The sequence below is a fragment of the Lepisma saccharinum genome, chromosome 20 (genome assembly GCF_977018435.1).
Source record: "Lepisma saccharinum chromosome 20, izLepSacc3.1, whole genome shotgun sequence".
NCBI classification, from domain to species: Eukaryota; Metazoa; Arthropoda; class Insecta; order Zygentoma; family Lepismatidae; genus Lepisma; species Lepisma saccharinum.
Window position 1 is genome coordinate 45,804,129 of NC_139248.1, and position 66,142 is coordinate 45,870,270.

The following is a 66,142-nucleotide window of genomic DNA, read 5'->3' on the forward strand; positions in this document are numbered from 1 at the left end:
CCTCACACACTTGATATTACTTGGTCTATAGTTTCATGTAAACTTCGTGTCTCAGCGAAGAATAAGAATCCAAAAATATTTCCCGGGTTTTCCGTGACGGTACAAAAATCGATAACGGGCTTAATAGAAAGTAACAATATGGGAGATATAATTTAAGCATTACTTATATACATACCTCACACACTTGAAATTACTTGGTCTATAGTCTATAGTTTCTTGTAAACTTCGTGTATCAGCGAAGAAGTAAGAATTCAAAAATATTTCCCGGGTTTTCCGTGACGGTACAAAAATCGATAACGGGCTTAATAGAAAGTAACAATATAGGACATAAAATTTAAACATTACTTATATACAAACCTCACACACTTGATATTACTTGGTCTATAGTTTCATGTAAACTTCGTGTCTCAGCGAAGAATAAGAATCCAAAAATATTTCCCTGGTTTTCCGTGACGGTACAAAAATCGATAATGGGCTTAATAGAAAGTAACAATATGGGAGATATAATTTAAGCATTACTTATATACATACCTCACACACTTGAAATTTCTTGGTCTATAGTTTCTTGTAAACTTCGTGTCTCAGGGAAGAAGTAAGAATTCAAAAATATTTCCCGGGTTTTCCGAGACGGTACAAAAATCGATAACGGGCTTAATAGAAAGTAACAATATAGGAGATATAATTTAAACATTACTTATATACAAACCTCACATACTTGAAATTACTAGGTCTATAGTTTCTTTTATACTTCCTGTCTCAGCGAAGAAGTAAGAATATAAAAATATTTCCCGGGTTTTCCGTGACGGTACAAAAATCGATAACGGGCTTAATAGAAAGTAACAATATAGGAGATATATTTTAAACATTACTTATATACAAACCTCACACACTTGAAATTACTTGGTCTATAGTTTCTTTTAAACTTCCTGTCTCAGCGTAGAAGTAAGAATTCAAAAATATTTCCCGGGTTTTCCGTGACGGTACAAAAATCGATAACGGGCTTAATATAAAGTAACAATATAGGAGATATAATTTAAACATTACTTATATACAAACCTCACACACTTGATATTACTTGGTCTATAGTTTCATGTAAACTTCGTGTCTTAGCGAAGAATAAGAATCCAAAATATTTCCCGGGTTTTCCGTGACGGTACAAAAATCGATAACGGGCTTAATAGAAAGTAACAATATAGGAGATATAATTTAAACATTACTTATATACAAACCTCACACACTTAATGTTACTTGGTCTAGAGTTTCTTGTAAACTTCGTGTCTCAGCGTAGAAGTAAGAATTCAAAAATATTTCCCGGATTTTCAGTGACGGTACAAAACTCAAAAGGTGCCTAATAGAAATTAGGGCATTTTTTAAAACGTTAAACAGATATAAACATCTGATATTCGTTAATATTTGGTCCATATTTTGTTGTAAAGTGCGTGTCTTTGAGAGGATTGTGAAATTTATAAAATGTTTCCCGGGTTTTTCGTGACTTTGCGAAGACTTGAAAAGGGACTTGATATAAAGTACATGTCTATAGAATTGTATTGATGAATTGGGGAGCTCTAAACTCACCATTGTAATAATATTTTTGTCCATTTATTCATATGAATTAGTACATTGATATGAAAAATCCAAAAATTGAAAATTATTTTCGGGTTTTCCGTAACGGTACAAAAATAATGGAGGTGCTTATTGGAAAGTAGTCATTCTAGACATTTTATTCAAACATTACGCAGACAAAAACCTCACGTATTCGATAAAATTTTGTCCAATATTTTTCCGTGAATTGCTGCCTCTAAGAAATAAATACAAATTTCAAAATTTTGAGGGTTTTCTAAGAACGGTATAAAAATCGGATATCCACTTATTGCAAAGTAGTGTTAATAAAGTTTAATTTAAAAGAAATTAGTACAAAAATAGCATAATATTCTTCGAAGCAACTCGAGACGATACAAAAATATATGGTTGCAATGTAAAAGTTTTCCCGTCTTTTTTCTGGCTGTTTCTGATGGGTACAAAATTTTTAAATAGTGGTACAAAATGGTACATAAATAGTACAAAATTTTGATGTGGAAAACATTGCCGAAACCGATGATGAGGTTGAGACGTTACTCTGTAACCCCAAATTTGATTATTTTTTTTCGACGGTAAATTGAGTGGTACAAAAATTATTTTTAGCATTTTTGAGTAGTACAAAAATAGTACAAAATTTGGCAAATGAGGTTTTGATGGTACAAAAATATGGGGTTACAAAGTAACGGAGCCCCTTAGACAGCATGGCCACGGAGGAGGACTTTTCAGAATATATCAGAGCTAAATATAACTAAATCTAACTCGAATCAAGAAACAATACTAAATTTATTCACTGATCAGTTTTTCATAAAATGCTCTGTACCGACATACTGTGTATATCACACAGATGCCACGTCTTAGCTTGCTTGACCGGTATGGGCCCATTCTATGAGTTAATTAAGTTCACATTGTTTACTGGCGGCAAATATATGTTTCCAGACAGTGGTGGCGATTGGGTTCCAAAATCGGGCTGCAAGGTGCTAATACTGGGGAGGAGCGGCAAAGACAGTATATTTCCTTCTGTAGATAAGATTTAGCATAGCGCGGGGGCGAAAGTGGCAAAAAGTGTGTGTGTGGGGGGGGGGGTGAACTGCCTATCTCGCCCTCCTTAGTCGCCGCCACTGTTTCCAGATCCTCGCTGCTTACAAGGCACAGAGTAACGAGGCTAAAAATAATGACTGTACAACGAACGTTTTTCTACTCACCATTGTGGGATAAACGGAAAGTCAAAGACAATTTGTTTGTTATTCTGAAATAGCTTTTGTCATGAAGATTCTCAGATCTTAAGAAATTTCTCAAGATTCTTTTTCGTATTCGATACTTCAATATAAAAACACAAGAAACAAGAAGAAGAAACCAGGATTTATTTTCAGTGGTTTCAGAGCTGTAGCTGCAGTGATTTATCCACACATCCTCTAACATCCGCCAATATTTTATTAACGACAACCTAAAATTTTTCGCAAAGACCCAATTGATGGACAATTTTGCTCTACATTTATAATTACATCTCCCTAAATATGAAACCCGCAGATGGAAAATTCTGGTTAAACCTCTGTCAGCTGTATACTTTCGAATAGTCAAAACGGGAGTCAATATTTGGCTCATGCAGCATGCTAAAATTTATTTGTCTGTCAGGCATGGAATGAAGTACATGCATAAGCACATGAACACGCAAATAATACTTTCCATATACGTCTCTGTATTTATTGACGAGAGTCTTCCATGTTAACACGGCTATTACAGAAGGCAAGTGCTTCGACGTTGACGTCACAGATCTCTCCCACCTCGAGGGTTATCAGTAAGGCCCGTTAGTTAGATAAGGCACCGTTTCCACGTACCCTGAACTGAGATGATACCTGGTACCAGATGGAAGAAGAACCCCTCGCCATATCTATAGCAACGAAAGGGTTCCCCTTTGAAGGAAATCTTCATTCCTACCTCGGCAAACTGAGGTTATACTCTTCGGACCAAGGGCCTTATATGCGCATATGCACCTCACTGAAGTGAACAACTTTATGCACAGTTCCATGGGCGTCGGGAGGGGCGAAGGTTGAACCGTTGACCCCCTTGGAAATTGGCATCTTTCATTTCAAGTTACGAAAAACTAGAAAGTTTGTACCTTTTTATTGTTTATGACGGATATAAATTTCAGTAAGTTATTTCAACTCGAGCAGAATGGCAACGTAAAAATGTGCTAAAATAAAAAAAAATGTAAATGACAGTAACCAGTTTCTGTTTGTAAACGTTAGTACAAAATTGAATAACTAGGCATTTCAGTACACTAGCATCATGATACCAAAACAATTGTCCTGAATATTCACTCACTTGGTAAATCGAGTAGAATTCTCCCCAAGAATATAATAATAATAAGTTTTGAATACTTTTGATTTATTTTCATTTCCTTACATTAGTTATTATTTTAAAATACTAATGATAAGCATGATAACAATATTCTTATTATGTCTGCTATTCAAGTTTTAGGGGTTTAACCCCCCTACAAAAATTTCTTCCGATGCCCACGCAATTCCAATTTCTTGCCTTCGAACTTCACATATAAAGTAGCTATTCTAGAATATATGTTCCTGATACATACATATATACATATATTCACCCCTCTCACACAAAAGTACATACATACATCGTCTCCGTGGCCGATGAGTTGAGCGGTCGAAGGTTTATTTGTCTTGGTGACTGCATGGGTACCCTATTTATCCTCATCTCCATGTTTAGAAAAAGGTAGCAGAAACTAACTAACTAAATCTCTAGCCTTTTTAAACCCGAAGGTTTATGGCTGCAGCAACCAGAGGCGCAACCACGAATTTTTGTCTGGGGGGGCAAGTACCAGGATAAACGTACCAATAATAATAATTGTAAAAATAATAATAATTTTAATAATAATAATAATGTAAATAATAATAATAATGTTATTATTAGAACATTATTATTATTATTATTGTTATTATGGATTTGCTTTATTTTACTTCACGTCTTGTGCCGCTTTTGGCTAATTTGCGAAGATGGGATGAGTGATGATATGATGAAATTGATGAATGGACACTCACAAAGATCCATGCCCAAGCCGAGATTCGAACCAGGGACCAACATTATTATTAGTAATAGTAGTATCAATGACTTTATTACCCTCGTAAATTATGCAAAAAGAGGCTAGAAGTTGGTGTTAAAGCATTTGTGTTCGAACAAACGATTTGAATTATTTTTTTCAACGCGTTTAACTTCATATTAATAATGGAAAAGAAGCACACAAACTATTTTTGAAAGGCAGAAAGTGCTTGATAAATGCATTCCAAATATAATTCTTTTTTACATTAACATGCACGATATATGTTTCACATATATGCAACATTGAGTGACGTGGACACTAAATTGTGTACGTATTCAAAGTTTCTTTAATACATATTATATACAACATATATTATTTAAATACATTACACATCCAATCCATACATCTCACAATAAACCCACAGCAAAAATTACATAAATTGTCTCTCAAATGTGCACGTTCCCTTTCGTCAAGACAATTGTTCATGCATTTAAAACAAAATCAATTAAGACAAGTCTTATTTCTCTGGCTGAAAATTTAAAATGCATTACAGAGAATAATGAAAAATTGGGAGCTAAGCGAGCAAGAAAATTTTTGGATCCAATTTTTTTGTAGGCTGCTATCAATATTGATTTAATAGGACGCAAATAATTTCACGGGACGCCAATGCATTCTCTCTTTTACAACTTTTGTGCCTCTCGGATGGTGTAGTGGTAACATCGTCGCCTTGTGATCGCCAGATTCGACACCCGGTGGAGGCACGTGGCACAGTGTTTGGATCCCACTTTAAACTATAGATCCAGTCCTGATTAGTCCTTCTGTGCGAAAAGTGGACTTAAAACCAAAAATTAATCAATCAATCTTGAAACTTATTTTCATTTAGATCATTCGGCACACAGAGCCGACTCCCGCTGTCCCCTAGCTACGGTTCTGAACGTGAGAAGACTAAGAAAACCAGGCATTGCGAGCGAAGCGATCAATAAAATTTTACGAAAAATATTTTTATTTGCATAAAATTTGAAGTTGTGGGCGGAAAAGATCAATCCAATCCTTTCCATCCTTACCGATTTCGTTTAGGTCCATCTCAACGTTATCCCTCCATCTTCGTCTTGGCCTTCCCACAGGTCTCTTACCCAGTAACGTCGCTAGCCTGAAATAAGTTGGGGCCTACAGATTTCGGAGTCAAATTCTCGGGTGTCTCGGGGGCTAACTAATGCCGACTAAAATGTACTAACCTCATACTTTTAGGGTATAAGTTTACCACTTGCATATTTTACAATCAGTACTCAAGACAAATCAATGAGATGTTGCATTTTGTTCAATCATATACAAAAGCACGTTTAGGCACGAATCTTTTATGTCAAATAAAATACAATAATTATATTGTTTCTTTTCCTAAGCCATTATTGAGTCGAATAATATCAGAGTCTTAGTATTCATGTGAAGAGAACAAAATACACCATAGAATCTACACTCATTACATTATTTGAATTTGAATTTAAAATTTTGGGTGCGTGAACACTTAGGCAATTTTGCACCCGTCACATTATACGGGGTCCAGCCCCTTACCATAACTAAAATAGCATAATTGGAGTGTCTGTTACTAAAATATTAAAATATTCTGACTTGTTAAAAGCTGAGGCTGTAAAGAGGCACTCAGCACACACAAGGACAAAAAACAGGACAACACACACAAAATTATACTGGCCATAGGACCAGACGCCAGAGCCTCGTTCATCTGCAAAATGCAGTCCAGGGTGTACTACGTGGAAGTGATGTTGACTTTTGGACGCCTTACCAGAAGGCCTCATTACATTATCAACTCGCTGGATACTCGTATTCGTATAAGTACTACACGTAACACTATTTCTATGTAAACAGTGTGACTAACTTGTTGCTAAAATGAGAAAATGAGCCACAGCAAGAAACTACGATAAGATACGTCTGTTTTTATGAGCAGCCGCAACCTTTTTTAAATCCAAAGATTTTGCAAGCTCTTCAAAGGACAGAACAGATATAGGACTCAACCTCTCGTCACCAATTAGATTTCGAAGGTTTGTCGCAGGCAACCGTTGATGGGGATATGAACATTTTAATAACACAAAGCTTATAACGTTCGTAAAAGGAAATTTTGAATGTTTCAATCATTGCAAGCAGCTGCTGAAGGTCCTTATTTCGGCTTCCATTCTGCCTCATAGTGTGCCATGACTAAACTGTCCAAATCACAACAGTAGGGAGCGTATAAAGATTGAAACTTTTCATTCTTCAGAAAAGCGGCTATAACTTAATAAAGTAGGCATCAAATAAGCGAAAACACTCTTGAATAGAAACTGTATTAATGATTCCATTTTCTCTTCCATGATGAAATATCTTATTTCTCTTGTTCAACGACTGGAATTTAGAACTTAGGGCACTGCTGAAGATTATAATTTTATTTCAGAAAATATTATGTTCTGAATATTGATCAGAATTGGACCAATAGTTTTATGAGATGTGCTTCAAAGATTGATTCTTCTGCACGTAATCAAATTTGGCCACTTTGACGGTACTGAAGAAATTATTTTCTAACATCACAAATAATAATTAATTAGCATGTAGGCCTAGGCCTGCGAAGAATGAAATTTGCCCAAGCGTGCTGATATTTGCATCGTATGCAAAAATGTTTACTTGATTGGATTTGTATCAAGATCCACTATATACACAGAAGCTAATTGGACGAGACCTACAGCTTATAGTGGAATCCGAGCCACTTAGTGATATGTGCCTCCACCGGGGATCGAACACGGAACCCCTTAATTTCAAGGCAGCAGTATTGCTGCTAGATAACCATGGCGGGGAGGTCCAATTTAATATTTCCAATTCTTAACGTCTGTGCCTAATCTTCAATAATTCAAGAATTTGTTACTTTGTGTACTCTTTGATTTCTTAACGTCCTATTTTTCCCTCTTGAATATTTGCAACGATAAGGATAACGATGAAAGCAATGAGAGAACATCGATAACACTCATACCATTGTCGGTACTCGAATATTTTTAGATGTTGAACGTTGTCCTACTTTAAAAAAATCATTTTACACATCTGTTACATTTATTCAGAAATATAGCAATACGATTTATGGAGCCTAATAATGTACACGTTTAGCTGCATATGCCAACATATAAAGAACAATCTCACACCACTGAATACGTCGTACACCTACGAGGCAGATAACAGATTTTGAAGCAAGTTTGGCTGGTACTCATGATTGGCCCATTACGTAGTATCAAATGCTATCCAGGCATATCTGCATTTACCCCGCTCCCCCTTGATTTTAGAACACATCGTATTAAAAGTAACTTTACGAATTAACTGAACTAGAAAATGCACTTGAACATATTAAACTTTTTAAGTTTTTGGTCAAAATGCGTCTACCGTACTACACAAATCTTGGGGGGCTACAGCTGAGGCTGAGGCGGGTATTGGGGGGCTTTAGCCCCCCGTAGTCCACCCTAGTCCCCCTGTAGCGCAGTCCTTGCTCTGACCATCAGGTGTCCCAACAAGAATCATGTAAACTCTTCCTTCCTCTCCCATTCGTGCCACATGGCCTGCCTACCTAAGTCTTCTTGATTTAATTATTCTAATAATAACAGGACACGAATACAAATTATGCAGTTCTAAATTATGCACCCATCTCCACTCACTTGTCATACCTTTTAGGTCCCAATATTTGTCTAAGGATTATATTTTCAAATTGGTCTTAATGTAATGGATGAAGTTTCACATCCATACAATAATACAGGCAAAATTACTGCTTTGTATATCTTAACTTTTAGTTTCTTTGATATTATACGAGACAATAAAAGTTTATAAAGAGATAAGTAACACGCATTTCCTGAATTAAGCCAGCCAGCTTTTTATTTCCTCTTTAATATCATTTACAGTTGTTAGTATTACTCCTAAGTACTTGAATTTGAAAACTGATTCAAACGAGTTGCGGTCAATAATTGAATTTTTATTATTACCTAACAATTAGCTTCTTTCGGCCTGTAAGCATATATTAAGTTTTCTCTTTGCTAACTTCTAAACATATCTCTTTACTTGCTTTGAAAAATATTTTAGCATTATTCTTAATTGTATTTATATCATCATCTAGTAAGTCTACATCATCTGCATATGATAACAACTGAATCAGACAATTTAATTCTAATCTTTCATTAGTTTCTTTCACCTTCCTAACAGCATATTTTAAGGCAAAATTAAATAGCAATGGAGATAATGCATCTCCCTGTTTTAATTGTCAGACTTATTAACAGCCACACGAATTTTATTTCTGTTTAATTATTGCATACTTTTATCATATTAATAAACTTCTCAAGTATTTCAAACTCGACTAATATATTATATAATCTATCTCTTTTAAGTGAAGCACATGCTTTTTTTTTAAAATTAACAAATACCTGATGAACATTTTGATTATATTCCCATTTTTTCTCAAGTGTCTGTCTAATGTTAAAAATTTGATCTGTTACAGTTGATCTGTTACGTTTACCACATTGATAATCATCACCCAGCACATGGGGTTAGTCTTGTTGAAGTTAGATAATTTTGTATGTGATGAAAAGTAGCAGAAAAGTGACGTAAAATGAAAGAAAAATTATATACAGTCCGTCACAAAAAATAGCATCACTGCTCCGCGTGATCTTACGGAAACTGGACCATATAGAAAACAATTTATTTTGTTCCGTGCCTGTGAACCGGGTAAAATCATGATTTTTATTAAATCACGCTAGACATGCAATTTTTAAGGGTGGTGCTTTTTTTGTGACGGACTGTATATACGCACGCTCTTATATTAGCGAATACTAATATTAGATGCAATAGCACGGAGTCTCATAGGATCCACTTCCATCTGATTGTCTTCATTCAGACATAGAGTAGATTCTATCTGAACCCAATATTTTCGTGCTGTTAGGAAATAACGGCAGAAGTAACAGTTGTGTATCTTTTGATCTCTGTGGACTTTCCTCCGATCCTCTGTTGCGATAGAAATCTCTCTGTCGGAAACAACAACGCGCTGCATACCTGAAAGCAGAGAACGGGATCTTAATTCGGGGAAGAGCCATGAACTTTATGGGAATAGTTGGTGCTGCGGGGAGGACAAAGTATGTTTCTCTACAGGCTCGGTATATTTTTTCTGTGTACAGCGTTTTCATTTGGACAAATCAACATAAGAAATTATGACGTAAGTATTATTATTATTATTATTATTTTGCTGATTCATTTTTCAGTGGTAAATTTCTCCGTTATATCAATGAAGCCAAATAATTTACCAGGATTCAAAGACCGTCTTCAAAATGCTTCATTATATAACTTTAAACGTTTACAAAATAACAATATCTCCATTCGAAATGTTGGATTTTAGTGAGGTATAAGTTAGATTTTTAAAAATTAATTATTTATTTGTATTGTTTAAAAATGGTGTTTCGCCACAAATTTACAAGATACGTATTGAATTAACCATCCAACACTACAGTTATCTGTAATTGTGCTGTTCACTCTAGTAATTTGTCTTGTATTCAAAACAGGAAATATTTTACTTCTGGTATGCTATGGTAAGGAACACTGTCCTTGATTAAATTTTCTTCCTTTATATAATGCCGAAAGTTTCTTTGGATATTTTGGACGAATGTTTATTAGTACACTAAAATCAATTAACAGTGTTCGACAAGTAAGGAGAAAACTGGTGAATTTGCATCAGTAGAACCTCTGTTGTAGTTTCAGTTTAAGTAAAAGAAATTCTATTATCTCTAAAAAGGTTTTTTGTCAAGAAGCATAAGTGATAATTAAATGAAAAGACTGAGATAGCAAGGCTATCTAGTATCGGCTGCTGCCTGATGTGAACTGCTTCCAATGTTCGAAACTGAATCTTGATACTTAGGTGCAATTTAGCTTCTGAAATATTAAACCTAGTCGCAAAGTTGAAAACTTACTCGTCCCCCCTCCCAGTTTATGCTTCAATTAAAGACCAAATACCAATGCATGAAAGGCATAAAACATTATTTTTCACTTTATTAGACATTGGAATTTTCAAAAAGTACAATTAAAAAACAAAACTAAAATTAAAATTAAAAATTGCTGTTTATTAAAAATATATTGTTTATTTAAAAGTGCAGAATAATACATAAGAAGAAATCTTAAAAATACATCTCAGGTGTACCAATGATAATAATAATACGAAAAGTGTAATAATGTTTAACAACAGTTTGTATATGCACACGAAAAGCGTCTCAAGTCAGGAACAAGTTTACTAGAAGCATAATCGATTAATTTTGGTCAAAAACAGATCATCTACTCAGTTGACTGTCAAGCGATTTCTATAAGCAATTTATATTAAGGTACAGATCAGCAGACACTGAAGAAAGTACTTTTATTTAATGGACCTGTCTTCCTGTTTGAGTGGTGTGTGTATGCAGGATCGGCTCTAGTTGGGCGCAAGGCCACGATACGATATTCCAAAATTATTTCCAGATCCTAAAAAAAATCTCCTTAGTGTGAAGTACATAATCTTCATATAAACATTATTGTAATTAATAGACAATTAATTTTTTTCGTATTAAGAGGTATAAGCAGAACATTTATAAATCCAAGAATTATGAGAAACTAATATATATTTTATAAATAAGTGTTTGTTTTTATTTTCGATGTGTCACTGGTGAGATGTTCATTAGATTTCATTAAAACACTGGATGTGTTCAATAGAAAAATAGAAATTGGGTCATTTTAAGGGAAGGTTTCCAGGGACCACTTTGGTTTTTCCCGAGTTCTTTACTATTTGAAAATTTTCATTTTCTCAAAATTTCTGGAGGGGATGTTGCCCCATCAGCTACTCCTTCGTACGCCAGTGTCTTTTTATGTCAACGATCGAATGTTGTTGTTCATAACAACAACATAAAACTTCGTAGATAGAAAGTAATAATAGGCGCTCTTATATCACATATTTAATATCTCGATTGATCTGTCAATTTGTCGGTCATTCGGAGTTGACAAGATTCGGTATTCCAGCAACTTAAGTCTAACTAATAAAAGTACATATTTTGAGGGTAAAACTCCGATAACGTAAAATATTCTTTGCAGTATTGCTTGCAGTCTTCGCTGCAGTAAATAAAGGCTCAAATCACTGGCTTAGCTTGAACTGTTACTTTCGTAGACGAGTATCAATTAAGGGCGCTGACAAGGAAGTATATATTCACAAGATATTGTATAGTGGAATATTTTTTTCCAAAATTGTTGCAAAATTTTAAAAATCAGTGACGCAACGAGGAAGTAGGTTTCTGGAACTGATCATCCAGATTTCTTTGTTTCAAATGCGAGGGGACGAAGGGTCGTTTATGTCTGCTGGCGTCGAGTACTTAATACCGCTTGGGAAAGCGGCCTGTCCATCGAACGCATCCCGTGCCTGTCTATTGGTCGAAAGTATTGACTCTTGGAGCCAAAAGTGGCAAATTGAAAAATCTACATAAACAGAACCAAAAATACCAGTCGTATTTTGTGACTTGCTCCAGTTAATTTCAAACATCTACCGCTGCAATGGAGATGAAATGCATGGAACAGGTCTCATTTCTTTATTGAGAAGATGGCGAGTATGTCTGCAATTATTGCACTAGTTTTGATCCGACTTCGATCCTTTTTTATTCATTTTTCACTGTCTGGTTCATGTCTTTGTCTTCTTTTTTTAGAACAACTATGAATTGAATTAGCACTGCTTTTTATAATGAGTGTTTCTCTTTTATGTTTAGCATCCCCGTTTCTAGTATATTAGGTAATTAATGGTAGCAGTGGTACAAAGCAAATGTATTAAACATTTCAATCGATTTAGTTCTGAAACAATGTTATCGTTACGTTGGGTTGTAAAAGCTTACTTATGCTTTACTGTTGTACTAACATAACCTACAAAAATCTTTAAAAATCTATTACATGTATTTAAAGTCAACATGAATAACTACTGAACCAAAATAGGAGCAATATAATTGGGGAAAGCTACATTAGAAGCAATGTTAACAAAGTATTATGTATTACAATAAAAGTAATAATTTGTTACGTAATAAAATATGGTTATAACTAATATATAATAATAATAATAATTATTATTATTATTAATGTACAGGAAGAAGTACATACGTGGCGTAAACATATACATATAAGATAATCATATACATTTAATATAATTATCGCTGTTATTGCTGATTGGAACCACTATTTAAAAAAAAAAACAACGGTTGTAGTGCCATGATAAATATAAAACTTCAAGATTTGTAGTATAATAAAAGGTTATTAGCTCCAAATGAGGAAATGCTATTGTTTGGCATATTCAATTTTTGTTACTTGGCAATATTTTTTGAGAGAGCTCGACTTTGCAGATATACGTAACTCTGTCCGAGAATGAAACTCGTGCACATTCTAATAAACAAAACAAAAGGAAAATCATATTTAAATCATAGTCTGCTTCAAGAGTTACATTTTTAAGGAAATCTCACTCCACTAGGATAAATAGGTCGCGCACAAGAACAAATTTTTATGAACAGTAAATACAATGTAATTAATTGTTCCAACGTGGCAGCAAACGGGCAATGAGATTTTGGGGAAATTTTTAAAGGTTCGCAGGAGACGTATCTGAACAAATCTCAACTGATTCCGCTTTGGAATTCTTTGAATACGTTTACGGCGACAGAGACATGAAGACGGTACAATGCTGTTCCTTGCATCGATAATACAGCAGTGTTATTAGTTTCAACTTTCTGTACATCGATCAACGTCCTGATTATCAACTGTTCCTGTGACATTTGTTTTATGATGATCTCAAAGAATCTTCGTGTGGCCCATTCAATTGCAGTGTTCGGCTAATTTTTTAGCTCATTGCATTTTACCATGAATATGTTTGTTTGCGGGTTCTGGTGTTTAATTGATCAATTATCTCATCAGAAAATTAGAAACAGAAGAAATATGAAATATGAAGGAAAGGCCAATAAATTTGCATTGGAACTTAGCTGTTGGACAGCATAAGCGTCAAGTGAATTAACATTGCATTCAAATGTTGGTCAGCACAATGAAATACGTATAAAGCAAGATTGAAACCGAAGCATCTGAAATAGAGTTAACCTTAACGAGATTACTTGACAGAAGATTTATATGGTGTTATATTCTTCTTCTTCTTAATGTTAGAATGGCTCACATATAACAAAATTCTGGAAGTTATTTACTTACTTATTGTTTATTTATTGATTTGCTTTATTTTGCTTCGCTTCTTGTGCCACTTTTTAGCTAATTTGCGATTATGGGGATGAGTGATGATATGATGAAATTGATGGATGGACACTCACTGACATTCGAACCCGGAACCCCTGGCGTCGTAGCGCGATGTGGTAACCACGGGGGGCGGGTGGATGTTATTTTCATAAAAATCTTGCCAAATTAAATTTCAACTGTCAATTGAGAAGAATCACTAGGTAGAGTGTGTTATTAATGAGTAATATCCTTCTCTTCTAGGATCCCATCATCGATACGGTGGCAGAACGTATGGAATCCGAGAACAGAACAGAAAGTTATGTGCGACTATGCCGTTGCAGTAAGTGAAGATTTTAATACATTCATTGCATGCTGGATTGTAACGATATCAATGTGCAAGTCAATAAGACTGACACAATCCAGAAGTGTCAGTGACTGTTCGCCACTCTTCTCCTTGAGAATTTGTAACTCTTACATTCAGATTTCCAAACACAAATCCTACAAATTTCGCTTTCCTCACCCATTCATAGTACATGACTAGTCAGACCAGTAATACAGGATTAACTACAGCTTTTCATTGACCCATACATGTAACCAGAGTAGAACAATTGGACACGTTAAACTCCCAAAATAATGTGAATAATCTTCCTTTAAATTAAAATGCTTCTTATAGCAGGGGCATGAAGTGCAGTAGAATTCAGGCATTAATAAATTGTATTCGGATAAAATTTTAGAAACGTTTTACAAGTTTTTGAGTTACATAGGTTTAAATATGCTGACGGGTCGAAGACTTCAACTATAACTAATTTTCCTACTCCTACGTATAAGAGGTCTTTGAGATAAATTTTGGCTTGACAAATTGGAGACGCAAATTTATTGAGAAGTTTGCAGAAATAGATCAACCGGTAGATGAACTTTTAAAAAAGGAGGTTTGAAATTGGACTGAATTTTATAATGATGCATTCAGAAAGTTAAAGCAGTTAATTATCTCACTCAAAGCATTATCTCAACCTGATTTTTGAAAGGCTTCTAATATTATTAACGATGGTTCGAAACGTGGTATAGGAGCAGTGCTGTGGCAAGATCCAGAGGAAGGTTTTGGTGATGAACCAAAAGTAAGCCAATATGCTAGCAGAGTACTTACAGGTAATGAACTATCGTATAGCATTCATGAAATCGAATGCTTAGCAATCCTTTTTGCATTTGAAAAGTTCTTTATTTATGTAGCAGGCTCCAAGGTAAATCTATCTATACGAGGGTCACTATTTATATTTTGAGCCTAACAATGAAAAAACAGGAATTTGGCATTGAAAATTGCTTTATTGTTTTTCGAAGTATTCTCCTTTATGGTCAATACACTTTTGCATTCGTTCGAACCATTTGTCAAAGCAGTTTTTCCAATCTTCTTGAGACACCTAAATAATATGGTTTTTGAACGCATCAACGGCGTCTTCCACCGACGAAAATCGTTGTCCATGCAATTTATTCTTGACATTCGGGAACAAGAAGAAGTCATTGGGTGCCAAGTCAGGACTGTACGGCGGATGACCCATCAATTCGATTTTTGTCGGTTGTTAGACGAGATGTGTGACAGCCGGCATTGTCTTGATGAAGAATGATCCGACGGCGTTTGTTTGTTTTCCGTATTTGACCGGAGACCTCTGGCAAACAAATTGTTGTGTACCATTCAGAGTTGACCGTTCTACGTTCCTCTAAAGGCACAGTTGCCACATGACCAGCTTTCCCGAAAAAACAGGCGACCATTTGTTTCGATGTGCTTCGAGCGCGAACAACTTTTGTTGGATTGGGTTCATCTTGAAACACCCATACAGTCGACTGCTGTTTACGTTCCGGCTCATATGCATATATCCATGATTCGTCACCTGTTACAATCTTATATACATCTTTTGAAGCACCACGATTGCATTTATTGAGCATTTGTTTGCACCAATTGACGCGAGCGTCTTTTTGAGTTTTTGTCAAATTGTGTGGGATCCAACGAGAACATACCTTTCTCACAGCTAAATGATCATGTAATATTTTATATATGCTGGTGGAACTAATGCCTATGGTTGCCTCAATCTCACAGTATGTCACATGACAATTTTGCAGTATTAGGTTTTGCACAGCATCAATGTTTTCTTGAACAACAACTGATTTTGGACGACCTTCGCGAATCTCGTCGGTGAGCGAATGGCGGCCACGATTAAATTAATTATACCAACGTTTCACAGTGCCAAAGGATGGGGCTTCATCGCTAAATGTGGAAGTAAGTTGATAGATGCACTCTTATCTTGATAATCCACGTCGAAAATCGTAAAAAATCATCGCACGGAAATGTTCATGAGTTAATTCCATTTTATTGTTGTCGCGCAATCTCCAAGGCAACATAAACAACACAAATGAAGCTATTGACAAAACATTTGAAGTACGTTATGGTCAATAATGCCAGACGATTCCGTGCAAACGTCAAATCGAGCCTAACTTCAATCAGTGTTGCCAAGGCTCAAAATATAAATAGTGACCCTCGTACATTGATCATCAATCGCTATCATGGTTGGAGTTCAATAAAACATTAAACTCTCTTTTTAATAGCTGGTCATTAAAACTTCAAAGTTTCGACTTCAATGTTCATCACGTGTCGCAGCTGATACTGTAAGCAAATATCCAGAACATTCTTTTGTTTCTGATTTGTATATTAAAAAAAAAACAACTAAAGGTAAAGTGCTCCCCTGTGCATAGCACCACGCCATGAAGGGGTATAGGGGGTGTGAGGGCAACGCCACACACTTTCTTGATCCGGTCGTCAGTGGGGGTGAAGTGATCAACATCACGCCTCTGACCGCCTTTACCCCTTAGGGTTTCTCCCCCAGGTACCCATGTTATTCGACGCTGGGTGGGCGCCGGGGCCGCTTCCATTTGTATATTAACAATATAAATTTAGACTTGGAAGACGAAGATACAGTTGAATGTTGGAAAATAAATCAAAATTAAAGGAAGTAATTTGAAAAAAAAGTTACAATTAAAAGTCATCAACGAAGCAGTGCCTTGAAAAGTAAATCCACAAACTGTTTGATTTATGGCTTAACAATTTTAAAAATAACTATGAAAAATTGACATCATTGGATGGAAAGAAGATAAAGATAAAAATTATCAAATGTTAAGAAGTTCAACTGCAGTATCGAGAAAAGAAAAATGGCTCTTGAGTTTAAAATGAAGAATGTTAATTGCAGTGTTCCTATGTAAAAACGTATGTGTTATATCAGTGGGGCTGGTAAATGTAATTAATTACGATTTTATGAACAATAAGTTATTCTTTTGAATTTTTAGGAACATATGCATTTAATACATATTGTAAGATAAGACCGAACATTATCATGTTATGTTTTATGATTTTAAGAAGTTAACGTTTAACTCAAGGCAATACAACGATATTTTAAACTTTTATGTTTTATCAATCTTACTAGGAGCTTTCTTTTTCTTTGAATTTCTATTTATTACTTGTTATTAATCATCGAAGAAGATTATGAAGATAAACTTTAAAATTTTCTATATTTAAATTTTTCCCCGGAGAAGGGGGAAATTATTGTGATTGTCCAAAATTGACATCCACAATTATTATGAACTTATCGAAAAAAATAAGGTGTTTGCAACATCGATACGTGTTTCTCTTGTTCAAATAATTGTTGATAAAAACTGAGCATCTAAGTCTGACTGTTAAATGAGTGCTATCATGGTGATTGTACAAGTGCGCTAATATAGTTATGTGTTGGAAGTTATCATGTGTTTGTGCAATCTGTGAACTTAACTAAAAGGAATTTGGGACTAGGGAAAAACTAGGGTCTCAGTCTTTATCAGTAACCCGATCTTCTCCTCCTCTTCTTTCATTAATATGATACAAAATCTTTATTATTGCAAGAAACAATTATAGACCATGTTTACGGACTCCTTTTACTTTTCCTATCACAACTCAGAGATATGGTTCTCCAACCTTTCTCGATTAAAGCTGAGATAAAGAACTTCTTAATTGACCTAACGCCTAACGATTATAAACATATACAAATTCAACTGGAGAAAGTCTTAAATATATTTTAAGGAAGGAAAGATAGTAGTGTAATTGGCTATAATATAAACTCGATAAAGTATGAACCCCCCTCAGGCAGATTTGGCTACACTTAAAACTAGCTCAACATACCTCATTTCTGCCATTTTTAAGATATATGTTCTTGATGTTGCAGTTATCAAATTTACTTGAATTTTTTTCCTGATTATTGTGTCTTCCAGTCTGAAACAGTACCACCACAAAATCTGGCATGTCATATTGTATGCTGGAGAATGAATTTGTAGCATCAAACTCATAATAGGTACCAGTGGCAGGCTTCTGTACACATTGATATGTATAAAATTGTAAAGGTACCTGTGGATTTCTTATTATATCTGCTTTGTATTTAAGAGCATAACTGGCTTCATATTCAACAACCGGGATTCTTAGCTCCATAGTCTGAATAAGGCACTTGCATAGTCTGCCAGTAGAGTTTAATGTACTGTACCTCATCAAAGCATTATTATCATTGGCAGCTCTTCTAAATGTGATTCTTAAACCACCCTTCCACATAATATCTTTGTAATCTGAGAAGAATCCTGGCAACAGGCGCATAGGAAACAATACTGTGTGGTTCTTAGATAATATCTTATCACCAGCCTCAAATCCACCTATTTTGTAGTAAGAAGCCTCGGTTTTGGATAATTTTAGTGTGGCCAAAGCTGTAGAAGTAATACCGGGGTAATCCACTCTGTTTATAACAACACCTTGCTTTCTGATCTCAATTTCAGAGAACAGATGTGGCACAAAATTGTCTACCAGCCTTACATTTGAATTTGCCGGATAATCTGTACCATCGAGCTTTACAACATCAAATTTGATGTATAGATCTGCTCTGTGAGGGTGTATAAAGCCATCCCCTACATCAAGATCAACCTCAATCTCTGTGTTGGGTTGATTTAAATTTGCAAATGTCCTCCTGTTTGGGGGGAATGATTGTAGCTCATAACTCTCAATATTTTCCATTTTTTTGTATGTATTTTTATTTAAATATTAATTTATATGATAGCAGTTGTTGTGGCTCCAGCAAAATCAACTAATTCTTCTTTTTCATTAGTAACCATCAACTCAATATAATCTATTCTATTATGGCATACAGGAAAATATAATGTTGGTGATGGAGTGTAGATGATGGGCTCCATAAATTCAGAGTTAGGTTTGAATGTTGCAATGATGCCAGTTTGTTTGTGAGTGCTTATGCTATTTGATTTGGTGATCATACCCTCAGCCACATTACAGTGAATATTCAGAGTTTCTATGGCTAAGAATTTAGGTATATTAATAGCAGTGTGTTTGATGGCTGTTTCAAGTTTTGTGTTGTTCTCAAAGCCTAACAGCTCTCCTATAGTACCCAGATCCACTGTTTCTGTAGCAGATACAATCTCTACTCTGTGAGTGACAGAATTTTGAGTTAAAACTATACCTCTGGGTAACTGAGCATTTAGAGTAGATAGATTATATTGCCCTGGAGTAATGACAATTTTTTGATCACCAACTGCAATTGTGTTGTTGTGGTGTGTAATATTAGGGATCAAGTACATGCCATAAAATGCTCTGAGAGCTGTTGTTTTGGGATACACTATATCATATCATCATGTAATCTAAGTTTCAATATTGAATTTTGGCTGGTGAGATGGAATACCCCCATGATGTTTCAGATAACACAGGGCTTTTTGAAAATTTTCAATTGATGGTTTATTTATTTGAGATAGATATCTAAGAACAGATAAACACAGATGTCCACAATTAACATCTTTGAAATTTTGAACACGGGCATTATTGTAATAAAGATTAGTTGATTTTAGATATTTTACTAAATTTTCAGGTGGAACACCTCCAAATGAATCAAACACAAATGCCTCATTGCTTAAATATTTAAGATAACAAATCCAGTGAGTGCCCTGATTTTTGTACTTATCCAAATTAACTATGCCACACTCTTTGTTGAGTGGTTGTTCTGGTAAAGAATCAGACATGTACACACCTCTAAAATTTTTGATGCCCAGTGGCTTGATTAAAGCTTCAATATCTTGGTTTGTAAGCGGCTCTTGTTTTTTTAAACTTCTTCATGGCTCTCTTAACACCTTTGCCTTGTTTCTCCATGGCCAGATTATGGCGCTTCATTTCATCTAATTCTGCCTTATTCTTCTTGGCATCTATTACTGTTTTTGCTATAGCAGCTGATCCCCCAGCCAAGCTCCCAACAGCACCAAGTGCTGCTAAGATGGCCGGGATAGTAAATATGAAGCCACCCACATGTGATTTTTTCCTGGATTGCTGTAATTTTTTTAATTGGGGGGTACTAAGTAATAATTTCATACCATGGCCCTTGGCAAGACAAGAATTTTTTTTCTTGTGCTGCTTTTTGGTTAAAAGACTATCAATAGTTTTAAGAGATTTAAGACCTGCATAAGGTATCTGATACATAACACCCTTGGCCTTCATCCTAGATTTATTATATACATATTCACAACCCCCACCCCAGTTTTTGTTTGGTGTTCATAGCTATGGTGGTCCCCAATGCTGCTATTCTCTCACTCAAAGAAGCATCTTTGCTTACAAATCTACCAAATGCAGCCTCTTCTAATTTCTTGTCTGCAACATGTCTCTTGTCAAGATCAGAATGTGTGTTGTATGCTATGTCATGGTCTCTACAAGCAGCATCTAGGGGATTAACACCAGGATCCCCTCTGTTTAATCTATGGTCCAATTTTGTGCCTGGACCACAATACTGATAGCCTGGAATGTGTAGTTCAAATGGCAGCTTGTTTATAATATCATTAACCAACCCCCGACCCTCAGAGATATTCCAAAATTTAGGTGGTAGAGTATTAATAATTTTTATAAGATATCCAATGCCCTTAGTGTCATTCACTATAAAATTAGACAATTTTGTGCTTATCATGTCCAAAATTCCAACCTTTTCATTGTAAAAATTGTGGTTGCCAGCATTTTCCTCCCCAGCTATCACCAGTAACCTATCTACAAGTTTCCTGACATCATCAACGCAGACAAATTCTTTAGGCAGGGTGTTGTATTGTTTGATTCCACTACCTGTCTTGATCTGTGACCATATGGGCTTGATTAAATTGTTGTATTTTGCTCCACTGCTAGACTTGTCTCTTTTTTGTGTGGGATCATTGTTCTGGTATAGAGCATCTGATTTTATTAATATTTCTTTGTAATGTTTATAATCTTGATCTGTATAGCTGCCATGCCTTTTCCTAGTCATCAGTTCCCACAATCCAGGTGTTCCAGAATATTTAACAAAACCACCTTTTTCTCCAAGATGAGATTCTGAATATACAATTAGATCATCTCCCATAAATGTTACTCTGAAATTGCCAATTCTATGTATGATGCTACCATCACGCTCTGTGTCAGCATATAAGCCAAAGACCTCATCTTTGTTGTCTTTAGGTGTGCTTAAATATTTTTGAGCAAGAAGACCCAATTCAATAGGATCCTGAGTAGCTTCAATTCTTCGAGGAGCAACAGGACTAGGTGTATGAATACTAGAAAGTGGGGTGATTGGATAATCTAATATGTTCCTAGCAGCTACAGGTACAAGCTCTGTGATCAAATTTTGATTTTGCTCTGTAACAGTTTTGATATTTTTACCTAATTCACTAATAGCATCAATAATAGGCTGCTCTGTTTGCTTGTGTTGTTCATAGATTCCTCGGTTCTCTGATTTCCATCCATTAAATCTTTTTACAAGATAATCTCTTAATTTAAGATCATCAATGATTGGCCTTTTCATGGTTATTTATATATGTTTCAACGTCTAGAAAATTGTTGATTTTATTTCTGTATTTGCCACTATTGGGTTTTCTTGTCATATCAATTGTGACAAACCCATAGCTGTCCTGGTTCCAGCACCTGCTGCAAAACTTGGAAAAATCATTGTAGCTCAAGTCCCCACCTACATATTCATCATGTATGTGTTTGAGGTTGGTATGATCTTGATGAAACACACATATAAAATTGCTGTTGTCTCGGATCAGCTGCTTCGGTATTTTAGAAAAAGTCTGTGCCAGGTAGAAGCAATCAATGTTTTTGTGTCGGCCCTGTGTAAAGAAATTTCTAACCTTGTTTTGATTATCCAGTATAATGTCATCAAACACAACAACAGAGTTATCAAGACATTCATGGAGTGGCTTAACATCTGGTTCAAAAGTGGCTATATCCAATCCATCATATAGCTTCATCAGCTGCTGATATTTTAATTGTTCCAAGCTGTTAGAGAAAACATACAAGTGCCTGTTTTTCCAGTCTAACCAGTTGGGTGCCAATAAAAAATTATCAATCATGGCCCAACAATAAGACATCTAATATTATCAGGCAGCAACTTGCCATTTCTCTTAATCTGCTGTTCAGGTTCTGGCAGCCTCTTTATAACATCCCAGGTGTTCATAGTATCACTTTGTCTGCATCGATCCAGCTGTGTTCTGGGAGTCCTTGCCATTTGACAAGTAACTTGTTGCCTTTTCTGCGGATGATTTTTTCTATGAGATATGTGTCAGGCTGTTTAGTTTTGCTGAGTTCTTCTTCATAAAACCTGCCTTTGAGAATTTCTCCTCTGTGATCTTTTATTATATATGTGCTAAGGGTCCCAGGTTTAACTTGAACCACTGTAAATAATTCAGTGCTCCAGTTTCTTGTAAAGCCTCTTTTGAATAAGTGCTTATATTTGCTGATTCTTACTTGATCACCCACCTTGTATTTGGCTTTTCTTGTTGTTGGCTGGTATCTAGGATAATAAACAGTTCTGATCAATTTTTGCTCATCAGATGAAGTTACCTCAGAAGGTTTCATGTTGATTGTGGAATGGACAGAGTTGTTATATTTATGTAGAAGTTCTGGTAGGATTGTAAGCCATTTATAATTACCTTGCAGGGTGAATTGTTTATACATAAGATTTTTTAGGGTTTTGTTGAATCTTTCTACAATTGAGGCCTTGAGATCACTGTAACTCGAGTAATGTTGTATTGACTGGCTTTTAATAAATTGTTAGAACACAGAATTATAGAATTCTTTGCCATTATCTGTTTGCAAATAGCGCGGTGATCTTCCACTCTGATTGATGATTGTCCTGAAGGCTTCTGTAACACATGCTCCAGTCTTGGATTCGAGTGGCACAGCCCAGGCAAATTTTGAAAATGTATCTATGACAGTGAGTAGATACTTGTAGCCCTTGTTGATTTTGTCTAAGTTTTTCAGCTGTCCACTTGCCATTTCCACCAAGTCACACTGCCATAAATCATCTATGCCTTTTGTAACTACTGGCAGTCTTTTATAATTATGTCTGGCTTGTCTGTGTAATTCATCAACAATAATTTGTCTAGACATAGTATGTAAAGGGAATATTGCAACTATAGGGTGTTCAGCAGCTGATACTACAGGATTTTCTAAATACAGTTTGTCTCCTATTTGTATATAAAATTCCAGAGAGCCATCATCTTCAGCATAAGATGTTTGTAATGTATTGGGATCTGTAAAATCCTCTAACTCTACACTGGTGATTTTTGGTTTGTTGTCAGCATTTGTTATTGATAAGGTAGGGTAGTGGTGTGCCTGTGGTTGTAGCCAATATTTGATCTTGATTGGTCTAAGTGTGCCCCCAACAAAAAATTGGTAATACAATTGTGCAGGGGACAGCATATATATTTTGCCGCCTGGTGTAAATGGTGAATCATATTCTTTGTTGAGGATACTGTACAATTCAATAATTACTGTATGTTTAGGATTCTCGATTATGCCAGTTATTTCTTTTTCTGCTGTAAGCAATCTACTTGTTACAGATTCAAGGTGCTCATTGATAGTCCTAACAACATCATCATGGCCTGGCTTGATCTTTATGTCCACGACAAGTTTCTTGTATTGTTGCACAATCTCTTGTAGCTGGGTGGCAAAAACAGACAAAGCATTTGCTTGATTGGATTCCATGGTCCCTAGCTGTTGCTTGATATTAGCTACAATTTGCTGTAAATTTTCAACAACTTCCAATTTTGAATTTTGAGCAGTAAGATCATGGACCTGTCTTCTGATATCCTCAAACAGGGCATGCAGTTCATTAATATGTTGATTAGTTGGTAGAGTGGCCACTGTCTGAGTAAGTTGTTTGATCTCTGTCTGGATATTCTTGATATCTTCTGATTTCAATATGCGATTCACAGCTCTCTTAATATTTTTAAGTTCCTGTGATGTAGGCAGATTTGATACAGTATTCTGCAAAGATTCAAGTGCCAATTTCACATTGTTTAATTCAGAAGCATCAGCCACATTTTGCATAGCATCTTGGAGCAGGGCTATATCTGCCTGAGTGGGTGTTGATTGTTGTAAAATTTCAAGTTTTGTTTGGATATCATCGATCAAGTGATGAAAATGAGATAGCTCAGATTCAGTGTTGAGGTTTTCAAGTTTTGTGGTCTGTTGCTGGACACTGACAAGTTTATCTACAATACCAGGCAGGCGGGATTCTAGAGATTCTTGTACATTTGTCAAATCACTTTGCACTGCTGCTATTGTACCCTCAAGATGGGTTATGGTACTTTGAATTTTTCCAAAATCTTCATATGTTTCAAGTTGCAGCTTAATGTTGGCAACACTCCGAGTTATTGCACTCAAAGCATCAGAAGATGGCAAGTTGTTCATAAAATTTTCAAGTGTCTCAATTTTTTCTTTAACCTCGGCTATGGCATTGTTCAGAGGGTCCAGATTAGGTATCTCCAGTGATTGAATCTGTTCCTTTAGAGTGGAAATCACTAGATCAAAATCTTCTTGTGATTTTATGCTTTTGACAATTGTTTGGAGCTGTGTCTGGACATTATTAATCTGCTCTTCCAATTGTTGTTTCAATTGCTCAGAGTTGGTGGCCTGGGTCTTAAATTTGGCTTGAAGAGCTGCTACAGCTTCTTCTAAACTTTGAAAATTATCCAATGTGGCCAAATCAGTATATTTCTGAAGCAATAATTTGAGTTCTGAGTCAATTTTAAGAAGAGGGTCCATGCATTGTGATTGTAAATTTGTAATTTCTAGTTGAAGACTGGCATTGAGTGTGGTTTGTAAAGCTTGTAAATCACTTCTTAATTTCTTGACTCTGACATCAAGCATCAGAATCTCATCACTGTGATCTTCATGTCTTGTATGGCCAAATATATCATTAGGCATTTTGATTTAGTAGTTATTTATTATTGAATATCTAATTCTTAATTCTATATTGTCATAGGATCCCGGGACCTCAATATATAAGCAGTCACCAGCAGAAACAGTATATACAGTGCCAGAAATCATGTTTGAGTGCTTAATTCTATAAATATTTCTCCCTATTGAAATCTTGACAATACCCTTGGGGGTTGTAATAAATTGTAATTGACCACCTACAGGTAATTGGTAATGATTTAAATTATTGTTAAATATGTACAATGTTTTACCTGTTTCATCATCAACATCTGTAAGTATGCTGTTCAGATGAATAATTAACAAAGCACTTAGTTTAGATATTATATCAGAAGAGGGTTGTGGTGTTGGCAGGTCCATAATAGCCTGTTTTTTGAACCCAAATAAGTTCATAGGCATGTTTATTTATTTCAAATCATGCTCTGTAATTGGGCATTGATTGCCATTTTTAAAATCACAATGACCCCATGGTAGAGTATGTATGCCACATGACAAAATGCATCTCTTATCATCATGTGGGTCCAGAGCCACTTTTCTTACAATATTTGTAGTCAACAAGTGATCCTCACTCTGAATTCTGCATTCTGATGTTCTGATTGTGCTACATGATTTGAGACAATTTTTGTAATCTTCAAATTCAAGCTCTTTGTCAACAGTTACTCTGCCAATACCCTTGGCCTTTTTTGCAACAACACCACTACATGTTTCAAAACTGTACATCTTGGCCCTTAACCCAGCAAATGCCACAATAACATCACCAAGTGTCTCATCTTTTAACTTGCCAGGCACCTTTTTGTTGTGGGGTTGAATCTTTGTATGTTCACTGGTATCAAAATATTCAAGCAATGCAGGCTGGGACATATCTTTATAAACATCTTCTGTTTGAATATCAAGGATAAAACTATCTGTGTCCATGTACATCAGTTTTACACGATCCTTATAAAAAGGCTTCAACACATCATAATACAATTTTAACATTTGTAATTTGGCCAATTCCAATATCACAGCCCATACATAAATAGGCTTATCAAACTTAATCTTTGTTTTTTTTCATGTTGAAAAGTGCCATATGCTCATCATAAATTCTTCTGTAATTGAAGTTGGGCTTTGCTATCAATTTTTTGCTCCGGCTGGGGTCAGTAATTAATTTAACATCAGTATGTTTTCTGACATTTTCTATGGTTTTGCCATACACAGAATTGACCATCAATTTAAACAAAGATTTATCAAATTGGCTCATTGCAGATGTTCGAAGCACTGTGTTTGTATCAATATATGGATTCAACCATCTTGAGTGCCTGAACCTCAGAACTTTGCCAACTTTGGTCACTTGAACACCATGATGCATCAGGAACTGGAGGTTTTTGTAATATATGACATAATCCTGTTTTGGCTCTAGAGTCATCATCAATTTCTTCTGTTTAGAGCCAGGTGAACACTTAACTCAGGAATTGGGGGCAGATCAGAAAATGTGTTGTGTAAATCATCAGGAATTGTCAGATCAACTTCTAAGAACAGCCCATAGTCATTGTCATCAAAATCCTGAAGATCTTCAATGTTGAAATCTTCAACCCACTCAAGCCCTGCATATGGCAATTTATCCATCATAGCATAACCATACAGGCTGTTTCCATCCACATAAAGTATATAATTTGATGGCAGTGCTGGGTCATAATCGGGAATATACTTGTTATTTGTTCTGGCATATCTCTGAGAACATTGCACCATGCCTCCTCTTATACATTGTTCCATAAACAGATACATGTCCTGATCCTGAATGAGATCCAACTGCATTTTAGTGTTTAAAAACATTGCAGACCATGCTAGGCCTGGTGCACTGTAAAAATACATTGGATCCAGCTTATAATTTTCCATAGAAGATTTTCTGAATGCCTGCAGTATATCGGCTAAGAGAGTGACATCAAGTTTTAAATATGCCTTGTGATAATCACCAAATGTCTGGCATTTTAAATTGTTCCACATCAACTAAGCATGGTGATAATCATCATCAGTGATTCCAGATGCTCTGATTTTGCTGTAAAACTCTTGTTGTGGTGGCAGAGAACACTCATCAAATTTAGAAAAATCTGTAACATAATCATATGGATATACACCCTTCCGCCTAATTAATTTCAGGTCCTGATTTGGAAACAAAGCACATGTGATTTTGAATTGATCATCAGATAATTGAGTGGCCAGTGTAGCCAGGCTAGCCGATAAAATTCTGTATGAATCAAGAAATCTTAAGTGAATAGGAACACCATTAACTTTAATTTTCTTGCTAATAGCAATATATTTCTCATTATTTTCTGCTAAAATATTTAAATTCTGCTTGTCAAACCCCTCGTACCTGATCAGATGATGGAAATCATAATTGGATGCACCATGGCAAAATATAGGGATAAATTTTGGTCTCTGGATCTTAATATTACAGCTATTACACAGGGCCATTAAGAATTTACCATCTGTATGAGAATTGTGTTTCACCTTGATATTTGTATCTGAAAATTCACTATCACATACCGGGCATTGTTCTGCATTGTTGAAATCTTCAATCTGTTTCTCTGTTAAAGGCAACATAGGTTTTGATTTTAATAAGATATTAGATGCTATGTCATGGCACTCATTTTCTATTCTATGTGCAAATTCTTTGATGGCATCTGGTCCCATGTATAAATATTCTTTACTAACCACACCATCCTGTACAATCACATAATAAAAACTAGAAGGTTCATGTAGCTGGTATGATGTACTTGAAGATTCATCAGGATCTGGGCTGCAGAATGCAAGGGGTTTGAGGTTTGATTCAAAATCACAGACTATATATGCTGGGTGTTCCAACAAGGCTTCAAATTTTTTGAATTTGGCATTTTCACTTGGATTAGGCATAAGCATATGAACAGGTTTATGATTGCCACAGTATTTCAGATGCTCAATTAACTTGTTTTTAGCAATTTCTGTATTCACTTCCCGAACCCCATTCACCATATTTCTACCATCAAATACAGTTAAACATCTTCTACACAACTTGAATATTGTCTTAGATTTGTCTAGTTGTGTTCTAATTAAAGCTTCAAGATTATGTATCAGAGTGTAATGGTGTGTGTCATCCCCTTCAATTAAGAGCAGATCAATCGGAACAGCAGAATCATCATCAAGTGTACTGATTCTGAGAGGATCTATCAAGCAATTGCCACGGCCAGTAGAACAAATAAATACATTAATAGATAATTGTTTACCATTGATATCCCTGGCCTTTTTTTTCAAATTTATGAATATTCTGAACTGACATTGGATATTTTAAGCCCTCCATTGCTTCATCAAAATTGTGTTCATATTGTTTATAATAAGTTATTCTCTGAGGGTTCCTTAAAACTGGATACAAAGCAGCTAAAATACACCACAAAAAGCATTTCTCATCATTATTTTCCATGTTAACCACGGCTCTTTTGTTTTTAATATTGGCAGGTAATGGCAGATATGTAGATCCTTGTAATGGGCTGAATTCAGAAATATTAACATAGAGCTTGTGTGGAGTTCCGCATAAACTCCATCCCGATTCTTTTGCCGCAAATTCAGAGTGTTTAATATTCAATTGTTCTATCAAACTTCTTATTATTTTGTCTGAATTTGTATTTGAATATACAGCTACAGTTTCTGTTATGTGGGGCTGTGTAAATTTTGTGCCATTTGGTTTCTTATATTGTGTAAACAATTTGAGGGACAGCTTATAAGAGCCATTTTGTGCATTTAGAATTGCCTGCACATCAGGATTTATACTGTTCAAAAAATTCTTAATACCACATTTTTGCTCTGATACAAACCGGTAATCCCTAAGTTGGTCAGCAAAACTGCTATGGATGGGTTCATAGCGTGGCTGCTTTGCTGCTCTAGCATTAACAGGTGCTTCATGCTTCCTTTTCAGACCAGATGTAGATGGTTGTGGGGGCAATGTTGATGACTGCGCAGAACAAGTACCTTTATGTTTATATGTGAAGTATTCCATGCTATATTTTCTATGGCATCTTGGGCATATTTTAGTTGGAGTTCTGCATTTGTCTGGATTACAATTCGTTTGATGCTTAGCCCAATTGGGGCTGGATATATTCTTTTTGCATTGATTACAATATTTTTGATTTGGCATTTTTGTTGTTGGTTTATTAACTTATATATATTTCTTGGGATTCAAATCAAAATTCTATGCTTAATAAAAAATATCAGTTGGGTTCAGCAGTGTGCTTTGTATACTTAGTGTGTGTGTGTGTGTATGTGTTTTAATATTTTTGGCTTTGGTATTTATATAAAATTTCTTGGGGTTCAAATCAAAACTCTATACTTAATAAACCTATGACAGATTGTATAAAGCTGATAGCCTACATGCACAAAGGTAGAATAAGTACAGAAGCACTGCCCTAGCACAAATGCATGTGTAATACCATGTGTCATGTATAACAAATTGGGGCAGATATAAACCCTTTGTTCAATATATTACAAATATGTTTGATATGAATAATAAAAAATTCTGTATATTAAATCAAACAAACCTATAATTCAATTTATACAAATCTGCTATATTTTTGTGTTTAAAAAATATGAGGAGCACTGCAACAACACATCTGTACTTTTCAACAACTCTCACAATACTGGCTGATATGCAATGCAAAATCTCTTTATATAGCCTAAGCACGGACCGCATTGAAAACATCTGAAACAATAAGCCAATCAGAATATAACACATCATCACATTATGTCATAACCAACCAATCAGAAAACAACACATGCCTAATAATTTGTTGCACAACATGATGCAATAGAAATAAACCAGAAGTAGGTCACAAGTGGGCCGGAAGTGGACCGGAAGTAGGCAAACCGGAAGTAAATATGTGTGGGTGTGGGTGGGTGTGGGTGTATGTGGGTGGGTGTGGGTGTGGGTGGGTGTGGGTTTTATGAGCATCTTGGCTTAGTTTTAAGTGTATCCAAAAAAAATATCAAGAGGGGCATATTTTTAACAAATTTATGGACAACAATCTCACAGAAGTGCCTTTTATAAGTGTAGGCAAATCAATCTTAGGGGGGTCATACTTTCACGGGAAATTCCCGAGGGCATTTTTACAAAAATCTTGGATTAGACAGGGTGCCACACTTGAGCAAAAAACTCATATGGGCATGTTGAGCTAGTTTTAAGTGTAGCCAAATCTGCCTGAGGGGGGTTCATACTTTATCGAGTTTATATTATAGCCAATTACACTACTCAAGATGCATACCATTGTAAGGACGATGATTTTGAACGATAATAATTTGCAATTGAATTAAACCCTATTAAACAATTATATTTAATGTTTAGTCAAAACTAATATTTCAAAACATTGCCTTTTAGTCAGGTGTTTGGCCCACAAAGAAATAAAAAACTGGCTATGGCCGTGTTGGGTTACCCCCCAAGCCATGTTCTTTCCATAGTGACGGCGCCGGGTAAAAAGTCACGAGGCAGAGGTGACGGTGATATTTTCTAGGAGCAGTCACAGTTTGTTTGTTTGAGATTATTTTGAAGTCCACGTTATGCACAGAAAGGCTAATAGGAACTGGACATACAGTGTAAAGTGTTATCCGAACCGCTATGTGCCTTCACCGGGGATCGAATCCTGGTCTCCTGGAATTACAAGGCAGCATTCACAGTTATTATAGTCCTAAATACTATACAAAATTGCCTAATTGGACTTAATGAGCTTTTATTCGTGCATATTTTCTTGTTCTCTGGTAGGGGTGGTAGGGACATAGCCTGGTTGACTGAAAGTTTCCTACCTGTCTCAAGGCACTATTACTGCTTTGCATGTGTGTTTTAAATGTTTTTTATTATTTCGTTCTAAATGTGTGAAATTACTTATCAGCATTTCAAACATAACAATTAGGCTGTGAGTAGTCGCTTCCTGTGCAACTCCAATGGTTTTTGGGGAGGTAATCCACTCATTGAGCGAGCATGCTAGTACGGTTAGCCCTTCATCTAAAGGTCCTTTTGTTCCATGAAATTTCGGCAGCCCCTTTTCTCAGTACCCTTTATTTTTCACTCTACACTTAAGCGCCTATGGCAATTGGTCCCTGCTCTACCGAACACGGATCGTAAAATACCTAGTTTTATTTAATTCCAAATGTGCAAATTTTATCAATATCTGAACATATCCCCGGCCGGTTCAAATCCGGGAACTTTTCTAACGTTGGAAGCGGCCCCGGCGCCCACTCAGCGTCGAATAACATGGGTACCTGGGGGAAACCCTGGGGGGGGGGGGGGTAAAGGCGGTCAGGGGCGTGATACTGATCACATCACCCCCACTCACGACCGGATCAAGAAAGTGTGGGGCGTTACCCCCACACCCCCTATACGCCTTCATGGCGTGGTGCTAAGCACAGGGGAGCACTTTACCTTTTTTTTTTTTTACCTTTTCTGAACATATAAAATAAGCTCTTGTGAGGATATCACCCACGAGCTCTCTCATTCATTTAACATGTCCTTCCCGGACGTATGAACAGACTGTTGAAGTACACCATCCCTCCTGGTATATATTAATCTTGTTGCTGGAGAGTTACGGCTGTGGTTACGGAGTTAATGGAAGTGCATGGAAGAATTTCTTTTATATAAAATATTTATTGGTTGTGGACAAAATCCATGCACTAGTTAACAATTTATCAATTGGTATTATATACATGCATGCACATAATATTTACTCACAATTATTCCTTTCATAATAAATAGTTTCCAAATTTCATTACACTTTTACAGAATTATATTAGACTTATTAAGATATTTTGTAAGAATATAGATTACCGAGGATGAAGGTGAAGTCAGTAAACAAGGCAGTGTCATGTCAGTGGCGCTTGATGTCCACTCCTGTACAATTCCTGTAAAAGTGGTTCTCTGTAAGTTTCATAAAGTTTGCATTGAAATATAATGTGGTTTGGAGTTGCAGTATATTCATTGCACAAACAAACTAGGGAAGTCACTAAATTCTTTTTGAAAAGGTGAGCTGCGGCTATAGTGTGATTTAACCTGCAGCGCATTATAGTTGTGACGGAACTTCCATTTAAGTTTTTCATCTAATGTAAGTCCCAAGAATTTATGACTTCTTTGTTGACTAATAGTTTTTCCGTTTATATTTATTGATATGCATGAAAGAGATCTCTTCTTATTAAAATCTACCACCGAAGACTTATCTGGATTTACTTCAATTCCATTGATATCACACCATGATGATAATTCATCCAGAGATTTCTGAATTTTTTGAGCCCCTTCTTGAATATTTTTTACTACTAGTGTATATAACAATATCATCTGCATATTGTAATAGACGAGTGTGTTGAAGAATTTTTGAGCCTAAATCTGCCGTGTACATATTAAATAGCATGGGACTCAGCACTGCGCCTTGTGGTAGACCTTTAATGTGTATAACGTGCGGTGGATAACTGTCCTCCATATCGAATGTACAACTTACGTGCCAATAATAATCCAAGAATACTTTTTATAAAATTACGTGGAACGTTCATTTTCTCCAATTTTTGTAACAGTATATTTGGAAGGACAGAATCATAGGCGCTACTTAGATCGAGAAAAACTACGATACAAAATTCCCGCCGTATGAAAGATAGCCATATATCTAAAATTAGTGTCGCTAATACATCTACTGTTCCAGTTCCTTTCCTAAATCCCATCTGATGTTTCGGTAATTTCTGATTATATTCGACCCACCATGTGAGTTTGTTCAGTATTAAATGTTCATATAATTTAGCAAGGCATGATGACATTGCAATAGGTCTATAGTTCGTATGTATTCCTGATTGTTTACCTGGTTTTAATATGGGTATTATCACCACTTCTTTCCACTGTGATGGAATTTCTCCACTATTCCATATTGAATTGTACATATGTATTTAGTAAAATTTCATATCCATTCAAAGGCCAGTGTTGAATACATTCGTATGTAATACCATCTAAACCCGGAGACGTTTTCTTTCGTTTATGAAAAACATATTCTAATTCACCCGTAGTGAATAGCGATTCTAACGTGGATGTTTCTGGATATTTCATAGAGTTTAACAATTGACAAAGATTAGTTTCAACCGTATCTGGTGTCAACTTGCGGTGAAATTCTTTTATCCAGGCTGAATTGATAAAAGTAAAGTGTTCCCCTGCGCTTAGCACCACGCCATGAAGGCGTATAGGGGGTGTGGGGGTAACGCCCCACACTTTCTTGATCCGGTCGTGAGTGGGGGTGATGTGATCAGCATCACGCCCCTGACCGCCTTTACCCCCCAGGGTTTCCCCCAGGTACCCATGTTATTCGACGCTGGGTAGGCGCCGGGGCCGCTTCCACCGTTAGAAAAGTTCCCGGATTTGAACCGGCCGGGGATCGAACCCGGGACCTTTAGCATGGTAGTCAGACGCGTTACCGATTGAGCCACCCTCCAAAATAATGACAAGTATTATTATTGGACATATTTCTTATTATTTTCCAAGTCACTGAAATAGAAGAATCTTTACTTAATGTAGAGCAAAATGACATCCAAAAGTATGATTTTGATTTCTTTAGGAACCTCTGAGTTTTTGCTGCAATTTCTTTATATCTAATAAAATGATTGATGGTAGGATTCTCCTTATAATTTATGTATGCTTTTTGTCGTTCGTTTACCCATTTCTGGCAATCCGTTGTCCACCACGGAGTCACTTTTCTTCTAGATCCAAAATTAGATACTGTTGCATTTATTTGTTCTTGTCGAATGAGAGACACCAATATGTCATACGATACTTCTTGTTTCAACAATTCATTCTTTATTGCATTGTTTACATTTCCGGAGAATTTCTGCCATTCAACCCTTCTTGTACTATATTGACTATTGTTTTGTTCAGAGCGCATAGTAAACCACGTTATATTTTTATTATGTTGAAAGGTTATCATAATTGGCATGTGATTACTGTTGCAACACTTCTCTAATACACTCCAATGGATTTTTGAAGCTATATCATTTGAGGAAATAGATATGTCTGGAGCACTCGGCTGTTCATTAGGTCTTGAGATTATTGTAGGTGTTCCGTCGTTGAGTAATACAGCTGAGGAATCTTGCAAGTAATTATACAAATCTTTACCTGATCGATCAGTTAGAGAACAGCCCCACATAGGGCGGTGTGCATTAATGTCCCCTGCCAGCACAAATGAAGTGTTTGGTGGAAGCTGCCCAACGATATTCTGCCACACTGTAACAGGGAGGTGCACTGTGGGAGGGCAGTAAATTGATACATAAGACGTATCAGCAATCCGAACACCTGTAATCTGAATTTGACTGTTTATATTTTGAAACAAAATAATGTCTTACTGTATATTTCTTTTAACACCTATAGCTGAACCACCATATCCATCTAGTCGATCATCTCTTATCCAATTGTAACCTTTAAACTTCAATGTTGACTCAGTTTTCAACCACGTTTCTTGTATGAGAAGGACATCTGCAGAAAAATAAGATAAAATATGTTGTAAATTATGTCTATTAGGAATTAAACTTCGTATATTCCATTGTAATATTTTCAAGACTTTGTCTGGCATGCTGGTTGTTGAAATAAGTATTGCAAAATACTTGTAGCAATGCAAGTCCAGTCCTGGTTAACGTTCAATGTCGAAGTCCCTGCTAGGCTACATAATTGCTCTATAAATAATGAAAAATTATTTAGGAATTTTGTAGAATTTTGTTCTTGTGCCCGATTTGGCTGGATAGCTTGAGCCGCTTCTGCAAGAACAAATAATTTATTTTGTTGGCATGTTGTCGACAAATCCGGAGCATTGTCTTTTCGAGATCCTAACAAAGAATAATCAGGGTTTGTCATTCTCTTTTTATATTCATTTTGTCCAAATGGTTTCAATGTTTGAGAAGATTTCTGGCGTTTTCCTTGAGAAGACTCAGTCTCTTCCAAATATTTTCCAGCTTTCTTTGAACTGTACAATGGCCTTTTATTAGATACACTGTATTGATCTTGTATTATATTATTATGATATGAGGTGCTACTCGAATTGTTAGATATCGAAGCATATGTAAATGGCATTACTGTATTTTCTATTTCCTGAACATGGCCAGTAGATATCTGTTCATATCCATATATATAGTTAATTTTTGGGACTTTCTTCATTGCTTCGTAAAACGTAACATTCTGAACTGTCATAATTTTGATTATTTCCTTTTGGCGTTGTTTTTCAGGACAGTTTTTGTCAATTGCAGTGTGCTCCTGATTACAATGGAAACACTTGATCTTATTTGTGCAAGAGGACGATTCGTGATTCTCACCACAGCGTTTGTATTTTAATTTACTTTTGCAATTAGCCCTGAAATGCCCATAATAAAAACAATTAGTGCACTGTTTAATCAAGGGAATGTACCTATCAATATCAAACTTTTTGTAAAACAGTATGACATATTGTGGTAAGGATTGCGAGTCGAATGTTACAATTACCGTTCGAGTTGGAACAGCAACGCGAGTACCCTCCTCGTACTTATGCTTCACAATGCGTTTTACCTTGATTACTTTGGCTGTTGATGAATTTATATTTTGCAAAATTTCATCTTCACTTATTGACTGATGTACATCTTTCATAATTCCCATTCTTCGTACTCGGTGTGATGGAACAAAACCTTCTCAATTATTCTGTAACAGCAATGGATTCGAAAGGAAATCTTTTGCATAATTAGATGTCGTAAATGTAAGTCTAGCTAGATTTTTCCCAAGGCTATCTATCTCTTTCAAACCTCTAATATTTTCTTTGCTGACTATTTGGCCTAATTTTAAAATGTGAAGTTGACCAATGTTTCCTTTGCCATTTCCACCTGAGGCATCCTGATGTTTAGATTTCACAAATATTTCATACGGACCTAAATTATTACTTCTGTACTTCAATACCTGTTGCTCATAAACTTTTTTGGAACTTGATTTACTAATTTGTTGGGTGTAATCTATATTATTACACTTCATTTGATCCAATAAGAGCTTCAAGAATTAAAAGAAAACTCAAAACAAGCTGTTGACAACTTCTGCACCACCATACATAAGAATCCATCGCTTAAAAACACATAGGATGTAAGAGAAAAATTAATGAAAATAGTCATGGACAATCTGCACGGTAATACTCATGGATCCCACTGTACAACTTTGTTTTTAATTGCATAATCAAGATAAAAAGATTCTGAATTCATATGTTAAAACGTAAGTTCTGAGTTTTGTTTCTTTTTACTGTAAATCGTACTGTTTTCCCGTGCTCTGAGAGGTGTCATTCGTATACCAATATAGAGTTTCATGTTGCTCATTCTCAATATGTAATGAGATCAATATATACTGATTGCTATTAATATCCTATGGTTGAACCTGACACGACCGTGTCAATAATTTGGCGTACAGAACGTGGCGTGGGGCCACGAATACATTGTACGTTAGCTACTTTTATCTTTTGGAACACGTTTTAGATTTGCAGTTGACTCAGAACTTTCGATGCGCAACAAAGGAAAAGAAAGTATTATGAAGTGGAAGCAAAGCTTCATATATTGATGAAAGCACTTCACGTGTTTAGCTGTGAAACTATATCAAGGCTTGATGATAATTTTGTTTGCACTGAGTGTCACAATACTTTTCATTTGAATTGTGCAAAGTTAAAGGCACAAAAGGAAAGTAATTTTCCTGGTGAATTAACATGTCTCGCATGCCAAGAAAACTTGTAGTTCCTGTTACTGCTGATTTGCTTGCGTCTTTGCAGCGAATGTTGGAAGCAAATTCCAGTAACCTGGAAACTAGAATCCAGAAAAAAATGACAGAACATGCTTGCAATCTAGAATCTAAAATACAGGAACAATCGAGCATGTTTGAGATCAAAATGTTGGAACAGTCTAGTAGTCTGGAAGCTAAAATGCAGGAATATTCTGATATCTTGCAGGCTAAGTTACATGAGAACTCCAGCAGTTTAGAGGCTAAACTCCAGGAAAATGTGAATATCTTGGAGCACAGTTTACAAATAAAACTGGAAGAAAGTAGTCGAACTCTTGAGTGCCGAGTAGAAGCAAGGATGAAGGAGAAAACGTCCCAGAGTTGTTCACAACTAACTGCGTCCAATTCAGAGATGGGAAGGAGGATCGAACACCTGTCTCTGCAAATGTCTGAGGGACAGCAGAAATTGAAGGAGAGCCTTGAAATTGAGATGGTGAGCTTGCGTCAATCATGTCAATCAAATTCACAGCAGCTGGAATCTAAACTCCATGAAACAGTTGTTCTGTTGAGGGAAGAAGCTGAGCAGACCAAGGAGAACTTCCGAAAGGAAATCACTGAAACGCAGAGCGGTGTTAGTGGTAAGGAAAATATTATTCCTGATACGTTATCTATATATCCTGTGAAGGCAGATGCTGAGAGTAAGCTGGAGCCTGATTGTCTGCACTCCACATACATTTTCTCTGGGAAGGAGATGAAGACGAAGAAGTGAGTGATTGGAAAGAAGCCCAGGCTAAAGATTCTTTTTGCAGTGGAATGATTGTTAAACTGCAGCAGCCTAGGAAAAACGAAGATGCAGGCATAACAAGGTTACGGAAGTCATTTAAACATCATCATGGATTGCTATTTAGAAGTTACAATGGTGATGCTCCACAGTACAAGTTGTGTGTTCCGAATTCCAGACGTCTCGAGCTGATGCATAAAATTCATGATGCCGACGGTCATTTTGGTTTGGGAAAGTGTTATCGGCAATTGCAATCCCAATATTATTGGAAAAAATGAAACCTGATATTTCTAACTATATCCGTGATTGCCTGATTTGTGCAAAAATGAAGCCTGACAAGTTGGGAATCATGAAGGAAAGTGGAAAGGAACATCATGATATGCTTTCCATTGACCTTATTGGAAAGTTACCGTCTTCTTCAGGGTACTATTACATTCTCAGCCTTATAGATGTTTTCTCCAGGTTCGTCACAGTTTATCCTGTGCGGAAGGCTAGTACCGCTGAGATAATTCGGTTAATGAAGGAAAGATATTTCGTCCATTATCCAGCTGTTAAACTAATTTTATCTGATAGGGGATCCCAGTTCACTTCCCAGTCATGGCGGAGTTTCATTGAATCCCTGGGGATGAAGCATGTGTGTACGACACCCTACCACCCTCAAGGAAACCTAGTGGAAAGAGCCAAACAAGAGATAACTCGTTTACTTAGGGTTTATTGCCAGCATGACCACCAGACTTGATCCAAACATCTTTATGAAGTTGCCTAATTCTATTTCTGAAGTTACAGAATATTCACCCACTGAATTGTTTTCTCGCCATTCAGTTCCACCCCAAGTGCTAAGAGATTTTCCATGGCCAGAGTCAGAAGACGGTGAGAATGACTGACATAGTAAGGTTGTACAAGTGCAGTTACGGGAACGATATGCTGTGCAGAGGCGGAAACTGAGGCAGAAGTGCCATGCCTTGCAGTTGAAGGAGGAGGACCTGGTGCTGCTAAGAAGTCATCGTCCAAGTTCAGCTGTTAACCGGACCATTTCCAAGTTGTTTTATTTGTGGACAGGACACTTCATAGTTACCCAAGTGAAATTCAACACGGCAGTGTTATTGGACACAAAAACTCGCAAGGAAGTGTGCAAGATGAATTTCGACAATCTGAAGATTTTTAATTGTTCTTCAGACATGAGGAAGATACTGTTAGAAGGTTGAATCCAAAATCTCCTAGACTGTGAGTGCTTCCACGAGTCGTAGTCGATTTTGTTTTTTAATGAAGGGGGGGGGGGGATTGACATGTCCTTTCCGGATGTATGAACAGACTGTTGAAGTACATCATTCCTCCTGGTATATATTAATCTTGTTGCTGGAGAGTTACGGAGTTAATGATACTTCTCAGCCCTGGCCCAAAACCATGGTAACGGTTGAAGTTTTTGCTTGCGATGACGTGTAACCGGCCAAGTGAATGCATCACTTCAATGTGAAGTCACGTGAAATGACAAAACGACAGTGTTGCAGTATGCAGATATTAAACACCAGAACAAGAACAATGTCTAGATGAGGATGTATACTACAGGCTATGGAAAAGGAGATGCGATGACCACTAACGCCGTCAAACGGTTGGGCGGGAACTTTACGTCACATACCATGAAGAAGTAATAGGATCTGAGCTGATTATGTCCTTTGCGATTAGTCCATTAAGAATTAGTTCACTTCATCAAATGATTTACTAAATCTCATCAATTTACATTGTCGACTTCATTATTTGAGTTTTTTTTTTGGTTTAGGTACAACATCTTCACCGAAGACAAAATTATGCTCATTTCTTTGTTTTCCTTGACCCTGTACATCCAGGGTCAAGGAAGTCAGTAATAAGGTGTGTTATATACAATGTATGTACACCTATAGATTGAATTGTATCTTCTCCAAATATGATGTATAAAGAAACAAACTGCCGGAGAACTAAGTGAGGTGAGTGTACAATTTTATATTACTATTATAGGTGAACCACAAGCAAAGAAACCTGCGCAGACTCGCGACTCCTGTGCACCGTACTCCAGTGTGGAGGGGAGGGGGAGAGTGGAGCATGCTCTTTTATAGTCCGAGTTGAACGGAAGAGGAGGAAGGTTCTTTTTCTTGTGGTCGCTCTTGTAAGTAAGGGGAACTGTGATTGGCCATCATCTATTTTATCACTTCTTCATAATCTCAATTGATTTAAATGGCCGGAAGAGCAAAGTAAATTTATCAAATATAAATACAAACACGTACCGTTTAATAAATAACCAAAATGGAATGAAAAGTTAGCAGTTTGTATTTTTATTGCTTTATGTGAATATGTAGGGAAAAAGCGAGAGAGAATTGTACACCAATGGCAAAGAAATGGTAGGCGAAGTATTTACCAGGATTATACTCCCTACATTCCTGCTCATAATAAGGAGTCGAAGGTATCTTGCTTAAGGACCTTTCTTCGATGTAAACCTAAAAGTTGACTTTTCAGATTACGTACATAATCTTCTGGGCAGAAATGCGCACTGCAGTTTCTTGCATTAGCATGATTCACGTTAGCGTTTCCACACGAATCCAAAGCTCGGTGACCGAAGAATCCTTTTGAAAAACGTATATAACGTATATATTATGTTCAACGTACTTGGAAGATGTATCTTGTGCTGAACTAAAATAAATAATAATAACAAGTGGTGTGCGGTATTTCGGAAAGTCGGGACTGGGATAGGAAAGAAAAATCCCGTCGCTATCACGACTTCAGCAAATGACTTCCCTAAATTTCTGGATCCCGAGCAGTCGGGAAATACCGAATGGTCATTTTAAAACGGTATTAATTCTTGACGTTTTCTACATTGCAAGTGTCTGGAACTTATCGGAAATTGTCAGTTTTCATTCCAGAAATGCAAGGAAAATCACTTAAGGTGAAAATGAGAATTTGAGATTTCCCGACTAGTCGAGAAATTGCGAATATTTCCCGTCCCGAATGTCGGGATTTAAAAAAAAATCCAGTTCCGATCAAAAATATTCTGTCCCGCATAACAATAAGTACCTATCTATATTTATTTTCAATTTGTCTGAAGCCACAAAATGTAAATGGGTGGAAATGCTCATTTGTGTACTCGATTTCGTGTGTTCAGTTTCTGGCATGGTTTCCTATCTGCATAGTGCAACACTAGCGCATAGATTTGGAAATCATTTCATGGATAAATTCACCTCTTACCGTCGTTTCGTCATTACGAGTAAACAAGGGATTGGCCCAACCTATACTTCTAATAACCTTGAGTTAATGGAAGTACATGGAAGAAATTTATGTTATTACTGAGACCTTTAGTGCGTTTCGTTATGATGTACAACTTTGTTTTTAATTGCATAATCAAGATAAAAGGATTCTAAATTCAAATGTTAAAACGTAAGTTCTGAGTTTTGTTTCTTTTTACTGCAAATCTTAATGTTTCCCGTGCCCTGAGAGGTGTCATTTGTATACCAATATACAGTTTCATATTGCTCATTCTCAATATGTATTGAGATCAATATATTCTGATTGCTTTTAATATCCTATGGTTGAACATAGCACGATCATATCACATTTCCGTCGCCAAGCCCTTCCAACTTTAATCTGCTCTTGTATGTGTTTAAAAGGTCACATAATTGCAGCAATTATGGTTTACAGTTATCCTTTTCATATTCATTCTCTTTCCTAGTATCCTCCAAACACACATCCACATATAAACCATATTCTTAATGTATTTATTACATCCCTTATATACACTTTCTATATGTAACTGTAACTTACTGCACCTAAGCATTTACTAACTTTATTTGTTATGTAATTTTTACCGATATATAACTTACAGAGATATATTATTAAACTTGAATAAATAATAAATCAGTGTAATTATAAAATACAACTTAGTATAAGAGTTACTAACCTTTATTGTTTTTCTCATTTAAAATTTTCCAATATATCATTCATGAAAACCTGATCTTTTTCTCTTTTGTCATTACTTTCACTAATATACTGAAAACATTGTTAACGAAATGTTAATATGAAAATAATAAAAGCTGCCAAATAATATGTAAAATAGAAACTAATAGGAACAACTTGTAACCTAACCATACAATCCTGTCAAATGGGCGCAATGAATGAAAATGTCCAATATGTAATTTGTAATGTAATAGATGCAAATGTAATTTAAATTAATGTAATCCAATAAAATACAAATAAAGTGCTCAGAATACAAGGACGGGGATTCGTAATTCTGAGGATATGACGTCCTGGTTTATTTATAGGCATCAGGACAATAAGCGCAAACCCCTGAACAGTGTCGGCAATTTGGGGTAGCGACGGTAGGGATGGGGTTGCCTTCCCCACTTTTTGCCATTTTTGACCCCTTACTATGGTAAACCTTATCTACAAAGAGAAATAAACTGTCCTTGCCCCCCTTCCAGTTTTTATTAGCTTTCACCCCTCGGTTTTGGAAACAAATCGCCGCCACTGCCCCTGAATGTATGCGGGTGGAGATGGGCTTCTTCAGTGTGTTCCCCTGCTTTTTATAAAAGGTAACCATCTTTGCTGCCTCATTGCATTCCAACTGTGCACATTATTTATCAATGTATGGGCTTTCAGCGGAAACCACCACGATGCCATCAAGCGCTTCTGGGGGTAGGGGGATCGACACCTTCGCCCCTCCCATTAATTCGCCCTTGGCCTCCCAGATTGAAGAGCGACACCTCTTTCATGTCCGGTTGACTTACAAATTGCCCATGGAAATTTAAAAATAAAAATTGAAAGCTATCTGCTACTGATATACGTATAACAAAATTGTTAGGATTTGAACTTCGAAGCTTTGAATCATGTGTTACACTAACAAATCCAGCACCTATACTAGTGTATAAAACATGCATCCAAGACAATTACCTAACTTAAAAATTATTCGTATTCACCATTAGCCGATCTCTGTGGCGGAGTTGTTAGCACGGCGCGCTACGACGCCAGGGGTATCGGATTCGAATCCAACCCTGGGAATGGGTGTTCCTTGTTAGTGTCACTTCATCAATTTTAGAATAATATCATAACTCATCCTCATCTTGGCGATTAGCAAAAATTGGCATAAGAGTAAAATGAACCAAATCAATAAACAGCAATAATACCAGGTGGTTATAATTAAAGTGACGGTGTTCAGAGTGGTACAGCACGAGCTGTAATGAGAGTAGCAGTCTGAAACTTCGTAGATATGCTAATGAAGCAATGCGCTCGCGAATTATGCAAAAAAAAGTTTCAATTCTCGCCACCAGGATAAAAATGGCGCTGTAAGCAGTCAAAACTTGGTATAGTTACAGGAAAAACACTATAAATCGCAGAAAACAATACTCTTTGTAATAAAATATCGCTACAATTTCACTATTCGAATTACATGAACATTACTAAAGGAAAAAGCAACAAGCGTCACCAACCACAACCAGGGAGCTCACACAATGGTTAGGCAATCTCACCGACTTTGACGTCAGAGTTACGGAAAATTACACGTTTTGACTGCTTACAGTTCCATTTTTTACCTTGGTGGCGAGAATTGGAACTATTTTTATTTTTTTGCATAATTCGCGAGCGCATTGCTTCATTAGCATATCTACGAAGTTTCAGATTGCTACTCTCATTACAGCCCGTGCTGTACCACTCTGAACACCGTCACTTTAATTATAACCACCTGGTATATACACACCATGTGGTATCGTAATTATAGCTTGTGCGCGTATTTCTGTAAGTACGAATGTGTATATATGCGTAAGTTTGTATATGTGTGTTTGTTTGTGTGTAGGAAGGGGTGTCCGTATTGTTCCATACAGGGTTGTTAAGGGTTCAGGAATTTTAAGTAAATTCAATTCCGGTCCAGGAGAGAAAAATCAGCAAGCATAAATGGGTTCTGGACCGTAAATAACCTTTCTATCTGTAAATTATTTCAATTCGGTTCAGGAACCTTTTTTTCCAGATCAATGTAAATACGGTTCAGGAACCTCTTTTCCGGTTGAATTTAAATACGGTTCACGAAACTTTTTCCAATGAAAGAATACGGAACTTGGACCGAATTTAAAATGTGCGAGAAAATGTTTTTCAGTCCTGTTACGGAATCCAATAGAACCCATTAGACTTTATGGGTTCCTGTGCCTTTAACAACGCTGGTTCTACATGCGCGTTGTTGAGACTCCATGCATGCTTTCGTTGCATATCAGAGTCAAAGCAGATATTGTTCCTACATGCTCTTGTGTGAGAGAAATGAAATTAAGTCTAACTGGTAACTTTAAGATTCCTAATGGGGACACCTGCATATCATTCTAGCTTGCGGAATACCCAACACCCTCACCCGCATCGTGGGAGGCTCAGCCACCGAAGTGAACGAGTACCCTTGGGTGGTTGCCTTCGCTTACAAGAAGAAGTTTTACTGTGGAGGGACGCTCATCAACGACCTATATGTCCTTACGGCTGCCCACTGCGTCATCAAGTAAGTCGATTCGAAAGAAGTGGCATAATGTGCAATGTTTTACTCCTTGAAAAGTAATGTGTGTGTGTTCACGTAGCCTACACATCCCCCCATAGAGACTCTTGATTTAATTTCGAGAGTCTTTTTTATTTTGTCGGGCCAATTTGTCAGTTACCTACTTCACTATTGCATTCTAGCTGGCACCTTGGTCATAATACAAACAAATCCATTTTACCTCGGTCTCCGAGCCCGTTTAGTGGGCCACTAAAATCTCGGCACCGGAGGTTTTGAGTTTGAGTCCTGATGCGGGTACGGATTTTCCTTTGTAACAAATGTTTAAATAAGAATGTCAATAAATTACGAAATACCGTGCGTCCATTTCGATCTGCAGCCGAGAGATCGGGAGAAGCGTGGCGGGCGGCACTGACGGAGATGCCGACATTTGTGGCCTGAAATGCCCGCTTATTTTTATGGACATATGCAGACATTTATATAAATATTGCAAAACGAGTACTAACCTGTGTTATAAGAGTATGGTTTTAATTTTAGTAGCTTAGTGACTGTATGTGCCGATGATTTTGACACGCCCACCTCTTGTGAAACACGACATAGAGGTTTGTTTGGAGAACGTTCTAACGCTGCACCAATATCATCGAGTTTTGCTTCGGTTAGAATCCGTCGTTTTTGCTTAGGTGTTTTAAAATTTAACGATACAGTTTCTCGTAATTTAAGGACAAGATATCTAACCGTATCTCTGTGTGGAGTTGAAACGCATGGGAATTTCTGTACAAATTACCTACACACGTCTCTACACGAGTTTGTTTTCACGTAGGTACGTGTCATACATAAAAAATCTTTGTTCTAACGTGAATCTTGCGGCTGGCATTCCAATCGTCTCACTGACACGTCACACATACACACTACAATAACACAAACAAGTAACTGCAAGTAACCAAGAATAACACTCTTGCGCACAGTGCGAAATTAACACGCTCTTGGTTTACATTGCTCGCCACTATATTTACAACTCTGTCTTCATCTAGTCGCGAAGGAACAAAAAACTCGAGCTCATATATTTCGGATTGCGAGGAAGCTCACGAAAACCATTCACTTTTATCGGTTTCGTCTGCAGTGTAATCCTGATACAGTGTTGCACATTCGAAACCTCCAAACGATTCCCTTCGCCACAAAACTCTTTCAAGGATATAAACTTAAGCAGGACGTTACTGATCAAAACCATGATTAAAATGCTTTTTTATCTGTGGCTCTTAACATCGTTTCTATAGCGTATTTATTTGTGTATATAAGAGCAGAACGTGGATGAATTACAGAAGAACTTTCGCGTGTTATAACACAGGTTAGTGATCGTTTTGCAATATTTATATAAATGTCTGCATATGTCTATAAAAATAAGCGGGCATTACAGGCCGCAAATGTCGGCTTCTCCGTCAGCGCCGCCCTCCACGCTTCTCCCGATCTCTCGGCTGCAGATCGAAATGGACGCACGGTAGTTGTATTGTGTATGAGCTTTTGTTTAGTTTTTGCTTTCTATTAATATTAACCAATTAGACTTCATACTTACTTTTGTTTATTCTTCTCTTACCTTTATTGTGCATACAGGGTGTCCCAAAACAACTTCGACAACGGTTGGGTGCTGGTAGATATGATAAAAATAATTATCTTTCCCGTGTATACATTACCTAGAAAGCGCTATAAGAGCTTAAAATGTAACCTGCACGTATGCAACCCAACACAGCAAACAATCGATCTGACGTAAGTTCCAGGGACGCGTGTGGCAGAGTTGCCACTAGTGTCTCTTTTTAAGAGAGAGAGGCAAGAAAACAACTTGGTATTCTTACCTGAACAAAATACAAAATAATAACGATACTTGCGATGTTGTAAGAAGTATTTACAGTATTTACAAACTGACCAAGACAAACAATTTTTAATAAATACTGAATGAAATTCAAGACTGTTCATTCTAAACTATCTCCACCTTGTTCCGATGAGGTGACACCTTTATCGACGACGGAACTCGTATCCGGAACCTTCCCAAGCTATCGTCTGTCGACCACTAATCGCACTTGGCAACCCAGAATATTCCACTGCGTGGTATTGTGTCTTGGTTGATTGATCGATTCGCTTTATTTTACTTCTCTTTTTGTGCTACTTTTGGCTAATTTGCGAAGATTAGTTCTTAATAAGGAGTTGGTCCTTGTACTAGTTTTCATGTGTGAATTAATAAATGTTTAAACGGCGTTCTTAATTTTTTGCAAGAGCACATCTATTTTCAGTATGTGATTCGCCCACGATAATGTGGCAATAGGCAATTGCGCTAACATACCTAGGTGTAAGGTAAAGGTAAAGTTCTCCGTTCCATGAAAGCACATTTAGGGGATGTGGGGATAGGGCCCCACACATTCTCGATCTCAGCCTTTTTGTGATGTGATCAGCACCACGCTCCGGCCGCATTTACCCTCAGTAACCTATTGATTTCAGTCTGGGTGAGCCCCAGAGCATCTTTATGATCACCCACCTCGGTTACCGAACCCGGGTCTCCCACATGGCATTCAGACGCCTTACCGACTAGACAACCGTGGCTCCATACCTACAACCTTAGTGACAATGAAGTTCGACCAGTCACAAACATAGGAGTGCGTTGTGAAAGAAGGAGAACACATGCATATGCTGAACATATTTTATTCAGCAGGCTACATGGAACAAAGGAAAACATAAATTTCCGCTGTAAAGCAGCAATGTATGGTGTCCACACAAAATAAAACATTTTCGTCCATCTACACGTGACATTGGAGTTCGACCACTGTTAGAGGGGATCCTGTTTACCATGTTCTGACGCCGCCCCGTCGGCGAATAACTGTGGCAATGCGTAGGGGCATGCTGCGGACGAATCGTTCAAGGTATTCCACATCGATGCGGTGCCATTCCTCCTGCAGGCAGGCAATAAGAGCAGCCACTGTCGTGGGTCCCCTCTGTTGCACACGTCGCTTAAGAACACGCCACACATTCTCAATGGGCGAGAGGTCGGGACTTGCTGGTGTGGTGGCCATGGCAGAGTTCGCACGTGATGGCGAGTCGACCATTCTCTTGTCAGACGTGCTGTATGAGGCCTGGCATTATCGTGTTGAAAGATGAGACGCCGCCTGTGGAACAGGTGCGTTCGCACTGTGGGAAGATGCCGCTCCAGTATGCGTGTATAGGCGTGTGCATTCACAATGCCCGCACAGACGTGTAGTGGGCCAACCCCAGATGCCGTCATGCCATACCATCACTGACGCAGGTTTCTGTACCCGACGTGCATAACATTTTGCTTCATTCTGTTCCTCCTTCCGACAAATGACTGTTTTCCGTATTTTCCCGTACACGACATTGAAAATGGATTCGTCCGTCCACAAAACCTTGTTGCACTGCCGAAATGTCCATCCCTGGTATATTCGTGTCCACCGTAGTCGATTGCCTTTGTTCAACATGGAAAGGAAGGGTTTACGTTTCGCCTTGAACACTCGGTAACCGCATCGCTGTAAGTAACGGCGAATTGTTCTGGTTGACAGTTCAATGTGAAAGCGTTCTCGAGTCCACGGTCGTAATTCGGCCACAGAAACATGATTGTTGGTCTGGATATAGCGCCTAAATATCCGTAGGTCACGCACGATCAGCAGGCGTTTTCGACCGGGGGTCATACCTGGCTCTGTAGTACCCGTATTTTGGTGGTGTTTGATGATGCAGTGGACGGTTGACTTGGGTAAGTTCAGTTGGCGCCCTATTTCCCGTTCACTGAGTCCATCCCGTTGCAACTCCACCACTCTTCTTCTCACGGTGTTGTCAATAGGTTTGCCCCTGGCCATGGTGACGATGTACTGCGGTTCCTCGGTGCACAGCACGCGCTTATATACGGCTGACTCCCTTATCGTGTCCGTGACGTCATGCTTCCGTCGAATGCGCCACTATCTGGAATTTCCGTATGGGCCTGGTACCTGGTCGAAGTTCAATGTCACGCGTATAGTTCCCCGTTTTCGTTCTTTACGTGACCTTGGGTGCAACATGCTGGGATCACGATACTTGCTTGCTCACACGCCTCCTCTTACACACATGCGTCACTTCTGCGGGTCACCCATTCCACCACCTATGCCTCTGTGCATTTAATCACGTATTCCTTCCTGGTCGAACTTCATTGTCACCAAGGTTGTAGGTGTAGTTTCTAAATAAATATATTAATACAACAGTCTGCGTGTTGGAAACGAGGTGGCGAACACATTATGTTTGCATTTATTCGTTCGACGACTTCATCAATGTCTGTCCCACATATCTCTCGCGTTTATTCACATTGCATGACATTCGAAACAGGATTATAGGTATTTTAGAATGAACACATTTATTAGAACTTATTTGTCTGGGTCAGTTTGAAATATTGTAAATATTTCTTACAATATCGTTATTCTCTTGTAAGGTACGACTCTAAAGTTGTTGTTTTCTAGTCATTTCTTTTAAGAAGGGACGCTAATGGCAACCCTGTCATACTTCCCTGTGAGTTACGTTAGAGGGATTGTTTTCTGTGTTGGGTTGCATACGTAAAGGTTAGATTTTAAGCGTTTGTAGCGCAAAGGCTTTCGAGGTAATGTTTATGACGAAAAGATACTTATTTTTATGACATCTACCAGCACTCAGCCGTTGTTAAAGTTGTTTTAAAACGCCCTGTGTACTGTTAATGGTCTCTTAAGAAAAATAAAGATAGAGAGAGACAGAGAGATACATTTCCCTTTCTTCTTTGTGTGTGTTTTTGACATTATCCATATTAGTACAAAACAAATGCTTATCTTTGTTGTCATGACAAAACCTTTTCTCTCCGATTTTTTTTTGTAGATTTCGCATCCTGTTTACAAAGTTCAGTAGTAGGACCGAAACTGACATTCAGCGATTTTCCATTTTCGATTTTGTTGGAATATGTATTTACGGTACATTGTGTGTTCTTCAGGAAGTCAATTCTGAGGAACGTGGTTGTGATTCTGGCAGAGCACGACCACTCCACCCTGTACGAGGCCGACACGCAGACCAGGAGGATCTCGAAGGTGACTCACCACGCCCGCTTCGAAGGGAAGACCTTCGACTACGACATCGCTCTTGTCCAGCTGGACCACCCTGTTCAGATGACCATGGGGATGACCACCGCGTGTCTTCCTGAGGTCGGTGAGTAGGCTAACAGTATTTGTTGCAACAGCGGCTGGAAATGGATTTAAAATTTATAATTTATTGTTTCTTGCTGGTCAATGAAATTAAGCTATTGCACAATGAAAGTTACTGAGCTTATTCCTTGCCATTCTGACTTCCTTCTTTACTCAGTTGTTTGCGAGGAAGTCAACTTTGGGATTTTGGGAGACTTTAGGAAGTTGCTGAGCGGGGTATAAAGTAACTCTCTTCCAGTTTTCAACTTTACACTTTCGGCAAGATTGCCGAAAGTGTCAAGTGATTTGCTCTCTACTCTCCACCGACGTTCTCGGGTTCGAGTCCTGTCCCTGGGGTGTTTTTTCTGAGTGTCCCTTCATCAATGTTATCGCCTTATCACCTTCGCACGTAGTCATTAGTAACAGAAAGGCAAAAGCATACAAACATACAATATATATATATATATATATATATATATATATATATATATATATATATATATATATATATAAAATCACTAAAGTGTTTGATTTATAAAGCTTCAGACGTTCTCATTGTGGAACTCAAGACAGCGCTATTAGTATCGATTTCGAAGTAGACAGAACAGGAATACATTCTATGTGAAAATTTTTCAATTAACGAAACAAGTTTGTTTAAATGTGTTCAAACACACAATAAAATGTGATTTTCGTCCCTGCAGCTTGTGATAATAGAGTTACAGGCATGCAAGATGCGAGAAAAATATGTAGTACTATTTCAAAGTCATGTGAAAACAACGTTATGTCAAGTGGCGTAACAACCCGTAAGAGCCACCAGCACGATGGACCCGCCGCCGTTGTTGTAGGTTTTCTATGATCGAGTTATGCTACTCATTCGTAGCTCCCCAATTTCTTCACGATGGTAGGTGGCCACTGGTCCCATACACAGGCCGAAATCTCAGGAGAAATGTTGTTAGCTTGCCCCAGGAGACTCGAACCTGCGCACCCAGCAGAGCTCAAAGCTTGCACCTTAGACCACACAGCCAAAGTGCGGAACATATTTAACTAACTAACTAACTCTCTAGCCTTCTTAAACCCGAAGATTCATGGCTGCAGCAACACAGGCCTTCCATCTGTCCCTATCTTGAGCAAGATCTATATACTCTTTTCCATCCCTACCGATTTCCTTTAGGTCCATCTCAACGTTGTCCCTCCATCTTCGTCTGGGCCTTCCTACAGGTCTCTTACCATCTGGTTTCCCAACAAGAATCCTGTAAACTCCTCTTTCCTCTCCCATTCGTGCCACATGACCTGCCCACCTAAGTCTTCTTGATTTAATTATTCTAATAATATCTGGACATGAGTACAAATTATGTAGTTCTAAATTATGTAACCTTCTCCACTCACCTGTCTCCTCATCCCTTTTAGGTCCAAATATTTTCCTAAGGATCTTATTTTCGAATACTCTCAATTTATGTTCCTCTTTCAATGTAAGGGACCAAGTTTCACACCCATATAATACTACAGGCAAATTACTGTTTTGTATATTTTAACTTTTAGTTTCTTAGATATTAAACGAGAGGACAAAAGTTTATGAAGAGAGAAGTAACATGCATTTCCTGAATTAAGCCTACTTTTTATTTCCTCTTTAATATAATTTTCATTTGTTAATATTACTCCTAAGTATTTGAATTTGGAAACTGTTTCAAACGAGCTGTTATCAATAATTAGATTTTGATTATTACCTAACACTTGGTTTCGGCCTGTAAGCATATATTTAGTTTTCTCTTTGTTAACTTCCAAACCTATTTCTTTAGCAGTTTTGAAAAATATTTTGGCATTATTTTTAATTGTATTCACATCATCTGCATATGCTAACAACTGAGTCACACCATTTAATTTTAGTCCTTCTTTAGTTTCTTTTACCTTCCTTACAGCATATTCTAAGGCAAAATTAAAGAGCAATGGAGATAATGCATCTCCTTGTTTTAACCCATCATGAATTATAAATTTGTCAGACATATTAATACCCACACGAATTTTACTTTCTGCTTCACTGGTGCATATTTTTATCATACTAACAAGCTTCTTAGGTATTCCAAACTCTACTAATATATATTATAATTTCTCTCTTTTGACCGAATCATATGCTTTTTTGAAATCAATGAATAGCTGATGGACATTTTGATTATATTCCCGCTTTTTTTCAAGTGTCTGTCTGATGTGAAAAATTTGATCTGTAGTTGATCTGTTACGTTTAAATCCACATTGATAATCACCTATAATTTCATTATCATATGGGGTTAGTCTTGTTAAAATAAAGTTAGACAATATTTTGTATGTTGTTGAGAGTAGAGAAATTCCACGGTAATTACTGCAGTTCATTTTATCACCTTTTTTAAACACAGGAACAATTATGGATTCTTTCCACTGTTGAGGGATTTCTTCTTTATTCCATATTAAACAAATTAATTTATGAATTTGACATATTAATGAATTTCCACCATATTTAATTAACTCAGCTGGTATTAAATCAATGCCAGGTGCTTTGTTATTCTTTAGCCTTTTAAAAGCATCTTTAACTTCAGTCAAGTTAGGTTCTGGAACTAAAGGTTCTGCTGTGTGTACTTCATTTACTTCTGATTTATCTCCTACATGGACATTTAAAAGGTCATTAAAGTAGTTCTTCCATCTATTTAGAATATCGCTTGGGTCAGCTAGAAAATCACCGTCTTTATCTTTTATCAAGTTTAATTTATGTTGCCACTCCTTTCTAAATTCATTTACACCTTTATATAAATCTCTGATATTTTTATTTTTGCTGTTTGTTTGAATTTCGTTAATTTTGCTTTTCAAGTAATCTCTTTTTTTACTTCTAAACGTGCGGTTAACTTCTCGCTTTATTCTATTATAATTGCTTAGATTTGTATCATCCGAGTTATTTAACCACCTAAGTCTAGCCTGATTTCTTATTTCTATTAGATTATGACATTCATTATCAAACCATGGCTTACTTTTTCTTGGTTTATGGTATCCTATACTTTCTTTAGCTGCTGATTCTATTGCATTACGTATGTGCTCCCAATTCTTATTTACGTCTGTTTCATTTATACTTTCATCATCATTTAAATCCTGCAAAACATCAAATCTATTTGACAGTTTAATTTGGTAATCTTTCTTAATTCATTCATCAGTTAACTTTCTTGTATCAAATTTTATAACTTTTAGATTTTGTTGCTTATGATTTATCACTGAGAGTCTTTCTCTTAATTTAGCAATTACTAAATAATGGTCACTGGCACAGTCTGCACCTCTATGTGTACGAACGTCAATTATACTAGTATGCCTTCTCTTATCAATGAGAATATGGTCTATCTGATTATGAGTTTTACCATCTGGAGAAGACCAGGTATATTTATGGATATCTTTATGTTTAAAAGTGGTACTTTTCACAATTAAATTCTTTGAGGTTGCAAAAGTAATCAATCTTATACCATTATCATTACTTAATTCATGAAGACTTTCTTTACCAATCGTGGGTTTAAATGTCTCTTCTTTGCCAATCTGTGCATTACAGTCACCTAAGAGAATTTTCATATCATACTGAGAAAATTTATCAAAGACCTGTTCTAACTCTGTATAAAAATCATCTTTAGTATTATCATCTTTATCTTCCGTTGGTGCATGTATGTTTATTAAAATAATTTTACACCACCTACCCTGTAAAACTGCATATATGATATCCTATCATTAATAAATTCCACTGTTTTAAGAGCCGAGATAATTCTATTATTTATGAAAAAGCTGTTCCAAAATTATGATTTTCAGTACCACCATAGAAAAAAGTATAATTTTTAGTTTTACAATTCCCTTCTCCTGGCCACCTAACTTCCTGGACAGCTACTACATCTAATTTATACTTCACTATCTCATTAACTGTACACTGAAATGCCCCAGGCCGGTAAAGGCTCAGAACATTCCAGGTGCCTAATTTAATATCCATATTCCTAACGTAGATCTTATCCTTAGTCCAGGGACCTCCCAAAGTAGTCCCCACCCGGAGATCCGAACGGGGGACTATTTTACCTCCGGAATATTTTACCTTGGGAACATCCATGGCCTTATATTTCTGTTTCTTGACATTTTTTTTACAGTGCAGAGTTGTCAGCTCTACGCCTAACCCCCAATATGAATGGAGGAACTACTACACAAGACAAACACAAACACATCACAACTATAACACAATATAAACACAAACACACCACAAATACTACACAATATAAACACCACACACACACACACACACACACACACACATACACACACACATAAATCATTAACAAATCATTGAGATTTTAATAATATTAATTTAATTAATATTTAATAATAATATAATATATTTACTTTAGTGAATAAGGACAGAATGGCAACCTACATTACCTTGTTAACATAGGTGATACAAAATTACAAAATTGAACATATAAATATAAAATTATGCAATAGATCGTACAAAATTACACATCAACATAAGTTCATATTGTAGCCTTCCACAAGTGCAGCTATTAAACATCTGGCCTTTTGTGAGATGCTAGTACTGAGATATTCATCGTATTCCCCTTAGAAATTTCATAAGACATATTCTTCAAAAAGTATTCACTGTCCAATTGAGAACACAGTATCTTCTGTACAAAATTGCTCCTTTTTAATTTATTCTTTCTTCTAAGGTAGACACATTTAATGTGTTAGCAATTCGGAATAATGCTGTTCATAGTAATTGTTTCTAAACTCCGTACTGATAAAATTCTGAACTGATTCTACTTTTTAAAGATAATTCTTAGCGGCCAAATACCATAATTCATTCCCATATTCCAGAACTGGACGGACTGTTGTTTCACATAGATATATTAAGGTATCAATCTATTTTGAAAATCTTTCCATCTGAAAAATACAATACCTGGGATCTTCTTGGCTCTCTTGCAAATTTCAGAGATGTGTTCTTGAAAGAGATATATTAATATTCCCAAATACTTATAGTTAGAGCACACTTGCAATTTACGTTGATTAATGTAATAGTTAGCTATTATATAATTAACTTTCCTGATACATCTTAAAGCTTTAGAGTTATTTAAATTAATTTCCATTCTATTACATTAACAACAATGTTTCATTCTATCAAGATCAGTCTGCAGTGAATGACATCATAATTTTGCTAAAATATTAATAAAAAATTACATCACCTGCATATAATAAATATGTGTTTTATTTAAAATATAAAGTGACATCATTAATAAAAAAATAGGAAATAAGATTGAAGACCATTGTGGCAACTACATGATATTTTTTTCTGGAGCAAACTGTTTCACCAATCTTAACAGAAAAAGTTCTATTTAATAGAAAGTTCGTAAACCATTTAAAAAAAAGACGTGATAAACCCATTTGGTCAATTTTATAAAGTAATAACTGATGGTTGACACTGCCAAAGGCTTTTGCCAAGTCAATAAATATAATGCCAGTTTGAGATTCCTTCCAAATGTTAGATTTAAGTGAACCTATCACCTATTATAATATAAATAATCCATGGTGAATATTCAGTATTGGCACTACGTTCATTTAAAATTAAATGATTATTCACATTGAGTTTTCTTACATGTTTTCAGGTCGATCATACGTAGGTCAAATAGGGACCGTTACTGGATGGGGCCGAGTGGCTGAAAAGGGCCACATGTCAGCAATCCTACACGAAGTCCAGGTTCCAATTCTTTCCACCAGTGTATGCAGGACAAAAACAGCCTACAATCCTAACAGAATAACATCTAACATGCTTTGCGCTGGATACTTCGAAGGAGGAAGAGATTCTTGCCAGGTAATTTGTAGTGAGAAAATATATAATTTTTTTCTTTAAACGAGCGTAATTTAAAACACTTCTGTATTTACCATATCTAAAGAGATGTTTCAGTGAAATTAGTAGGAGTATAAGGTTACTCAAACGAAAATAAAGAAAAATCATAGAAGAACAATATATTACTTTGACACTTAATTATGAAAATAGATATTTTGTATTCATGATTAAAATGAGTTATTTTGATAATGAAATAATAATTCTTTGTTGTTTATAAAAACAATTAACCGCTTATCGATATCGGCAACTCCTGGACATCATTCAAAATTCGCTATTTATTCGTGGCTAGGAAATGATAACAAATATCCACAACATATCATTACTCTAATGAAGCAGTTCTCAAACTTTTCAAATAGCAGAGCCCTTGTCACACAAACACGAAGCCGCCGAGCCCCCAATATTTTTTTCAAAGCCAATCGGAGCAAAATTGCATTTTTACAGCCAATAAGAATTCAGGAATTACATTACTCAGAAGTATTGGTTTTAGCTAACACCATCCTACAGCGTCTCTGATGTTCTAGGCATCTAGTAAATAAAAAAAATAATGAGTCATTTCATTATATGGTATCCAAGAAAATGCTCTTATAACTGCATGGTAAGCATTAGTAAGAAAACATGTTTTAATTACTGACGTCAAAGTGGCAAGTTCCTTCCACAACCGGCTCCATGGAGGAGAGTTGCAGTCCCATGTTGGGTTCTGCGTCCATTCTGTTGAGATACTTTGGATTTTGTGGAAAGGTACGTTGAGAAGCCAGTCTCACACAGATACATACTGACAAAGGGAAGAGCAAACATGGGAATTGCTTCTTGACATCACATCACAATTCACCCAACTGTAGTTTAGTCTTTTCAGAAGTGTGAAATGTCTGATCAATAAGTTTTTCATATTCAGGTGCAGTCAGGCTGCGAGGCTTTTCTTTAACTGCAAACGGATTTTTTTTACCCATGTATAATTTCTGAGATTCTCGTTGTTTGGGAACTGTGGAGTTTTTCACGAGAAGCCTCGCGGAGTCCCTGCGGAGACCTTGTGGAGCCCCAGGGCTCCACGGGCACATTTTGAAAATAGCTGCATGTGCTTTGTAGAAATACAAGTAATACAGATGACTGTATTAATAATAAAGCACGAAACTCACCTCACAGCTTGTCACAAGACGATGCTAATACTCCAGGGTTGAATTAATTTGTTCCTGCGTATAATAAGAAATTACTAATATTTTGGATCGTTCATTCGGCATTTTTCTCTTCTCTCTCCTTGTTAATGTTTCATTACCCATAATATTTTCATTGAAACCTAGGACACTTTTCGATACTTGTATATTTGACCATGTATGAACGAAATAATTGTTCACATATGACAGGCAAATATTCTAATTCTAATTTTAAATTAAAGAAAATATTAAAATACACCACATACACAAATAATACTAGAGAACAAAATCAATATCAAGGAGAAAGTTCACATTTCTTTCTTTTGGTCATTTTGTTCCCTCCTTTAGACATTATCAAGATATTAATAAAATGGCCAGTTAAGGTTCATTTTACCGCTTATTAACCAAATCTCTGAATATTCTAATTGAAGCATATTTTCTTATTCTTCTCGTTTTTTGTCTAGGGTGATAGTGGTGGTCCTTTGCTGGTAGAAAACCGAGACAGAAGAATATCAGTTGCAGGTCAGTATTCCGTTCAGCATATTTTAATATCGTGTACTTGAATATCTCGATAACTATTAATAACTAAACTTAACGAAAGAAGTTAGCCAAATAACAATGATAAGGACAATGATATGTATGATTAAAAAGTAATCATAATTTAGTACGAAATTATTTGTTGTTTTTCCTAAGACCGGAAACTAATTTTCTGTTGCTGTGTTTTAGCAAATCGCAACTACAGTATTTCACCGTCCAATCATCACAGATTTTATGTCAATTTTTTCCTTCAAATAAGAAGGGTGCCACTATTATGTGAAGCTTTTATTTAAAATATAAAGCTTGTGCTGGTGTCACTCGTAATTTAAAAATCAATTGTTACTACACTGTCTTTGGCGCAAGATTAGGTGCACTGTGCACTCCTGAATATACGTTAAAAAAGATAGTCCAAATCGACGTACATAATTTATTCGTGGCAGTTTAACGAACATTTATGGAGACTAAAAAGAAGTTAACACATTAGTTGTTATTGATTTGTGGATTGCGAAGTACAGTACAAAATTTAATGTTCTGTGTTCGAAGCATCTGCGCCGCTGTCAATGGTTTCGTTAACTGATTACGCGATGAAAGGTTACAAATAGGGCTGAGCCGATCCCGATACCGATACATCGGTATCGGCCGGTAACAGTGGTATCGGAAAGTATCGGTTGGAATTTACTTACCGATCCCGGCCAATACTTTTCTGGAATTTTGGTATTTCACAGTGGACTCAAAAATGTCACGCGACACTTTGGGGGAGTGTAATTTTTTTGGAAATTATGCAAAATTCAAAGTTTCTTTTTATTTTGCACCAGTTTTGTGTGAGAAATTTAATTTTGTGATAACAAGGGCTAGGACGTTGATAATAAATAATTTCCTTTCCCTAAGCTTTGAAGACAATGCTAAACCAGTAGTTAGTTTCACTTCGTTTAGAACCATAAAACATTGTTTTCATTATTTTGCATTTTCCGGTCCTTTTTTGATTTTCAGGTCTTTCTTCAGCATTTTTTGCCGTCTTTGTTGCATTTTTTAAAATTAATTTTTAAGTTTATTTTTTCTCCTTTCCAGTTCAGTTGTTTCATGAATTTCAAATGCATTTGCTAGCATAACTTACATATTTAAAGTCACTAACATGGTCTTTTAGCGAGTACACCATTGATTCAATGCCAAAGCAGATTATTATTTTTAACTGAAATCTTTGGCAATGGATTTTGTGAAATTAATTGTGTTAAAGTTACTTTTCTTCCAGCTACCTTAAAATCTTTGCGTGAGGCCTATTTTGAGTTTCCCTTGTTTGCCACTATTATCGCCTTAATCTGGGATATAATGTAAAATTAAATTAAAATTTAAATATCGGTATCCGTATCTTTGGGTATCGGTGGAAGTATCGGCATCAGTATCGGTATTGGCTGAAAGTGGCATTTGTTCAACCCTAGTTACATACTAATTTTGGGACTGAATGAACAGGGTGCGACGATTATGCGGTGCTATACGTGAAACACATCTCCTTTTTTCTAAGAGAGCTTAATAATTATAAGCTTTCATACCACAATTTATAAAAAAATGTTCCAGTTTATTTTAGCAAATTTTTAAACTATAATGTTTTTCACATCGTTTCAGAATTTTTACTTATTCTATATTTAACACATGATGGTTTAAATTTTTTTTTGCTCATAAATCTCTGATTTAAAGCTTTCCTATATTCAGCAGTGGTAAGTTCTAAGTGTATGGACTGAGCAGTGTATATTCAGTTTATTTTTACCATATCTGGTTTAGATATAAACCGCATAAATCTATGTTAGGAAAATGTCTACGTTATTTTTAACTCAACTATTAAAACTAAGATATTAATATCTCAGTTCTAGTCCATGTGGATGCACAATGGTAGTTCGGATCCACTATAAACTGTAAGTCCAGTCAGGATTAGACTATCTGTGCTTAAAGTGGACTCACAAAACTCAAAACTCACTTCGTTATTAGTACTAACTACTACTACTACTACTACTACTACTACTACTACTACTACTACTACTACTACTACTACTACTACTACTACTAGAGTAGTAGTATTTTTAAGAATTTGTATTATGTCCACTTCATCCTTCAGTTTTAAGGTGGATCTGAACCACTGTGCAACGTGCTTCCACCGAATAATGAACCTGAGATCCTTGATTACAACGCGACAACTACGGAATAAGAAAGGTATATTGGTTTTTTTGTCACATGACGATGAAGCGTTAGAACTCACAAAGAGATGTCGGGGTTGGAAATATGAGTTTGGATGGGACCTCATGTAGTGGTAGGATACATAGGTGCTAGTGCGGGAAAAAGCTCTTCAAGCTTCGAAGCTTTAAAAACGCACCTCATGATGCGAAGAAATTGTGAGACTACCAAAGTGAGCCGGTGGGACGGTAGTAACGTACTAGTTTCATTTTATTTATTGCGAAAATTCGTCTGGGCAAATTTTCGAGGTGGATCGTGTACAAGAAAAATGTAAGTAAAAACATTGATTGTGAATAGAACACCTGTACTGAGTTTCTTGATAATTTTCTCGAAAAAGAAAATGTAAACCTATGCCTACATATAATATTTTGTCGACTATAACACGTGAAAAAATTAATATGGATAGGTTTGTGAAATGATGGGAAAATTGGAAAAAAATATATATTGTGAAAAATGTTTTCATATATAAAATGTAAACAAAAATTAAACGAAGTAAGTATATCTAAGAATTTATACAAAATTTTATTTAATTTCAATCAACTATTTAAAAAATGCAATAAATAGTTGCTCGAAGTAGTTAAAAAAGTTGGGGCTATCGAACTGGAACCGAACCTGGAATCTTCGTTGAGTGAAACTGATACGTTACCAACGGGCCACATAGGCAATCTGACAATACCTTCGCATCGTGAGGAGTGCTCGCTTTTTCTCAGAAATGACTTGCTAGGGCTCACGAGCACCTTGGGATATCAGTATCCTACACGAAGTCCAGTCCAAAGATTTTCCTTGTCAGTTTAAATATACCTGTGTAAATTTAGAAGAAAATGCTCTTAATTCTAGTTCTATATAAAAAAATTCATTTGTTTATTGCATCATGAATTTGGAAAGTTTTTAACATTTTCCTAACGTTTGCTTTCTCTTTTGTTTCCACATCTTCTTCTTCGCTGTGGTGAATTTCCCTATAGTTAGGGCTTATTTTATCACTTCATCTGGATTTATTTCAGTTGGTTACTTTTTTTCTTCAGAAATATAGATTTCCTGGAGTTTATAGAAGTTTAATTCCAGGCTTTATAAATAAGCCAGAGATCTGAATTACCATAATTAAAAACTATATAATTTCCAAAAGTCCGATAATATAATCGTTCTGAGAGTGTTCAGCCAATGGCAAGGGAAGATGGAATAAATCCTGTCTGTTCATGCAGTCTTGCAGTCGATCACCAGACACCTCTCCCGTCTCGCTTCGCTAGTTTGACTCCTCTCCGCCTCGCCTTGCCTTTTTGCCCTCTTCCAACACTTCCGTTCCAACCAAGCTTACCCCGGTAGTGACCGGATATTCCCCTGAAGAATTTCATGCTGCGGGACTAAAACCTGCACCGGCAAACATTACACGCATTGAATATGGCATAACAATGTATCATTCTTCTAAAGATCATTTTTACAAACTTAAAGAAAAAAATGAACATAAATAATAAAACGCACTCATCTTTCGTACTTTTTTTCCAGGTATTGTATCGTGGGGCGTTGGGTGTGCCAGGCCTTATCTGCCAGGTGTATACACGAGAGTCAATAGATTTCTTGATTGGATCTACCGACATACGTCCGATGCTTGCTACTGCTCTTAACATGGTTCTCCAACTGACACTAATAATAGGACATAATGATTTCATTTATGCGACCCAAATAGCACGTATTTTTACATAGGAAGAAGCATACTAGTATTAATGTGTTTTCATCTGAAGTGACAAAACAAATGAAGTGGCCATAATTTTGTCAGTTCTAAAATTGTCACTATTGCCTATGTTTGTTGTCTGAGAATAAAATACGTTTAACAATTTCTTACTTATTTTAACATTTTATCTCCTTTACGGAAATGCATTGAACGTGGCAGGAACAGGCGGACAATCACATTGACTTCAGAATATAGCCTCATGGAGAATACGATTGCCATTTGCTTTGTGAGGACACACAAGGTAAAACGCAAACTGAGATGTGATATATATTATTATAAAGTAAATGTTAAGCGTTCACATAACATGCATACATAGATACAGCTACTGAATAGTTTTGGAGTTGAATGTAACTTTTAAAAGATTTGAATATTATACATTCTCATGAAATAAATTTTTATCACATGAAATTGGATGTCACATTCAAAGTTAATTTAACAGTTCACCAAGAAATTGACATAATTGAAATCTATTGTGGGTCATGCTAATGTATTCATCAGGCATTAATACATACTCTGAGCTACCTATATATAAAATTCGGGGAAAATTGAAGGGGGGGGCATGAATGAAATTCGCTCTTGAAATTATTCATTTGTTTTTCTAAAGAAATACATGAAACTATACATAAAATAGAATGTTATTGATACATTCATATAAAACCTTTCTTAAATTAAAGCTTACACTATTCTGAACAAAAGAAAATAAACTTTAAGATTCTACGGCAAACCTGAGGGAAGATACGATCATTTATAACCTAATGCGTGTCATTCAAAGTGGAGCCGCATCCGGCGTACACGGAGATTCTAAAAAGCTCGTAACTTCTGAACACCTTCACCAATCTAAAAAAATGTCACTTTCGGAATCAGCATCAAAAGTTCTATAAGTAAACCAAATTTTATCAAAATCGGAGATAGTGGGTGACATTTTCCCAAAATTCTGGATGATTTGACATGGAATGGCCCTTCTATAAGAATAGCCTATGCCAGATATTTTTCGACAGATTCAAATGCTTCTTGATTGTATTCTACAGAGTGTCCGAAAAGTTACAGTACATGTAGATTATGGTACATAGTACATATTACCCCCTAAATATACATATATGACATATTTATTTAACTTAACATATGTATCTATTTATTTATATTATAACATACTTAGGAACTTTACATTACGGGACGAGGAACGCCATGGGCTTAATACCGTGAAGCTTGTTCACCAGTACCACAGCACACTCTTCCTGCCAAGTGTCAAAAACGCAACCATGAAACACATTCTGCAAGTCCCTAGCTGGCAGAAGATGGACGAAAACGTTGTCGTCTGCATCAGCGGACTTGGCGGCAACATTGGCTTGATGTCCATCTGACTACTTTCAGATTAAAAATTATAGATACTCGAGTTTGGATTCCAATTAAAAATTAATCAGTGCAGTAAACCTACTTAAAGACGAGTTACATCAAAATTTAGCTTATTCAATTCTGCGTTAATCTATGGTAGCCAATTTTTTTTTCGAATATGCCTCCTATTTTTTATCGTCCAACATCATCCAAATCCAGCAATCCAACATTTCGGGGCATTGGAACTCGACCACAGGTCTGGATGTCCCACTCCATTGAACAAATCTAAATTAAAAAATGCTATTGTATTATTATGTTACGTGTTACATATACTCCCTGTTTATGAGTACTTCAAAGTACTGTTTTCAGTGGAGCAGATTAGTGTTCCTTGATAGTGCAGCTATAAAAGCACAGATTGTAGTTTTGTTGTTACTTTATATACTGTCATCATTATTATTATTTTATGTGGTTACTTTATGTTAAATGTTCTTTTAAAGTGATGTGCAAGAATGTAGTTTGTGATTAGAACTTTTCATCAGTGCACCGAACTAATGTATGCTTTGAAAAATAATAGTGATTATTTCCTGCCTCTGTCAATGCAAAATTATAACAAAGGAACTCAACAATTTCAAATTAGTGAAATAATACAAATGAACTATTGTCCAAATCCCGGCCGACAGTCGACCCGGGTTATAGCAAGAGAAATGTTGTACATACACTACTTTATAAGAACATGATAGTAAGTCAAGGGCACAATGGTTCCGATACTTACAAAAAACCTGTCAATGTAGCATTGGCAATGGCATTGGTTTTATGCAGGGCGTGAATATTTTGCAAAATACAATGCTTTTATGACTGCATACAGTTCTGTCGTGTAGATGGAACAGGCAGAGTGTACGCCGAAACTATAGCTTTGGGAGTCCACAACAAAGGCGCATCCCACTGATTTCAGGGGTTTCGACCCATCCGTGTAGAGACTTGTTTTCGTTCGCCTGCTCCAGAGATAACTGAGACAGAGTATACTTTGTCGGGTCCAGCCTCACCCCTTTTCACCCCTTTCCCAACATTCTTCCGGTCAGTGGTGTTCCGGATTTTCACTTACGAAATATAGCAATCCTAAGCATGGTTCAAGAGCGAGCGGGCAGTCCCTGGCCATCAAAGTGTACTGCAAGTAGGCAGCTGCAACTATGACGGAATTCTGTACTACCGTTTGCTTCATTGAGATGTCGATAGCTAATCTGAACACGCAGAAACACGACCAGCGCATTAGAACAATTGTCGTCACTTTGATATTCTGAATCCAAAAAATAAATATTTTCCACGAAAACTTATTTGTAGCTTATCACCGTATTATTGGAAAATAAATAATAATAACTCGAAGATGTCACAATGAAGTAATTTTTCTTGACGTTTCACAAAGTGATGCGAATTGACAACATAGATCATCCCTATACAAAAGCACAATAAGAAAACGTAACACATTGACTTTCATGAGGATTTGCTACAATAAGGAACATTCGAGGTCAGGAGCAAGATTATAATTTCTTATCAGAGTGGAATTCAATTTCATTCCTTTTTTCATACAGTTCTTACACATAAACGAACCTGTTGTCCTTCATTTCATTTAACTGTCCTTCAAAGTCCGGCTGTGCCAAACGAATGTTTGGTTAGAGGAGTAATATATATATCTCGCTCTTTTCTAGAAACAGCATTAACAGTAAATTCGCTTTAAAAGTATTCAAAAGAGCACATTGCTAGTTCGAAACTTTCATTTGGTCTACCCCATTAGTCATTCTAGAAAATAAACAAAGTAAGTCAATCAGATCACTAGAATTCTAGGAGGCTTGGTAGTACACGTGAAACATGAAATTTTTTATCAATATATACTAATCAATGAAACTAATTAATAGGTGAAGGCAACCTGGGAAGTATAGATGGTCGGAAGCGGCGATAATCCTACCACCTCCACTTTCCACTATGGTTGAGATGGCTAATGTGTGGTTCACTAACTTCTTGTATTCATACAATTGTAATTTTGATATTTTACGTCACTTTTGTACCAGCTTGGCTAGTCGCGGCGATGGAAATGCATAATGTTTAGATGAAATTGATGAAGAGGCAATCACAAATAACATTTATCTCTGGCAGGGGCCCCAACCTGGGAACTTTGGTGCTGAGATGGAAAGTCCACCACATAACAGGTTCGGCCACAGAGCCCCTCGCCTAACTTCTGATCACCTATGTGCATGCATTATCAGGGTGCAATGTACAGAGAAAATCATTATTTTTCCTTAATTTTTCGTCAATGTAGATTTTTCTTCAGTTAGTCTGAATACTGACATAGAAAGAAGTTGCCTAGCTCAGTAACGTCGCCAGTATATATATAAAAAAGGTTGGAAGCGATGAGACTTGAAGGAAACTTCAAAACATTAAAATAAAATGCAATTTTGAGTTGAGCTTGTTTAATCACCACCAAGGATCATACCAGTAATTATTAATTTTGTTTAAGCATTGTAGTGTGAATAACATGTAAGGATTACAAATATGTCAACCATCCAGATATACTAACGGCTAGACGACCTATTCCACACAGGCTGTTCCTGTGAATATGTAAGATTGGACAGTTCACTCTAGTGACAAGGAAAGCGAAAGTTGGGTCACTGCAGAACAAATTAAGTGATCTTGCCAGAGATCTACATTTGTAAGGTAAGGGTAAAGTTCCCCGTGCATAAAGCACCGTGCCATGAAGGAACATTTAGGGGTTGTGGCCACACACATTCTCGATCTCGGACATTTTGGAGGTGATGTGATCAGCATCACGCTCCGGCTACCTTTACTCCCCAGGGTTACCCTCAGGTTCCCATTGATTTGAGACTGGGTGAGCCTCAGAGCCGCTTTGTGCGGGGACAAGGCTGGAACAATTCCGACCTTAGATCACCCACCCCAGGAATCGAACCCGGTCTTCCATGTGGCAGTCAGGCATCATACCGACTAGGTCACAGCGTCAATTCTGGGCTCCTAGCTTCCTGATTGCAGGGTCGTAATCCTATGCATGATAACGCACTAAATAATCACAACCATTAAAAATTACGTGCATCCATTTTATTTGACAGTTGTGAAAAATTGGGTATTGCTTGGATATTTTTGTTCTAATGCAGGCATTGAAGCGGATGAGTGGCGTGTGTTAATCGACTCTTCAATACGAAATGTATCCTTCTTCATAACGGCAACTTTTATTCTTCATTTCCAATTGCCTATGCAGAAAACACGAAGAAAACCTATCACAGTATGAAGCTGTTGCTATAAGAATATAATAATAATAAAATCATCTTTATTAGTGCGGGAGTGTTTCGGCCGCGAGGGCCGCTCTTACAACAGACCCTTGTCTGGGTGATTACTACAAAGTAAAGTAAAAATAAAGTACAAATGGAATATATGAACTTACCCTCATTACATGTAAGCTGGATGAACACTGAATATAATAATATAAATTGAATAAAAATAATAAAGAAAAAAGGATTATATGTATAAACTAATGGACATAGATATCTAATGTTCGTCACTTTCATCTTTGGTACATGTATATGAATGAAACAGCAATAGGAATAATAATAATAATAATAATAATAATAACAATAATAAATTGAAAAGACAAAGGAAAATTATGAAATTTAGAATGAACAGAGTTGACAATTATTATAATAGATTATGTATGTATAACAGAAAGGTTATAAACGATGAAGTATGATCAATATTCATAGCACATTTGTGGAAGGTCAATGGGCCGTTATTGGTATTGCAGTCAGGTACACAAAGTATTGACAACAGGACCAAGGAAAAGCATTACATTGTAAAAACTGGCTTCTCACGCTTCCCTAAGTCAAAGAGAAAATAATGTGAAAGAAGAACCCTTTGCTGAATCCTAAAAAGTGTTCTTGCCTGTCTCGCATATCAAGTTAAGTATAATG

At 36.5% G+C, this 66,142-nt stretch overlaps 1 protein-coding gene across 1 annotated transcript; it reads left to right on the forward strand.

The window, feature by feature from the left end:
- Positions 1-36,892: 36,892 nt before the first annotated feature.
- Positions 36,893-60,735, forward strand: LOC146003456 (serine protease 27-like). Its single transcript, XM_083141742.1, has 7 exons — positions 36,893-37,396; positions 37,735-37,909; positions 44,012-44,174; positions 49,144-49,355; positions 54,967-55,172; positions 56,821-56,878; positions 60,617-60,735. Exons 1-7 carry the CDS (start codon positions 36,893-36,895, stop codon positions 60,733-60,735), a joined length of 1,437 nt encoding a protein of 478 aa, XP_082997868.1.
- The last annotated feature ends 5,407 nt before the right edge of the window (positions 60,736-66,142 follow it).

Coding starts and splice junctions, on each gene's coding strand:
- LOC146003456 (XM_083141742.1), top strand. CDS start 36,893: ATGTCTCGCATGCCAAGAAAACTTGTAGTTCCTGTTACTGCTGATTTG. Junction 37,397..37,734: donor AGAGCCTTGAAATTGAGATG/GTGAGCTTGCGT, acceptor GTTAAACTGCAG/CAGCCTAGGAAAAACGAAGA. Junction 49,356..54,966: donor CGCGTGTCTTCCTGAGGTCG/GTGAGTAGGCTA, acceptor ACATGTTTTCAG/GTCGATCATACGTAGGTCAA.